This window comes from Magnolia sinica, chromosome 14 (assembly GCF_029962835.1).
Source record: "Magnolia sinica isolate HGM2019 chromosome 14, MsV1, whole genome shotgun sequence".
NCBI lineage: Eukaryota > Viridiplantae > Streptophyta > Magnoliopsida > Magnoliales > Magnoliaceae > Magnolia > Magnolia sinica.
In genome coordinates, this window is record NC_080586.1 from 74,462,265 (window position 1) to 74,534,353 (window position 72,089).

The following is a 72,089-nucleotide window of genomic DNA, read 5'->3' on the forward strand; positions in this document are numbered from 1 at the left end:
GCTAGAATAGATGGTATAGATTATATGGATGGATAGATGAGTCTCATTCCCTCTCTCTCTCGCTCACACTCTCACACACACTCTCTCAATCCTACCCTTTTGTAGAGAAATTGCTGAGTGATGTGATGGAGAATGTGTCTTATATGAAAAAGGAGTAACGGGTATTTATAGATGCAGTGTTGGCACTTTGGAAATAAGTAAGAATTTTATGGGTAAAAGTGTTGCGTGGCAGGTTGATATTAGTTGAGGGACACATAGCTTCTCATGGTTAATTTAAAAATTGATAAAACTTGTAATATCATCACATTCCAGGAGAAATTGACCCTTTTGTCGTTCCCATGTTAATCCATTTGCTGCCATGTGGCTGAATCTCTCCCAACAAACCTAGAGATCTTAAATATTTGAGTGCAGTCTTTAAAGCGATATTGACAAGGAATAACAATCGGATTGCCGCTGAACTTACATTTGCATTTCTTTCACTGGGTGGCCTCTGGTGTTCATTAATGGGCCTTAATTTGCCTAATGATGCCAACAACAATTGGATTGCCGCTCTCTCTCTCTCTCTCTCTCTCTCTCTCTCTTTATATACACACACACACACACTGGGTTTAAGTGGCTCACTGGGGTCCCTGTGTTATTTTGGATTAAGTTACAAGGTGGTTTGATGGGTTTGCAGTGAGTGGGTTCCTAATTGCGTTTTTCAAGTTTCTTAGGGTGTGGTTTTCAAGTTGGCTACTAGTTTTCAATATGAAGTGCACGGTGTATCATGGCTAGTTGTCTACAATTTCATACAGGCCATTATATAAAATTTGCATTGAACAAATAATTTTTATTATCACCATTTAAACAAGAGTTAAGAACAATGAAAATAAAACTTTCACCTTTTCACATTCATCTCCAAAATCAGATATGAGGATCATCATTGAAGTGAGAGTATGGATCGATAGCTTATATACAGTAGCAAAAGCATATGGTTCAAATCATTAGATTATCTAAAAAAGCAAGTCCCATTTGGTGGCAAAACACAGATAAATTTAGTCATGACAAAAGAAAAATTCAACTCTCACCCTCATTTTTCTCTTTATACACTTACAAAAATAAACTGCCTATATTTTAACTCATTGGTTGAACGTTTTGTTTTAAACCCATTTGTTGTGTTACTAAGGGACCGCGTGGATACCACCAAATAAGTAACTTTTTAAACTTATGTAAGTCAATAAGCTACTTTTCTTAATTAAGTTAGCTTAGTTAATCAACTTAAATAAGTAACTTATTACAAAAAGTAACTTAGTTTGGTAAATTTTGTTTATTTTCTTTTCAACTTATCAAAATTAAATTATATCGGGTTATTGCGAGCAGCACGAATGCATGGAGCTTGGTGAATTGATGTGCCATGTTGGAAAATATTTTCCATGATATTTTTGCGAAATCCACTCCGCCGACTATTTTATTAATATATTTTTAGGGAGTGGGCCTAAATATGAGGTAGATCCAACACTCAATTGAGCTGCACAACTTGCAACAATGGTATTGAACATTCATTCTTGAAACCACACCCATTGTCATGTGGCCCACCATGATGTTTCTGAAAAATCCACTATGTCTATCAATTTTTCCAGCTCATTTTAATTTGTGTATCCAAATATAATGAAGATCTAAAACTCGAGTGAGTCACACAACTTGAAAAAGTATTATTAAACCCCAAATTATAACGGAGGATTCCAAAAATTTGAAGTGTCCCACCATAATGTTTTTGAGAAATCCACCTTATCCATCATTTTCATTGGTTCATTTTATGTTGTGGGCCCAAATATGAAGCAGATCCAATACTCAAATGGCCCACACTACTTAATAGTGGTGTTGAACCTCCACAGTTCAAATAGTCATGTGTATATATATATATATATATATATTAAAAACTTCCACCTGTCTTCCTATTTTTCCATATGATCTTATGAGGTAGAAATGACCTTATGACGGGTTTGGGTGGCATATAATCATCACAATGGGCCCCAGAAAGATTTCAATGGTGGTCATTCAATCTCCATTGTTTCCTTCAATATGGCCCACTTAAGATTTAGATCTCTCTCATTTTAAGGCCCACCTCCTAACATAATCTTCTAAAATGGATGGGTCGGGTGGATTTCTAAGGAACATCACGGTGGGCCTATGCACGCAGAGTTGGGTTCATCTAGCAACCACATCCAGCAAGTCAGGTAACAACTATTTCAGTCAATCAGTGATGGTGGACCTACTTTGATGTATTTGTTGTATATCCATGCCATCCATCCATTTTACCAGTTCATTTTGGTTTATGGTTCCAAAATGAAGCAGATCCAAATCTCAGTTGGACCACACCATAGGATGCATGATGATTGAACGCTTGCCACTAAAACACAAAAGTTTTGGTTCAAGCTGATATTTGTGCTTTCCCTTCATCCCGGTCTATGTGACCTTAACAACAGGTTGGATGGCAAATAAACATTACGGTGGCCATAGGAAATTTTCAATCATGGGCATTCAATGACCACTGTTTCCTATGGTGTGGTCCTCTTGAGATTTGGATCTCGCCCATTTTTGGGACAGTGCCTTAAAATGATCTGGAAAAATGGATAGATGGAGTAGATATCTAACACATACATTGAGGTGGCCCCATTGTCATGACATTGCTGGATTGAGTGTTTCCTAACCAAGCGTGCCTTTTGGACAAGATGTTTTAAAAAACATATTTACTAAACATTCTTATCTACTGATTAAGTAGAAACTAAAAGAAGTTACTTGAGACATTAGTAAATTATTCAAAGTAACTTATTATCCAAACCCACCCTAAATTAGAGATGTGTAGCAATTGACGGCTCTTCCTCTCTATAAATAGTTTGAAATGTTACCAAGGTTTGAAATTCCATTGTAATGTCTTGTACGGTCACATAAACTTTTAGCATTATTAAAAACCCAAAAACTTGACTTGATTTTTAGTCAGGTTGGATCAAGTTAAAGACTCAATACAACTCGACCCAATATTTAATTATTAACTATATAATAAGAATATATATTTAAGTAATAATTTCTATATAATATTTTATGATATAAACATGGTCACAAGTGAAGTTCACGTGCTGGGTGAAGCAATTGACTCTCTAAATAAGGTCGCTAATTTGAATCTCACCCTCGGCATTTACTTTTTATTTACATGCAATCACAGTGACTGTTTAAGTCACACCGATCGAGTCGACCAAGTCAGCTCTGACTTGAAGAATCTATCTGGGTCCTGATTGAGTCGATCTTGCCTGTGAGTTTCATGGTGATTAATTTAAAATATCATAGAGTCAAGTTGACTTGACTGAGATTGAAGTCCATTCACCATGTTTTTGAACTATGATTTATGGCAATATATTTGAAATAAGGATAGCAAATATCAAAATCTATTTATATATTGAATCCATTAAAACTATACTTTTTTGATACATAGCTGTTTAGTGATACAACTAATTTCTTACATTACCCAATGGATATTGATCATCTATAGATAGACCATAACTTGTCACGAAGGCATGTTTTCCTACCAACTTTGTACTTGAGTAGGACAATTATACCATGCTAACTTTAAGCCCCACTGTGAAGATCAGTGAGGACAAAAACAAGCCAGTCCCATCATCAGGTGGGCCACATCATTAGAAAAAAAATGTAAACTAGGGTCAGGATTCAAAATTTAGTTGTGGCCCATTTGATGTGCAGATTATAATTGATTTTTGGATATAAGAGATCTTTATAATGAGGCCCATTATTAGCATGACTCTGATGTCCAATGCAAGCAGCATGTCATTGGCAAAGACATGCCTGCATGACAAGCTATGGTGCCACTTGCTGTAGATGATCAATTATCATATAGATTTTGATAATTTTCCCTTGCAGTACGGCAATATTTAGACCTCCAGGGATGTCTTCAAGTTATCTCCTTCTCCACCTAAGTGAATGCTTTTATCATGGGTTCCTTCCTTTGGTTCTTCACAAGATAAGGAGGAGGGCTCTTGAGACTTCATCTGGTGCACATGATCTCCTTCTTTGCCCCACAATAGCAAGTAGAGTCCAATTATGATAATAACACCTCCCAATATGCTAAACAAATTCAATAAAATCTGTTAGGATAGGCCAAACAACAAGTAATGTGCTTTTTAGTCGCAGCAAAAGCTATGCCTCTAACTGTTTGGTAAAGGACAAGCTCTTATCGATGCTTTATCTACAACTAGGGTGGTGATAGGTCAATTGGCCTAACTCATTTTTAGGGTGCGTTTGGGGAAAGCTACATGGGGAGTAGATCAGGCCTAGGCTAGACTTTGACCCATTTTCAGTAAATGGTTTCAGCTTAGGTTGAGCCCTACACGACCCAACCCAACCCAACCCAGCCATATAGGTTATTATTGAATTAGATGAGTTGACCCAGCCCAATCCAAAACCTGATACAAAATAAGAAGAAATTTGTACATATACCTTTTTGCATGTACATATCCACTGTTTGAGCTAATTGTGTGTATAGCCATAGTGTCATATTCCATTCTTACATTTTAGCTAGGTCGTAGCGGATTGGATATGATTAGTTGACCAGACCCATTTACATCTAAATGGGTTGGGCTCAATGAATTTTTAATTGGATCGGGTTTGGTAAGAGGGCAATGGTTTGGGGCCGGGTTTGGGCAAGAATTATTGGCCTATTGAGTAAATTGTTGAGCTTGGGCTGATTTTGACTGGGTCCTAACTTGATCCATTGCATGGAACCACATAAAAGCATGGACATGTTCTCTATGTTTTGTGATCTTTCCTTGTTCCTAAAAAAATAAAAGTAGAGACGAGCTAATCCATGTTATAGTACATGGTGGAGCCTTGCTCTTGTAGGTGCTAATGTGCCACAAGCATCACTGTCCATCTTCAAGTAATGCAAATATGTTACATTCAACCTTTTACACTTCTATTGTTTTTTAGAGCCTGACACATGCTGAGTACCATTGTATATATTTAAACACTCTGCATGCATTACACTCTGCACATTTTCAAGCACCAATATATGATTATATGTCTTGAATCGAAACGGTTTTTTGTTAAAAAAAATAAAATAAAAATGATTATATGTCTAGTATTTAATTGTACATGATCATATGTACCAAATAATTTATTCTTACCCTATGCGGTTGATAAACAGAATAAGATATTAACAACTCTGAAAGAGCATCACTATATATATATATATAGGGGCAATGCAGGTCAATAATATATTTGTACTATTATATCACAAAATGTAGAGAAGACAGTAAATTTATTAAAAATAAAAAGCAGGTGTAGGTAGTGTATCCAGATGATAATAAAGGTGTATTCACCAGAATTGTAAAAAAGGAGGGGGTCCATCTCTGTTATCCACACCTCTCATCTGTTGGGCATCATCATGAATGGGTGTTGTAAAAACACACTTCTTTGAACAATCTTATCCATCCAATAAATGGCCTAGAAATTAATGGGTTAAAAATAGAATATAGCCAAGGGCCCATATTCAAAGAGAAATGGTCGGCCAATTTGGGATGTCCAATGGAGGAGATTTTTTGTTTAATAAGCATCCATGGTGGGCACCCTGAATAGGAATATAATCTAGATCATTGAAAGGTGGGCCTGATAGAACCCCCAGAAGAGCTTACCTTCCTGTGCTAAGTTTCTCACCAAGAACAAAGTATGCTATTATTGCGACGAATATGGTAGAAAGAGGGTAGAACATGGGTATAAAAACGGGTCCTTTTTCTTCATTGCACCATAGTTGTATGTAGTATATTAAACCCGATACTACTATTCCCTGCAAACAAATTAACGTTGAAATTTAAAATTCAATTTGAAATAATCATTGTAAAGACCGTCGCTTTGGTGGGCCACCACATGGACGGGACCCATGTATGCGGTGGCTCACAGAATCAATGGTCTTGATCATGGTAAACAAGCACCTCATGCATGTACAATACAGATGTTCTTATGCGGGCCTCATGATACATTCATGACAAGCATCATTCTCGGAGTCCTCTAGAAACTTAACGAATTGGCCCAGATCAATGCAGCTGTGGTCCACAGGTTAATGTGTGAGGGGACTGTATTTTTGGTGCATGACATCTACTCTGCAGGTCCACAATATGAACGGCTTGGATTTCACAGCTGCAAGGAGTCCCTTGTAAAGTGGACTAGTCACGTGTACCCATGTTGGTGCACTTCTCTCTCTCTCTCTCTCTCTCTCTCTCTCTCTCTCTCTCTCTCTCTCTCTCTATATATATATATATATATAGTTCATAAAATTTACTTACACAATATAGGATATTCAAGAGGTCGATGTTGAATCCAACGGCCCACGCCTTGGGTTCGTGTACTATGCATGCTGTGAAAACAGCTGATTGGGCCCCACCAACGAAGCTCATCCACGTTGTTAGTGAAATATGGGCCGGATATTTCTTCAATGTGATTGCCTGCACTACCCATGGACCACGTACATCACATTTTCTACCTCTGTTAATGCTGGTTAAAGTTCAGAAATCTCTTAATTAGGGGATATAAAATGCACCCAATAATCATACATCTGGACAGTCCAAATGGTGGGAACATTGTTGATTAAGGTTAGAAACAGGACAGGTTGGCCCTGTACCAAAATATATCAGGCCCAGCACTGTTGGATTGATCCCATTATGTCAAGCCCAGGCCTGAATTGGTTAACCCAATTGACGACTGGGCTGGTTTGGGTCTGCATTCCTAGCCCGTTAATATGAGAGAGAGAGAGAGTCCACCTGCATGATGTACGATAAAGCCCATGTGATGCAGCTTGAGACTGTAAGAATGGATCCCTTTATCCAATTTTCGTGGATGGTAGTACTTCCTTGGATGTGAATAAGAGCATCTCCTAAATTCTTAAAAACATGTCCTCGATATAGTGTCATGACCATCACACCTGCCAATGAAATCAGGGTCCCAACAACCTTTGCCATCCCACGTGTGTTCCAATCCAGGCTCTCCAATCTAAATCAATTTGCATAATGAAATTCATCAAAACTAATTTGACCTTGTTGGCAACAATGTATAAAAATAAATTCAGGATGGGCCATTCCTTTGGATTATTGGGCCGGAGAGCCCGTAGGGACAGGCCACCATGTAAGGAAAATATTTAAATGATATATATATATATATATATATATATATATATATATATATATATATATATATATATATATATATATATATATATATAGTAGTAGTAGTAGTAGTAGTAGTCTAAATCTAGCATTTCTTTCTTTTGGTATCCTCCAACTGCCGTGAGCTCCAATGAATGAACAGTTCAGATCATTGAAGACATGACCTAGATCCAACTAGTGTCCTTAAATTACAATGTGCCCACTTGATAGTTAGACCAGGCCAATATTCATCATCAGCCCAAGCCTGGCTTACAGGGGAGCTAGGACTGGGCCATTGCCATATGAAATCGTATACACATGAAGGTTGCACCGAAGGTGGGGCCTACCATGCATCCAACTCATCTAACATGATGGGCCATGATGAAAAAGGGAGGCCATGATGCAACCACCAAGTGAGCCATTGTGCAAATTCCAAGGTTCTTGCAGGGTGGTTGTCCATTGCTTCTGTCTGTGGCCTCACGTGGCTGGATTGATGTGAGTTCTAGCCATTCAAATTTCGTGAGGGCAACCATGTTGAATGATGGATTGGATGTCATACAGCATTGTATATGGTGGGCTCCACATGCAACTAGTTGCACTTTTTTATTTTTAAATATTAGTTGCGTGTGAGAACTTATTATTATTATTATTATTATTATTATTATTATTATTATTGATAAAGGTGGGATTCACCAACTATATATTGATAAAGGAAAATATACATCAGGGAGATTTGGGCCGGTCCCACAGGGAGACAGGCCACACCTATCATATGGAAAAAAAAAAAAAAAAAAAAAAAAAAAAAAAAAAACTGTGGTAGGAAAGAAGCAGAAGTTGGAATCAGCTACTGGTTTGGCGCTAACAGACAATAGCCTCCAACCAAACTTGAAGATAGCCACCCAGAAGTTTTTTGCATTGCGCATGGGGTAGGAAACGGGTAGAGGTCGTCCCCAGCGCGAGGCGTAGGGAGGCTTATGTGTAAAAACAGAGTCAACTGACCCCTGTTTTAGGTCTGGAATGCCTGATCTGGCCAAGGCTAGATCTGTCAAGAAGTATGGAACCTCTTATGGGCCTTCGAAGGTCACTCGACACAAGGAAAAGCGTGTTTGGGGTGCTCATGCTTGCCAATTTTGCTAGGCCGTCGGCTATAAAGTTACCTTCCCTAAGCGTGAAAGAGAAACGGATGTTGAGGGCCTGGGTGAGCTGTTGAATTATTCCCAAATAGTATCATATGTTCCAACTATAGAATTTGTTGGGATTGACCACCGCATCGAAAATCACTCGAGAATCCATTTCTACCATGATCTGAGACAGGCTTTTATCTCTGCATAGGGTCAAGCCATCAACCAGTGCATGGGCCTCTACAACTGTGTTAGACACTTAACCATATCTATTATATGAAATTGCCATGGTGATCTCTACAAATTCCGCCTTCACCCCCCTCGCCCGGGTTACCCCTAGTTGAACCATCCACATTCAGCTTGACCCATCCAAAAGGGGGTTTGCGCCAAGTGATAATTTGGGTCCTATCTATGATAGAAGGGGAATACATATCCATTTCCATTGATCACCCGAGGGGCATCCCTTGAGCGAAAGAGATGTCCAAGTGAGGTAGTTGAGAGAGTAAATCGCTGATCCAATTTGTGATTTTGGCGATAGTTGAGCCTACTGAAATAGGGCGATTGTCGAATCTGGCAACATTTCTGCCAAGCCATAGCTCCCATATAATATGAGGGTGAATGAGGCCGCGAATAAGCTTCCAAGAGGAGGATTTTCTGGCAACCATCATCCACTGATGGATCCGAAGTGAAGTAGGTTTCCCCTAAATGAAATTGACCTTGAATAGTTGGGCGAAGAAGCTCCAAACTTGGGACTTGGGATGTTACCAGACCATTGCAAAGAAGGTGGTCGAGGTTCTCCGCACTGAGGGGGTGTGAGGGTAATTGGGGTGCAGTTGATGAAGTTAGGAGGGGGAGTATCGCTTAGAGGGGCCAGCCCGTTCTACTAGAAATGGGCCATAGGGAAAGTTGCCATGAAGGTTAGATGTGGATGGGTTGAAAGAGAGGGAAGTGAAGATGGAGTTGCTGTGATGGCTGGGATGATAAGAGGGGGCTAGGAGGACTGAGAGGAGGTGTTGGGGTTTAGGAGATGTGCCTTAGGTGGGAGAGGAAATAGGGTAAATTTGATGGCATTGGCCTGGATGCTAGAGGTTGGGAAAGGGGCTGACTGGGTTTGTTGGCTGCCAGTGGCCATCGCTTCATGATTTGGGCGGGGGTTCACACAACATTCGCATATAGACACCAAGCTGATGCCAATATTTTGGACTGCAACGTCTACCGAAATCGCTCTATGCATCACTTTCTAAAGAAATCCCGAGCTTTGGAGGGAGGTACTTGTTTTAGGCCTAATGGGTCCAGGGTTGAATGGGACAGGAGGCTTGGATGGCGTTCCAAGTAGATTTTGAAGTGAACTTCCTTGAAGGCGAGAGGTTCCAAATTAGTTTGTCTTGTCTGTTGGAGAGAAAGATGCCGTTAACTTTAATTTCCTTCGCCAATCAACCATCTCGAGTTGAGAATGCAGAAAAGGAGTGTGCCTCTAACTTGTATCCATATGCTCAAACCTCCAATGTTGGCCTGGCTTCTACCATTAATGAATCTAGAGAAGTACTTAGCATTGAATAGCTTGGCCCACAGATTTTCCTTTAAGAAGCCTCCATCCATCATACAGTGGAAGGCTTACATAACATCCACTAGTCTTCTGATGCCTAGCCCACCATCGCTGATTGGATAACCACTCCATCTAACCCAGTCTCATCGGTTGTCAGCTTCCGAGTTTCCCTAAAAGAAAGAGGCTAGCATCTTTTCAATCTGATGGCAGGCTCTTTTCGGGATGTAGAGGGTTGATAGAATGTGCATTGGGATGCTACTTAGGACATGTTTGATAAGCACCAGTTTAGCAGCTAGGTTGAGAAGCTTGGCCCTCCATCCCACTATTCGTTGCTCAATCTTGTGGATGAGAGGCAGAAGATGCTGGTATCGGACTTTTCCTTTGACTAGTGGAGCTCCGAGGTAAGTGAGGGGAAAATTGGATTGTTGGAAGCCAGCGAGATGAGACATCTGCCTTGTTGCGCAGCATGCCAACAACGCAGTGAAAGGAGATCCAATCTCCGGTCTCACCCACAAATGATAAACAAGAAGAAATAGAAATTAGAAACAGATCAAAGCAATCCAAACAAACCACAAGACAAGATATACGTGGAAAAACTCCAAACTAGGGTAAAAAAACCACAGATGCAAACTTCCATTATGATGAAAAATGAAGATTACAAGGCAATATACTAACCTCTTCCTTGCAAATATAGAGAAAATTCTTTGCCAACACCTTAGAATTATTTCTCATCATACCTAGAAAAGCCCTAGGGACCCCTATTTATAGTTTAGGCAAGTCCTTTTCTCACCTCTGTGAAAATCGACTTCAAAATCCGCAGTTCGCATCAAATCCGGAAACGAATTTGTGTAACCTCAACTAGTCGAGCAGCCTGCACGACCGGTCGAGCGGACCCCTCGAATGGTCATGCATGGGCCACGACCGGTTGAGCACCTCGAAATCCAAAATTGATGCTCGCTGGACTTTGAGTTGAGCCACTCCACGACTAGTCGTGTAGGCTGCACTACCGGTCAAGCAAGGGCCACGACCGATCGTGCGGCCCCCAGATATGGCTCCACATATCAATAATCTCTCACTTGAAAACACATCACCATAAACCTTCGTCTTTTCATCTGGAGTGCACCACCTCCCTGTCTTCAAGCCTGAAGACCAATCAAAGCTGAACAGAGCTTCAGCTTCTCCCGTGTGACCACCTTGGTCAGCATATCCGCAGGATTCTCACTTGTATGAATCTTCTCCAGAACAATCGATCCATCTTCCAGTAACGAGCGTATGAAGTGATATTTGATGGCAATATGCTTGGTCCTTGAATAAAAGACTGAATTTTTAGCTAAGTGTATTACACTCTGACTGTCACTATACAGCTTGCAATCTGCTTGCTGCTTACCCAACTTTTTCATGAAACCTTACATCCACACCATCTCCTTGTACACTTTTGTAGCTACAATATATTCTACTTTTGTCGTACTGATAGATACTATCTTCTGTAACTGAGAGACCCAACTGACTGCAACACTACCCAAAGTAAAGACATAACTTGTAGTGTTTCTTCTGCTGTCGATATCTCTTGCAAAATCTGAATCCGCGTAGCCTTGTAGCTTGATTTTCGATCCACCATAGCACAACCCTACGTCCTTAGTACCTACTAGGTATTTAAGGATCTACTTCATAGCTTCCCAATGTTCCTTCCTGGGGTTCTTCATGAACTTGCTAACAACTCCCACTACTTGAGCAATATCTAGCCTCGTGCTTACCATAACATACATGAGACTCCCAATAGCTGACGTGTATAGGGCTTTAGCCATGTAGTCCCATTCCTCCTATGTCTTTGCACCTCGCTCCTTAGATAGCTTGAAGTGGTTGGCTAATAGAGTGCTAACCGGCTTAGCACCTCCCATATTGAATCGATCAAGTACCTTGGCTATATACTCTGCCTGTGACAAAACTAATTTCTTGTTTTCCCTATCACACTTTATTCTCATGCCTAGGATTTGTTTTGCAGCTGCTAAATCTTTCATGGCAAATTCTCTAGACAGTTGTCTTTTGAGATCTGAGATGTTCTTCATGCTTGAACCGGCCACAAGCATATCATCAACGTACAGAAGAAGGATGATGTATGATGTATCAAACTTTTTCAAATAACAACAGTGGTCTGCATGACATCTCCTAAAACCGTTTCCCGACTTAAAACTGTCGAACTTCTTATACCATTGCCTCGAGGCCTGTTTCAGTTCATATAGACTCTTTTTCAGTCTACACACATTGTTTTCTTTTCCTGATGCTACGTATCCTGTCGGCTGATGCATATATATCTCTTCTTCAAGGTCCCCATGAAGAAAGACTGTCTTAACATGTAGCTGCTCTAGATGCTGTAGCCACCATATTTAAGACCATATGAATCGTAGACATTTTTACCACAAGTCAAAATATTTCAGTGAAATCGATACCTGCCTTTTATTGAAACCCTTTCACAACCAATCTCCCCTTGTACTGTTTTGAACCATTGTGCTCCTCTTTTAGTCTGTAAACCCACTTGTTATGAAGAGCATTCTTACCCTTGGGTAGAGTGATTAACTCCCATGTAAGATTAGAATCAAGAGAGTCCATCTCATCATCCATGGTTTGCTCCCACTTAACTCGTGTATTCGATTGTAATGCCTCTTCAAAATACTCTGGTTCACCATTATCTGTTAGCAGTAGATAATGTTAGAAGGGTAAGTATTGACCGTGGGTCTCCTATCCCGAGTAGATCTCCTCACAACTGGTGTATGCGGCTCTGCCTCATAATGCTCCTATGCATGATTATCCTGTGGCGCTGTAACACCGGTGTTCGGTAACTCTTCCATCTCTATGAATTCCTTTTTTTGGCCTTATTTTTCTTTACACTATCATTATGCATCACTTTTTCATTGAAGACTATGTCCTCGCTTCTGATGATTTTATTGTTTTCCGCATCCCAAAACCTATAACTGAATTCATGCTGCCCATAACCTATCAACCTGCACCTCCTGGACTTTGCATCCAGCTTGTTTCTGTGCTCTGCATCAATGTGAACATATGAAGTGCAATCGAATACTCTGAGATGTGCAAGGTTCACTTCTTTCCCGGTCCACGTTTCTTCTGTAGCCCATCATCCAATGGTGCTGAGGGACTTCTATTGATGAGATATATGACAGTATTTACAGCATCTGTCCAAAAGGTCTTGGGCAACCCTGCATGTAACCTCATGCTCCTGGCGCGCTTAAGGATGGTCTTGTTAATGCGCTTAGCCACACCATTCTGATGTGGTGTCTCTGGAATCATTTTCTGATGTTTGATTCCATTTACTACACAATACTCCTCAAATCTATTATCACAGTACTCTCCCCCATTATCAGATCTGAGACATTTTACTGTTTTACCTGTCTCGTTTTCTATTATAACTTTCTACTTCTTAAATACATCAAATACATCAGATTTATATTTTAAGAAATAAACCCACAGTTTTCTACTAACATCATCAATAAAGGAAACAAAATAACGTGAGCCACCAAGAGATAATACCTATGCCGGTCCCCACACATTAGTGTGTACAAGCTCCAATAGATGCATCTTGGGAGCGCGTCCCATCTTCTTGAAGTTTACCCTCTTCTGCTTGCCATACATGCAGTTCTCGCAGAATTTCAAGTCAATAGACTTTAGCCCTGGTAGCTTCCCTTTTGACAATAACACTTTCATCCTTTTCTCACTCATATGTCCCAACCTCTGATACCATAACTGCCCATTCACTCCAGTTGATGCGACTGTGAGTGAACTATATGATCATGAAGTCACATACAAAGTTCCTTCTTTCTTGCCTCGAGATATCACTAAGGCACCTTTTGTGATCTTCCAGGAATCACTGGTGAATGTCGTCACGTAACCGGTATTGGCCAACTACCCCGCTGAGATCAAGTTACGTTTCAAACTCGGTACATGTCTAACATCCTTCAATTTCAAAATCGTTCCGTCTTTTTGATTTACATGAACGTCCTCCTTTCCAACAATACTACATGGCTCATCATCACCCAAGTAGAATCTCTCGAAGTGGCATGAAACGAAGCACTCGAGTCTATAACTTAAGACTCATTCCTCACATCAAGAGACAAGATCAACACCTCTGTGTCACTCTCCTTAAATAGATTCACTGAATCCTTCCCGCCTTGAGAGCTTCCTTCCTGTTTCTTGAGTGCCCTGTAATCACGTTTCATGTGCCCTTTTTTGCTGCAACGCCAACACCAGTTTTTGTCTTTGGGTCCCTTAAAGTTCTTCCTCGACTTAGAATGCCCGTGTTTTTTCCCTCATTTGTTCAACGATCTTCCTCTTCCTTCAACTGCTAGAGCTTTCCCTAAATCCCTTAAAACTCCTGATGCCTTTCTTCTAGGTTCTTTGCTGAGAATTAAACCGACCACATCATCAAATTTCAGCTTTGTCGACCTTGAAGAATTGCTCACAACAATTACCAAACCATCCCAACTGTTTGGCAAACTAGACAAGATCAATAACGCCTTGACCTCATCCTCAAAAATAATGCCAACGGATTCCAACTGGCTTGTGACTGTATTGAACTTGTTTAGATGTTCGACCACGCTCCCACCATTTGACATCTTCATGTTGAATAGATGTTTTATAATATGAACCTTGTTGGACACTGATGGTTTTTCATACATGGTGGCTAGAGCTTCCATTAATTCTTTTGTTATTTTCACCTTGGATATGTTAAAGGCGACGCTCTTAGTCAAAGAGAGTCAGATCGTTCCTAAAGCCTTCCTATCCAGGTAAAACCATTCATCATCTGTCATTTTTTCTGGTTTCTTCTCTTTTCTTCCTAGAGGAATATAGAGATCCTTCTGATATAGATAATCCTCCATCTGCATCTTCCAGAAGGCAAAGTTTGAACCATCAAACTTCTCAATTCTAATTTTTCCTTCTTCCGTCATCGCTCCCAATAGAACTAAACCAATAGCTTTGATACCAATTGTTGCGCAGCACGTCAACAACACAGTGAACCGAGATCTAATCTCTGGTCTCACCCACAAACGATAAATAAGAAGAAATATAAACTAGAAACAGATCAAAGCAATCTAAACGAACTAGAAGACAAGATATACGTGGAAAAACCCCAAACTAGGGTAAAAAACTATGGATGCAAACTTTCACTATAAAGAAAAATGAAGATTACAAGGCAATATACTAACTTCTCCCTTGAAAATACAGAGAAAACCCTTTGCCAACACCTTAGAATTATTTCCCATCATACCTAGAAAATTCCTAGGGACCCCTATTTATAATTAAGGCAAGTCCCTTTTGCACATCTGTGAAAACTGACTCCAAAATCTGCAGTCCACATCAAATCTGGAAACGAATTGCGTAACCTCGACTGGTCGAGCAGCCTGCACAACTGGTCGAGAGGACCCCTCGACCGGTCGTGCATGGGCCACAACCAGTTAAGCACCTCAAAACCCAAAATTGATGCTCACTGGATTTTGAGTCAAGCCAGTCCACGACTGGTCGTGTGGGCTGCAGGACCGGTCGAGCAGGGGCCACGACCGGTCGTACGGCCCCCAGATGTGGCTCCACATCTCAACATGCCTCGCCCGCCTAATTGGAGCCTTTTTGGGGAGGAGGTAGCAGCTCTTTGACCCGTTGACTCTCTGGCCCGACCGATCCTCTCTCGTAGGATTGAATGAAGGAGAGAATGGAGCGAATCCAAGAGATCCTGCCATTAAGAAAGATAATCGTATCATTAGCGAATAATAGGTGGGTTATAATAGTGTTATCCCTGAGGAGTTTGTAAGGAAGGCGGGTCTCGAATAGGAAAAGACGATTAAATCCTCTACTTAAGACCTCCACCGCGATAATAAATATACCCGGGGAGAGGGGATCTCCTTGGCGAAGGACCCTAATGATTGGAAGAAGCCAAAAGGTCTTCCATTAATGATTATAGAGAACCAGCAGTCCTCCCAACATTGTTGGGCTAAACGAATCTACTTTGGGCTACAATTGAATGATAGAAGAACCTCCCTAATGAAGCTCCATTACATCCTATCGTAAGCCTTCTCCATGTCCAGCTTGAAGATGATGTTGCCCCCAATAGTTTTCCTGTTTACGAAGGCCATCTTTGAGGCTATTGATATGCTTTGCGCAATGGATCTGTCCTTGGTGAGGGCAATCTACTCTCTGAAAATGATTATTGGAAGGAGGTTGGACAACCCAAAAGCAATGAACTTAGAGAAAATCTTTTGGATACAGTTGCAGAGGCTAATGGGCCTGCATTGTACAAAGCTGGCTGCATTTAGCTTCTTTGGGATGAGGAAGATCGAACTACGGCGAAAAGATCTTGGGATTTGGTCTCGTTGGAAAAGTCGATAGCTTCTAGAAGGATGTCGTTCTTAATAATGTCCCAACATGATGTGAAGAAGTGTAACGCCTAAAAATCAGGGGTCAAGCAGGAGCTCAACTCCCGAGTTCCAACGCATCACTTATGCAATATAGATAATGATGGTTAAATGTTGTCTGTATTAGCACATTAAACATGAATGAGATTAAGCCAAAACAACATATCATACTCCAGAGACGATTAATTTAGGCAAGCGGAAGACTGTAATAGGTATATAAAATGTATAAGTAATCGTAGGTCTCCAGAGTATGATCATTTTATCAGGTCAATAATTACATGTAAATTCTCAAAATATACAAGATGGTAATGTGTAATGTCATCTAGTCCAATACTCCATAGCCCCGACAGCGCAACTCCAGGTCTACAGAGACCTACCAGAGAGTTGTATATAGGAGAACTCCTGCTCATCATCGAAATAGTTCAGCTCTGCTTCATAAGCATCGCCAATACCTGCAGCTAAGATAGAGTCTGGTTGGTGTGTACAACACCGTCCCAAAACGTGGGAGTGAGTGATAAACTCAGTGGAGCTATAGAGCAAAGGTTAACATGTTATCAATTCAATCAAATAGTAATGATAAAGCAATACAACCAAACATCCTTAAGTACTTTGGTTAATGCAAATATGATATGTATTAATGATGCATGCCTTCACCTGCACTTCCTCTGCGATCTTCCTCTTACAGTCGTGACATCCACCCCTTCCTCTGTGCTTAACATCAATGCCAAAGGTGCATGCAGTGCGATGTTATGAGTGTGATTACCGAGTTCTTATTAGTCCTTTTCATATATTAGGATTGGAAAACTAAGACACCTCCCTTTATATCATAACCCAAACATTGATCCATCTAGGGTCGTCAATCTTAGTAGCCACATACGATAGATGGTTTTCAAGTCACTACGGAGAGGCTCGTCATCGTCAGCATAGGCCTGGTTTATACTCTAATTTACTATGGAAAGGCTCGTCACCTTAACGTAGTTTTTAGTGTATGCTCGAGGTCACTACAGGCTCGTCACCTGATCGTAGGCCGACAGCTCGAATACAGTGTCCCATACCACCGTATTCAGCTCACGAGTTTGGGTTGCTCACTGGTCACTACAGGGAGGCTCGTTACCCTAGCGTAGGCTGACAGCACGACCACGGTATCCCATACCACTATACCCGGCTCATGAGTCTTAGCGGATCGATGTACCAAGGTTAAATGGGTTTTGATACTGGTAAGTTGATACCTTATATTCAAACAGTGGCGTCCATACATGGTGAACATATATCGGGCCAACCGGGTTGCTTGACAAGCTCGACTGGTACGAGCATATGTCGAGCCGATTGACATGGAGCGCGCAAGCATTCCGCGTGGCTTAACCACTGTCGACTAGAAGCGTACGACTCAGATTTATCGGGCGTGTCTATCGTGGCTAAGTAGTACAACCACCTATCGTAAACCATTACCGATTGCTTGGACTACGTTGTAGCCCCAATCACATTCCAAAGATAGCATTCACGTATGGTAATCTAAAACAGCATGTGACAATAGAAATCAGGTATAACTCGTACTTGAGTAATTTAATAAACACATACTACACATAGTATCATACATAGACATTTCATCCATAACGCACATAGTAGTAAGATATGTTTATATAAAGGATATTATAACCATAGTTAAAGGGATTAAGAATCCTATCCCAATACCCTTATTATATGCATTTAAACAAGTATTTTCACATTCAGGCATTTTATCAAACACTTAGACTACACATATAACATACATGTAATAACTTAGTTAAAACACATATTATAGCAAATCCTCTCACAAAGGAGATGCCACGTATACAACGATCATGCATTTACAATCAATAATCATGGCAAGCACGAATCATAATTCCATATTCATTCCAGCATATCAACAAACACATGGATTTCACTATATTTAACATAGTTCATATATATGTGTAAAGTACGGGAAACATCGTTTCTAAGCATGTGATAGCAATCAAGTCAGTCATAAATCATTAACTGACATTGAAAGCCTTAAAAATCATAACCTAAACACTTATAGTCCGCACCTTTCGCCGGTAAACTCGTAACGAATTCAGTTCGTTCTTTAATTTGGCGTCTACGGCACAACGACAACCTAACATATGAAATAGGTTAGCTAATTCATCCTTCACTCTATTTGAAACCCTAAAACAGATTAGGGTTAGATTTTCTTACCTAAAAACGGGATCAGAATTGCCCCAGGGTCATGGTATACTTAGGTTATAGCCAAAACCCATCTGTTTCGGCTTAACGGAGCACTTCTGGAGGTCCATTTTTTACGTGCGGTCAGACTTAAGCTCTCTGACATTGGATCTAGGTCAAGTTGAGTTTTTGGTCTGATCAGGTTTACAGATCGACCGTGTCGGACTACTTTTCAGTTCAACGGTCACCGATACTCGATCAAGGCCACAAGTACACTGACATGTGTTGAAAATTTTTCCTGATCCGAGGGTGTAATTAGGTAAGATTTTGACGGTCTGAATCCTTAGATTTAGCCTGCAAGCGAAACGACTCAATTCACTTAAGTCCTAGTTCATTTTCTAAAGATATTCACGTTTCTCACACACTTCGCTCCGTGCTCAAGTTGTGTGTTTTTGGATACTATTAGGACTTGATTTTCGAGATGGTTGTCAAGTCCAGGAATGCGGTCCTAATAGTATGGTTTAGCAGTAATTAGGCTGTCGACACGCGGTCCAGGTCCGATATGGAGTTTCAAGGTGCTTCCAAGAGCAAACGGGTTTAGAGATGATTCTAGATTTCAGGGTAAAGTAGAGTTCATGATTCTATAAGTTTTAGGTCTTACCGATCGTATTTAACACGATTAGTGCTAATTTCATAAGAAATCTGGTTTAACACTTAGCTATTTCTCGTCTAATTTCTAAAGGATTTGGTCCTTAGTGATTTCTACTTGAGGTGGCACTCGGGTCTTTGTACGGATTTTTTGAGATGTTACAAGAAGCCTCTTAAGAAGCCGTCTGGGCTAGGCATGCTATCGACAGGGATGAAAATTGCTGCGGCTTTGACCTCCTCTAAGGTTGGAGGTCGCATTAGCATGGAATTCATATGGTTTGATATTAGATCAAGGATACAAAGGAGCAGATCTAGAGGGGCATGTGGTTCTCAGATGAGAAGAGTTTAGAAAAATACCTGACGACTTCTACTCTAATATCTAAATCTGAGTGAAGAGTGGAACCTGAGGCAAGGTGGATGGAAGTGATGGATGCTTTTCTTCTTCCGTATATCACAGATGCATGAAAAAATCTAATATTCCTATCTCCAGCTTTCAGCCACGTAACTTTGGACTTATGTTTCTAATATGTCTCTTCTTGGAGAAGGGCCATCTTAAGACGAGATTGAGCTAGGTTCAGCTTAGCCCTGTCCTCATAAGATCTAGACTGGATGACATTGAATTCTAACTTGTTCACCTCATCTTCAACACATTTGACAAATTGAAAAATCTTCCCAAATACAGAGCTGTTCCAGGTTTTGAGAGTGGTCTTGAGCCTCTTCATCTTTAGGAATAGTCGAAGCATGGGGGTAGCCTGCTCCACATGTGCCCATGATTCTTTACCTAGATTGTAGAAATCCTCATGAAGTGTCCACATATTTTGGTATCTGAATGGAATAGGCCCTGAGGCTACTGGTTGTTCTAACGTGAGGAGAAGAGAGGAATGATCAGAGAAGAGTCGAGGCAAGTGTTCAACTTTGCTGCTTGGAAATGATTGCAGCTAAGCTGTGTTGAATAACATCATGTCTAGCCTAGCCCAACACCTGCTAAGCCTGGATCTATTTTTGCATCAGGTGAATTTCGATCCCATGTAACCTACGTCTAATAGGCCAGCATTGCTAATGGCTGTCCCGAAGTCTTCCATGCTCCTGGTGTTGGGATAGTTGCCCCCAATTCTTTCTTCAGAGCTGACGGTTGTGTTAAAATCACCACATAGAAGCCATGGGCTAGTCATTGACCTAGATATTAGAAGGATTTCTTCCCAAAGAGATTCTCTTTCGCGCCTCTTGCACGCTGCATAGATAGTTGTGATAAGAATTGATATGTTGCTTTCCTCGGTTGTAACTTGAATGGTGATACTTTGCTTGGATGTTGCCACTGTGTACAAATAAAGAATGGTTAGAAAGAATCTAAATCTTACCTACAACTAACTCGTCTTCAATAGTCTGCTGAAAACCCAGGGTGGTAGCGACTGCTCTCCTCCTAGAGGGATGAATCATTGGCTCTTGTAGCAAGAGGAGATCGATTCTTCTAGATTGGATAAGCCGTTTCAGAAACCTAAGAGTTGGCTTATTTCCAACTCCACACACATTCTAAGATAGGATACTAGGCATTTGAAACACATCCTTCTATCATGACCCTTCTCCTTAGCCAAGCAAGACGAAGCTTCCTCCTACATGGTGCTTTCTTGCTGTTGCGTACGTGTTTAGAATAGTGGTGGTTTGCTAACATGGATGATAGAGATAGCGGTTGGATGATGGATGGAACAAGGCCATGCTGAGCCCTAATATCGACCCAAAGATGGAGATCTGCTAATGGAGAGATTGGAGGATCTGAGGGCCATGGTGGATCGGATTGGGAGTCTTAACCATAGAGAGATGAGATTTCATCGTCATCAATAAGGCAAATCCTACCCGTGGCTATCGGGTCCTCTTCTGGCCAATTCCATCTCTCGAAACTAGCAAAATGATTGTCTCTGGTTTGGATAATTTGGGCTGAGACTTCATTTGTGTGGTGAGCGAGAGTGGCTGAATTGTCAGGGATTAGGCTAGGATAGTCAGGACACTGGGTTATTGGGGATGGTGTGGATATGGGGTTTTGCTGTAGTGGTTGCTGCGAGGAGGGATGGAGGTTGTATGGGTCAGAGGGAGTCTTGAGTTGGATCTAGTTGAGGAAGTTAGATTAATGGTAAGCAGGGGTAGAGGTTTGACACTGATGGATGATGCCAGAACTAGAGGGATTGTAAGGGCTTATGGATTGGTGGTTGATTGATGGCCTATGATTGGGAATGATTAGGTTAGTATGCTGTGATGTAGATGGAGAATTGGGTATTGAACAATGATGTGGGTTCTGTTCTGGCATATAGGAGTGAAGTTAGGGTTGGGATGGGAAGGTGGAGTGGTTGTGAGTGGGATTGACAATGGTATTATGTCCTAGATGGGATGGGTTGGGGCTAGATGGATGGGCATTGGTAGGAGGGTCTAAGATGTTGGGTTGAGGCTCGGCCTCAGTTAGGGTGCTGGGAAGGGTGCTCTAGCTGTGGTAACTGATAGAGGCATATTGTCGAGTACCTGTAGGTTGCCGATTAGGACTCGAGGTCTCCTTGCAACTAGGTTGGTTTGTTAGGGGTTCTGTGCTTGGCTGACAAGGCTGGATGGCTGGTCCTCGAAGGGTGGGGTCAGAAGGAAGCTCTCTATTCTCTGAGTGTGCCTGTTGATGATCAGAAGCGACTTGCTGAAGGGTGTGGCATGCCATTGTTTGATGTAGGATGTTGTTTCTACTGTCGTGATTATCAAGAAGGATAAACGTTCTACCTCCAGATCTGGGGATGATGATAGTACCGCTCCAGGAAAGGGGAGGATCTTTACCCTAGCAAACATGAGGAAGGAGGCTGAGAGGGTAATTGGGTCAATGTCCATGACTATTCCAAAGTTGCTTGCTATCTATTCGATGGTAGGTTTGCTCCAAGCATGAAGAGGAATCCCTTGGATTCAGATCCATATACCTCTGTTTGTGGAAACTGTCGAGGGTACCCATGGAGAGATGGAGCAGAGACCCACAACCTGATGAAAGAGATTCATCCACTCAAAAGTAACCACTTCTGCCCTGGTATGGAAGGAGATGAGAAAGGATTGGTCCGATGCTACTTCCACCCCAGATGCACTAAATGGAGAGGATCTTAAAGAGTTTGGCAGGGTAGGAACTGAGAGGGTAGGATTAGCTACCGCACCTATCAAGGCATGAGCTAGTTCTTTCCTCCTGGAGTTAGGGATCCAGGGAGGCACATGGATAGGGAGGGTCCCTTGTATAGATGGTTGTTGAGGTGGGTTGGGATCAATGTAGGTGGATTGATGGTGTGTAGGCCTGAGATGGTTGGACAAGGGATCGGAGCTAGGGGCGACGTTGGTATTGGGGGTTTGGGGACTGAGCTATGTTGCTGATGATATCTCCTGTTTGGATGAGCGTGTTGAATGAGGATGGTTTGGCCCATCAGGTTGAAACCTTAAAGCTTGGCCATGGCTGCAGACACGTCTTCTTTGTGCTTGAATCTGACGAAGCCGAAACCCTTATTTCTCTTTAAGTTTTGGAGTCTTGCAGTGAAGATGTCTGATATGACTCCAAGCTTTGCCAACAAGGGCCTGATGTCCACTTTCGAGCAGTCGAACAGTATGTTGGCTACGAAGAGAGAATGGGGAGAGATGAAGTTGCTCCGTTGACGATGATGCTGAACTTCCGTCCAGCTTCCCTCCGCTTCATTCATCTTGTGTGGTGTAGTTGCGTGTGAGAACTTCTCTTACACATATTTATGTATAAATATGTATGTAAACTAACACGTGTGCGCTAGAGTGGTACTACTACCACAGTAAACGGTGGTGCAAGGTAGATGTGGGGCCATGTGATGCATTAAGGTCATCTTACCTGCTCATTAGATACCTCACATCATATCATATTACTTGCATGTAGTAGATTAGGCCTAATATAACAATCAAGTGAGCCACAACACATGACAAAATGTAAGAGGAGACACCACCCCTAATTTACACAAGAGTTTGAAATAGCCTAGTTCTTGTTATGACCCTTCATCCAACCAGATAAAGGTTTTGAATGACTTAAAATTTCACATAGATGACACGGGCAACTCCTACACACAAATCAAGGGTGGACTTGTTGCAGGGAAGGGCATGATGAGGACGATTATCGTCTTCCTTGAATAATAAGCACTTGAATTTATTAAAAACTATCTAAAACAAACAACTTTCCATGCTTAAATAACCTCAATTAAATACTAGCTAAGATATAATTAGAGAAGACCTAAATAAATAAGGAAATAAAACTGAAAAAACATGTAAATTTTCGCATTCCGTTGATCAATTGGTCGATTGATCCGAAGGGCACAAAAACGTCCAGAGACTAAAACCCAAAAATTGAATTTTTTTTGATCAATTGAATCGTCGATCGATCAAACTAAGCAAAATAATATCCAGCAAGCTTTTCATCTAAATTTAAATTTCCATCGATTGACTTGATTGGCCTGCTCGATCGACTTCGATCAATCTAACTATGCTGAAATTTGTTGATTTCTTTCTTGAACTTCTTTTGGTCCATTTGTGATAGGTACATGCTTGCTCCATGTACTAATAAGATCCCTTCCATTGGAAAAAAAACTTATCCTTGAGTTATCCTTTGATTTTGGTTCATAATACTTGTACATGTCTAACACATTGAATATGCATGAGATTGACATATGCATTGTCCATGATATAGGTACAGGTCTGATCTTCTTATTCTTCAACTTGTTGTAAGTTCCAGTTGGAAATCTCTCCTTGCATAGGTGAACCATAATGTTGACACACACATTGAATACCTTTAAGTGCTGATGTGTGTCAGCCCTTCCCTTGTACTTATGGTTGGATTATTTCAACTAGGCTTGAACATTAGTGTGTACACTTATGATTCAGTCTATGATATGTTCTGCGGTGCTCATACCTAGTAGCTTGGGCAATGAAACTGAATCAAGAGTATGCTCAGGCACTCGTCCATACACAACTTTAAATGACGACTTGCTAGTGCAACGATTTTGTATATTGTTAAACGCAAATTTCACTTGAGCGAAGGTAAAGATGCATCATATAAGGTTCTTGAGTGTATGATTTACCACATCGGTTTACCCATTTGTTTGTAGATGATATGCATTGTTGAACTGTAGCTTATTGTCAAATCACCTCTACAAAGTCATGAAAAAGTGACTGAGGAACTTAGTGTCTAGATTTGAGGTGATGGATTTTGGAACTCCGTGTAGTTGAATAACCTCTCAGAAGAACAAATTCGTGACATGTGTAGTGTCGAGGGTCTTCTTACACGGTATGAAATGAGTCATCTTAGAGAATTTATCAATCACCACAAACACCGAATCCATTCCACGCTTGGTCCACAGGAGACCTAACACAAATTCCATAAACAAATCCTCCCAAGGACTGTTAGGAATAGACAATTTAGTATATAGTCCCATCTTTTATGACCGCTCTTGGATAGCTGACACGTATGGTATCGCTGCACCGCTTTTCCCATATCATGTTTCAACTATAGTCAATAGTAGCACTCATCTAAGAAAACTATGATCTTGTCTCGCCCTAGGTGACCACTAAGGCCACCAGCATGTAGCTCTTGGATAATATGCTCTCGCAACGAACTTTGTAGAATGCATAATTGATTTCCTTTGAAAATGAAACCATCCTGAATACAGATGTCACTGGACTGACCCTTTTGGCATCTAATACACGCATCCTTGAAATCGTTGTCTTTTGCATATAGGTCCTCGAGGTACTCAAACCCGATAACCTCATTGCTCATTGTGACCAACACGATTGAACGTCGACTAAGTCTATCAGCCACCTTTTTGTCACTACTCAATCTTATGCTTCAGTACGAATGTGAATTTCTGTAAGATAGAAATCCACCTAGCATGCACAATGTTAATGTTTGCCTAACTGTTAATAAACTTGAGGACTTGATGGTCTGTATAGAGTATAAACTCCCGCTGAATCAAGTAATGCTTCTAATGGCACAAGGTTTGAACCACTACGTACAATTCTATCTCATTCGTCGACCATTTCTTATGAGCATCACTAGGTTTCTCGCTGTAGAAGGCCATCGGTCTATCCTCTTGAGACAACACACCCCCAATGCCAACATATGAAGCATCACACTTAACTTCAAATAATTTATCAAAGTTGGAGACTATGAGGATCACAGTGGTGGACTTCCTTTTAATTATAGCAAAGCTTCTATCAGCCTCATCAGTCCACTAAAAATGTCCTTTCTTCATGCAATCAGTGATCGATGCCATGATGGTACTGAAGTTCCTCACAAACTGACGATACAACGTCACCGACTTGTAAAAATTTTGCACTTCATGAATGTCGTCAGAACCTGCCATTTTCTAATGGCTTTCACCTTCTCATCATTCACATGGATGCCTGTGGATGTCATGACAAATCTAAAAAAAATTAGGCTTTCTATTATAAAACTGCACTTATTTAGATTGAGGTACAACTTGTTCTCTATGAGCACTCGAAGCACCTGTTTGAGATGTTCCACATGATTGGCTTCGTCCTAATTATATATCAATATGTTATCAAAATAAACTACCATAAATCGACTAATGAATGGTTTCAGAACCTAGGTCATCACCCTTATAAACATATTAGATGCATTTGAGAGCCCAAAGGGCATGACCAACCATTTGTATAGACCTTCCTTGATCTTAAATGATGTCTTCCACTCATCGCTTAGCCGAATACGGATATGATGGTATCTACTCCTCAAATCTAGTTTAGAAAACATTTTTGCCCCCTTTATAACATGTCGAACATATCGTCCAGTCGTCGTATAGAAAATATGTGCTTTATGGTTATTTTGTTTATTGTACGACTATAGATACATATGCACTAACTCACATCCTTTTTAAGAGTCGATAGAGTTGGTACAACACATGAACTCATACTTTTTCGCACTAGACCCTTATGAATCAATTCCTCTACATATTATTGCAAAATATCGCACTCTTTCGAATTCATCCGATAATGAGGGTTGTTGGGTAAGTTAGCCCATGGGACAAGGTTAATATGGTGCTATATATCTCGCATGTGAGGCAATCCATCAAGAAGGGTTAGATTGCCTTTGATTCTTAGAACAATGGTTTCAGTTTCTCAGGAATAATCATGAACTTTACATATTTGCCATTTACAATTAATACATAGACTTGTCTTATCTCTTTAAATTCCTCCATAAAGTCTCATATAGCTAGGAGAGAATGTCATCTACTTTGGAAGTTTTGGGTTACTCATTTGGGTCTATAGGAGTGAGTATTTTTTTTAGCCGTTCTTAATGAAAATATATGCATTATCCCCTCTTCTATAAGTGGTATCATGATCTGATTGTCACGGCTAACCAAGTAGTATGTGACAGGCCTCTAGGTCAAATATATCGCATACTACTTTGTTCTTATAATGTTTACCAATTAAAAGAGAGATAGTGCATTATTCAGTTACCTTTGTCTCCCTGACCTTCTTAATATAGCCGGTCGTGTATGGGGGAGGGATGTCTTTCTATTTTCAACTGCAACTTATCTCCATAACCTTGGAGACGATATTCTCCCTGCTTCCACTATATATAACACATCACATATTTTTTGATTCATTGTAAACCTAGTTCGAAAGATGTTATGTTTCTATGGGTGTACCGCATTCTTCGGCGCATACAATAACGATCTTACTATTAGGGACTTACCGTGATTTTGCGAAACCCAATATGCTTCATCCACTTCATCATCCACGATGTGTTTTGCTTCATCAACATCCGGGTCTTCCTCTACATTTTCAACGCTTCCATCATTAATAGAAAAATTAGTCACCTGTCGCTGAGGACAAATGTTTAATAAGTGACTCGGTTGGCCACATCGATAATAATGGTCTGGCCTTGGTCGATCGAAGGGGTTCAGAATCCTACTCGGACTGACAGCAATGGTTCCGGCCCTTTGGGGTCTCGTTTGCCTGCTCCCTAACTCTTGGTTCATGGGTGTAGGAGATTGAGGACGCCCCCTACAGGTTCTTTTCCCTTGGCATGTGTGGCTTCCTATGAAGGACCCATAATAGCTACCCTATTAGTAGGATAGGCTCATGTGTTGGATTGCTCAATCTGTGCTTTCACTCAGGTATCCAGCTAGATCAATTTATTCATCATTCAGACGGGTCTCATCTGAACCCAAACCTGGATGGCAACATGCAAACCACCTTTGAATCAAGCTAGTTATTGTGACTCAATCTCAACTAGTAAATCGTTTAGCACTACCAAATGGTAGAACACATATGTGTAATCTCTCATTGTTCAACTACCATGTCGCAAATTTTGGTATTGTAGGAACAATACCTGATCATAATCATTGGGGAGGAATCGCATGCGTATTAGTTATTTTATTCAATAGCACATGCAGATTGGTGCCCTTATCTGTCTCGTCCGCGTGAGCTGAAGTTGTTCCCACCAGGCCGAAGCTCAATCTTTTAACTTGTAAGTCATAAGTTTATTCTTATTCTCTTAGGGATGTCCATGTAGTGGAAAAAGCGCTCGACTTCAAGCAGCTAATTGAGAAAGTCCTTAATGTGGAGTTGGCTGTTGAAACTAGGAAGATCGACTTTCATCTTAAATTCTTGATCCATTCGATATACCCAATTACCACTTTGGCTGGGGTGTTGGAAAATCATGTCATCGATCTCCTTGTCGCTAGATCCCACATCTCAAGCATAATCATATGATTCTCCATTGGCATCGCCCCTCGATTAGCATGATTGCGACTTCCAATGCCTATGGAATGCGGATTATCGCCATGAACATAGAGCCTCCCTAAGGCCTCCATCATGCGGTCAAGAGCAGTTTACAGTCCTTGTATGACTTGTTGATTTTCCCATTGTGCCACCTTAAAAGTTGTCACTATTAAAGGAGAGTTCCATGGAGCATCGTCCATGGAATTGTTGCCCAATCCATTATTAGAGGTCATCGATTCGAGGAAAAATTTCGCTATGATACCAAATTGACATAGAGAAAGGCGTGATAAGGATGATCACCGTCTTCCACAAATGATAAACACATTAAATCCACAAGTGTCTCTTGAATCTACAAAAGAAGTTTCTTGAATCCACGAGAGAAAATTAACCAATTTTTTTTTTTTTTTTTGAGAAATTTATTAAAAGCTATCTAAAACAAATGAGTTTGCATGCTTAAATAACTTTAAATAAAGCCTAACATGTAATTAAAGAAGACTTAAAAAATAAGGAAATAAAATTAAAAAAATGCACAATTTTTTGTATTCTATCAATCTATCGATTGGAAGGGCACAAAAACGTCCAGGACTAAAACTCCAAAAATCGAATTGTTCTGGTTGCGATCAAATTGAGCAAAATAATGTCAGCAAGCTCTTCGTCTAAATTTGAATCTCCATCCATCGGACCATTTATATTGAAATTTGTCGATTTCCTCAAACTTTTTGTGATAGGCATGTGGTTGCTCCACGTCCTGATGTATTACGTTTAGTCAACTTGGTCCTTGCGGTAAGATACACCTGATTGGTGGATCAACCTATAATGTTAGGACCCTTCGGGTAACATCTGTTGATGCGTGTGACCAAGTACTTCGATTTTATGCATGGATCATGTGGGCCACGCATCTACCAAGTATCCCTGTAGTTCCTGTACTACGGGAGTGCACTTCACATATTTACACATAAAAAACTTGTGACTGTTGAAAATAAAATTATTGGAAAGAAAGTAAAGGATGAAAGAATACTGGTTGATTATAATCAACCTATACATAGATTAAAGTGAAATAGAATTCATGTAGTGGACCTCAATTAATTGAAATAAAGCTTAGTTGATGATGACGAAGAAAGTAAAAATGAAGGGAGAGGCTCAGATGAAGGTGATGCCCACCTGAGAAGGACTGCCATTAAAAATGTCAGTGAAGCGATGGTGTTGACTATGGTTGCCACGAACGTCGGAGATGTGTATCTTAAGCTCGTAAAGTACATGTTTAGTGTTAAGCTGACCCTGTAATCAAAATTTTCCATTTAATCTGTTATTCCTCTTTCAACCCAAAGCAAATCATATGGTGCAATCGCTTGTTTGTTTCCAATGTCATTTATGGGCCTGCCATAGATGTACTGTGGTCCAAAAATAGCTTTGATAGGTATTGAAAATATGGACCAGATTCGGTGAGGCAGGGTTAACAGCTTAATTAGTGGGTGAGGTCCTAATCATGGGGCTCACTTAGATATATGTGTTGTATATCCATGCCGATCATCTATTTTGTCAGCTTATTTTAAGCATTTTCGAAAAAAATGAGGCAGATCTAAATCTCAGGTGGACCACATAATATGGATTGAATTCCCACCATTCAAAAAGTGGGGGCCACAAAAGTTTCTAATCAAGCTGTTATTTGTATTTTCCCTTCATTCAGGTCTATGTGACCTTACCAACAGGTTGGATAGTAAATAAACATTACAGTGGGCCCTAAGAAGGTTTTAATGTTGGGCGTTCAAGCACGACCACTTTGGTGCGGTGTGGTCCACTTGAGATTGGATCTGTATCATTTTTAAGACCATGCTCTTTAAAAACAGATGGATGGCATGGATATACAACACATACATCAAGGTGGGCCCCACGGTCAGGGCCTCACCTGTAAGCTGTTACCCTTCCTCACCTAATCAGCGCTCTGAAAATATACATGTTAAAATCGATAGGCCAATGGCCCACATTTTCTGTCCACGTACGACGTATGTATGACACCAATCCGATTTTTGAGCCGTTATGCATCATATGTTCGGCTTGGATTTTTCACACATGTTTATTTTGGATATTAATGATGACCGTCCGATCAGTATCTGACCCTATTATAGTCGTCAATTAAGCATAGTATTCATGTAAATTGGAATGTGGATACTCACATAAAAAGTGAGAGTACAGATATCTCCAAAAACAATGCGAGTGTGAGCTTTGGCCTTGTTTTTCTGCAACGAAAACATGTAAAACCAGTAGTTAACATGTTGTAGCTGGACATAACTTCTCCTCCCTCATTGGACAGGTATACTTTATTATCAACCGTTCATTTTGAATCCAACCATTGGATGCCTATGATTGTTTAGTAAGGGTGATTTTCACAGCATTGGCCATTAGATGAACGCTTTTCCAAGGGTTAGCATTGATTTTCTGGGGATCCTCCATCGAAGATGAGACCCCTCAGATTGAGGGTCTGATCCCCGAAATATGGTCCTCACACGTAACCAGAGCTTCCCAGCATCCAATACTTATCCGCACATGTGCATTATCTGGGCCATTCATCAGATATGGGCCACTGAAGATGGCAAGCTCAATCATCGGTGATATGGGTGCGAAAAGGATGGATGGTGGGAAAAAAGATGACCAATGATCCATATTCGCTGTACCCATGTGACCCCCTTGATGAGTGGATCTTGTTGACTTTTGGGCGAATATGGTGGACATCCATCTGATGAGTGGCTCGGATTGCACACACGTACTATGTTGGCACTGTGCTGCAGATTACCTCTGTGAGAGAGAGAGAGAGAGAGAGAGAGAGAGAGAGAGAGAGAGAGAGAGAGTTGCACTCACTTCTCAAGGAAATAGGCAAAAGGAAACATGACAACACCAGCTACAAGGTGTCTGTAGGTGACATAAACGTGAGGATTCATTCCATGTTTAAAAGAAGCTTCTGAGAGGAAGTAAAGGAATGTGTAGCCAAATTGAGCGAAAACCATGAGAAGGTGTGGCTTGAATCTCTTGAAAATGGCTCCTATTCCACCCCTACAACCCATTGTATGTGTTGTATGGCCTCAGCATGCATGAATACAACGCAAGCAGCATGCCAACTGCTTATATAACGTTGAAATGATTTGGGTCTTACTCCTCCGCCCTCCCTCCATGCTGTGAGTTATCCTTTCTCCTGACCGACTTCCAAAAAAGAAAAAACACTGATATAGAGACCCAACAATCTATATTTTAACAAATAATGCCCCCACGACTAGAAATTACGTGGAGATGCTTTTTGAGGGGAGCGAATTAGGTGTTACCCTTACCGTGTGGGGCCCACCTTGATGAATTCGTTGTAAATCCATACCGTCCATCTGTTTTATCATTTCCTTTTAGAACATAATCCCAAAACTTAATCAGACCCAAATCCAATAACCATCAAAAACTTTCAAACTTTTCGTAAGCCATGAAAGTTTTGGATCAATCTGATCTTTGCATTTTATCTTCATCCACGTCGTTTCGACCTCATCAACGGTTGGATGGAAAATAAACTTTAGGGATCCCCTTATAGTAGCCACTGGAAAGTCTTTTAATGGTGTGTTCTTTTTTAGGAGACTCTTGTACATGGGCTCATATGATAGGTAGGATCCTAGGCCTTTTAGGGGTCATTCCCGAATGTTGTCTTGTTAGCTGATTGTTAAAATCCCTCAAAAACAAAAGTTTGTATGGTGTGCATTCATTCACCACACTTATCTCTGGTGTGGTCCACCAGAGGATTTAATCTCCTTAATTTTTTCGATCAGGTCCTAAAATGGGCTGGAAAAATGAATGGACGGTATGAATATATAACACATCATCAAGGTGAGCTCCACTGTAAGGTTTTTACCCACTAAGGTGTTAGTTCCTACCCGGATAACATATTAATCCGCTCCATTTTAGGATATTACAAAAATACCATCATTTATTTATTTTTTCTTTCTTATTATAAAAACATGAAACTCAAGATTTGTGGGGCTCACGTGTATGCGTGTAACATCCAAACCGTTAAACATTTACACCACACCATAGTGATAACAAGAAAAAAAACCATGCAGAGCTACACTTATAATTGAAATTTTTGAATGACCCATACTAGTCTTATGAATTAGCCCACTGTCACATTTTTCATTCCTCTAATAATAATATTAGTGGGTATTTGTTGAACTAATTAGATGCCAGACACATACAATGTGGACCCACAACTTTTGATTTTGACCGTTTATTGAAAAGAATCAAAGTACAGTAGAAATGTAATTTCTCATTTTAAAAAGTACTGAGTGGGGCATTATTTTGGGTAGCGGATTGGCTGGTGTACCACACAGCAGCTATATAGCTGCTGTACGTACGTGTCATGTGAGGACGAGCACTGATGCTTCACAAGCTCCAAGTTGTACGAACGGCTCAAAGGAGATCAAAGTTACGTGCCCCTACAGTGGTGTATTTATTATATTTACACACTTCATCTATTTTTAGAGATCTTTTTAGAATATTATCCAAAAAAATGAATAATATTCAAAGATCATCTGGACCACACTGCAAATAGCAGCGGGATAGTGATTTTCAACATTGTTTAATCCCCGCTGCTTTTTGCCGTGTGATTCACTTGATAATTAGATTTGTATTATTTTTCGGCTCAAGTGGATAGATGGTTTGGATATAACACCTCATGATCAAACTGATAGAAATTACTAATGTCAATACAACAGCTAGCTATATATATATATATATATATATATATATATATATATATAGCTAGTGTGAGATACACCAGCCAATCAGCTTCCATTATTTTGGTGGGCCATACAGGTGGGACATTTGAATGGTCAATGAACAAGACAAAAGAAGGACAAAATTATGTTCTTTTGAAAAGTCATTAACAATAAATGATACTCCTTTCCTTGTAGAGTTGGGATCCTCTGTTATCTGGTAAACAGGGATTTGTATGCGTTGGAAAGATTCCGCAGGAGAAGGGCGAAAAGCTTGAAACTTTCCCGGTAAAGGCCACAAAAAGTAAGGAGTTGAATAATACTCTGGTAGAGCATGGAGGATTATGAGCGCGACTACCTCTTACGTGCCACGTGGAGCACATGAATCTTAATCCATACCGTGAGAAGTTGTGGAGCCACTGTAAATGGACCACAACATAGAAATCTTGCTGGTTAGACGGTCGTTGCCGTCCGATCTAGGCCCATTGTTTGATCATTCATTGGGTGGTTAGGATTGGTCCATTCGTCCACACGGGGTTTTGTGCAAGTATGCTGGAGCATCATAAAGTTCTCGAGTGGCACGTGTAAAACATGTCACATGTTAACAAGATTCGGACCGTTCATCAGGTGTGGCATCCCGTGTCCACGGCATGATATCGAAAAGTCGGGCTGATTCACTCATCACATAGGGCACAAGTGTCGGTTGAATATGGACCGTAGGTTCATCACTTTTTTTTTTTTTTTTTTTCTTCTTCTTCTTCTTCTTCTTTTGCAAGGTGTATGGGATGCCCGAGGATTATTTGCTATTTGCCTGCCAGATGAAGGAAATAGGATTGCGTACTGAGTTAGTCAGTACGATATTATGAATGTATGTGGGTTATCCACGCCGTCCATCAGTTTTTACAGATCATTTTAGCGGTTGAGTCTAAAATACAAGCATGTCCAAAGGTCAAATGGACCACACCAAAGGAAATAGTGGGAATAATGACTTCCACCGTTGAAACCTTGCTAGGGCCGACAGTGATGTTTATTTGTCATCCAACCTATTCATGAGATCACACAGACATGGATGAAGGGAAAACACAAATATCAGCTTGATCCAAAAATTCTGTGGGCCTAAGAAATTTTCAACGGTAGAATTTCAATTCACACTTTTCCCGTGGTGAGATCCACTTGAGACTTGGATATATTTCATTTTTGGGCTCAAGCACTAAAATTATCTTTTAAAATGGATAGATAGAGTAGATAAAATATGTAAATCACAGTGGACCCCATGGAGTTTTGTCAATACGCTTATCGTATTGACTCAGTAGGCAATCCGCTTCCCAGATGAAGGATCCACGTGTTACACAGATCCGGAAGCGGATTGCGTACTGTACTGAGTAACTCAGTACGCTATGCATACTGAGAACTCAGTATGCAGTAAACTCTGTGGGTTCACCGTGATTTATGTATTTTATCCACTCCATCCATCTATTTTAACAGATAATTTTAGCACTTAAGTCTAAAAATTAAGTATATCCAAACCTCAAGTGGACCACACCATAGGAAACAGTGTGAATTGAACATCTACTGTTGAAAAATTCTTGGGGGCCACAGAAGTTTTGGTTCAAGATCGTATTTGTTTTTTCCTTTCATCCATGTCTGCGTGATCTTATGAACAGGTTGGATGATAAATAAACATCACTGTATGCCCTAGAAAGGTTTCAGCAGTGGAAGTCATTATTCCAACTATTTCCAATGGAATGGTACACTTGATCTTTGGGTATGCTTAAATTTTGGTCCCAGCCCTTAAATTAAGATGGAAAAACGGATGGACGGTGTGGATAGACAAGATACATTCACGGTGGCCCAACATAGTTTACTCAGTACGATACTTGTGTACTGAGTAACTCAGTACACAATCCGATTTCCATAGATCCATGATTTTGCCACGTGTCCCGCGAGTCTTGTTCATCTCTCCCTAGCTAACTGCATGCAGCATTCCTCAAAGTAGAAAAATGGTGTCAGGCAGGAAAAACAAAAGAAGCATAACTAAGGAGTGGATTCGGCCAGTTCCTGACCGTGGGGCCCACCTTGATGTATGATTTGTATATCCACGCTGTCCATCTGTTTTTTCAGTTAATTTTAATTTTAGGGATGTATAAAAAAAATAAAATAAAACAGATCCAAATCTCAGGTGGACCACATAACAGGAATCAGTGGTGACTGAATGCCCATCATTAAAAACGACCTAAGGCCCAATGTTTATTTTCCATGCCATCCAACTTATTAATAAGGTCACACATGACTGGATGAAGGGAAAATAGACTAATCCAAAACTTTTTTAGCCCACAAGAAGTCTTCGTAAGAGTTTTTAATAGCGTCAGTTTTTGGGTCTATGCCCTCGTATGAGCAGGTGAAACAGATGGACAGCATGGATTTTGAACTCATACATCAAGGTGTAGCGCAGGGTGGACCTGACCAACTTGGTGTTAGCCGGACTTGAACGAATGGGCTCCCAAACCAATCCGGGTGTAGTAATACAAACGGATATTAAAGTAGTCCTATTCATCAATTTTCTACAGCAATTCTCGGAAGGTTCTTCTCATGTGTTTGTTAACATCAGATCCTTATGTTATTTTAAAATTGTAGAGCTATTTCTTAAAATACGAACAATTGTTCAGAAATTTTTTCGTATATCATATATTTGTTGATATTAAGTCCCTATATCATATTAAGATTGTAAAACTGTTTTTTAATATACAATTGACTGTTTAGGAATTTCTTCATGTACATATTATTAAGTTTTGTCCATACACCATTTTTTTTTTGTTAGCTTGTCAGTACACCTACCGGCAGTTCACAGTTAACTGTTAGTCACCCCCACTAGGGAATTGATGCTAAGACCTCAATGTTGAAACGAGGTATCTTTCACTCAGTCTACCACTTGATCTATGGATCAGGTGTTTCGTCCATAAACCTATGGTGGTTGTTTGATCCATGACATTATAAAGAACATAGTTAACTAGACATAATTGGATCGAGGTTGTAGCCCTCTCATCAAGTTCGTCCTACTCTTCGTCACCCACATACACGCAGGGCATTTTACCTTAACAAGGAGAGCATTTTGCAATTATTCTTGAACTAGAAGGGTTATTATCTTCACATTTCATAGTTCAAAATTGTTTCTACCAATGAATTTTTCTATTTCATACTTTACGTTAGACCCTTTCGTCGACATGTCTTATATTAGAACTCGACATCCAACATTAGATCTGATACCACTTATTTAGAATATTGCAAAAACAAAGCCAGAGTCAATGAAATAAAATGAAATCAAACGCAAACAAACACGCAGAGAACATAGATTTTACATGAAGAAAATCATGTCAGGAGAAAACTACGACACAAAGCTACAAGCAGTCCACTATGAAACAATATTACGAGATATAGAAAACTTACAATAATGAGAACCCTTTCGAATCTCCCAAAACCCTTTCTTTTTTCCTTAAGAACTTTTAGGAACATCTTAACATTCACTTAAAATCTCCTAATCCTGATGATACTAAATATTTATATTATCGAAACTGGAATTAGAAACAAATCATGCACTTATGTAGTTTTGCGTGTGCAGTCAATGGATCAACATTGATCAAGCAATCCTCGATTGATTGATGATGCAAGTTCGATCAATCGAACATGTCAAAAACAATTTAGAAAGTTTGGGGTATTTTTCAAATTATTGTCAATCGATTGACCTGATGGTTCGATCGATCAATTATGGTTCAAAATGTCCAAGGAGTAATCTGTCCAATCACGGGGAGGTTCGATCGATCGATTGGTGGTCGATAGACCGTTGTCTCCTGTTTCTGCATAGATATTAAAGACATCCATTCAACATTTATCAATATTAGATGTGCATGAGGTCTGAATGAATTTCCATTTTGAGTGTTAATTGGGAATTCAGTAAATAGTTCCGTAGACTGAGTGAAAGGTATTTATGTAGACTGAGTGATAGGCATTTAGGTCTGAATGAATTTCCATTTTGAGTGTTAATTGGGAATTCAGTGAATAGTACCGTAGACTGAGTGGTAGGCATTTTGAAGACAAATCCTTCATATTCCATGTATAAACTTATGAAAGATGCCTCAGGTGATGTACAGTATTTTGCAACGTAGACATTGATCGAGAATGTAGCAGCAAAAGGAAAGAAATGAACACGGAAGCAAAAACAAGGAAGAAAAGCTTTGGAAGAGTGTGATGGTTGGCACGTCGGCACTGAGATATTGCACATTTGCCGTACATGCAACTCAAATAAAGTAGTCCAAATGATGCTCACCATGTTGCATCATGACCTCAGAATTATACTAATACCCATATTTGGAGCTTTCCTACACCCACACGCGTGTACAAGTCAGTACACGGACTGGTACAATGTCCAAGCAATCCATCAGAAGGTTACCACTGTGTAGATTCCCTATAAATCCATCAGGCGAAGTTTCATGGGGTCCACCTCATGGATTGTTTGGATATTTCACCTGTCTGCAGCCATGATGGCATCTGTGGTGGTGTGTGCATTAGCTAACTCTTAGTGGGCTGGATTTGTGGATTTTTAATGGATGGTGGAGGAGAAAAGTCGCAAACTTTCGAATTCAGATAGCTAGTGTATGTGAATTGAAGGTTAAGATTGTTAAGAAAATTTGACTTTCGTCAATTACCTATCTGCAGTGGGTCTGAAAATGTGAACATGTATATTAATTTCTGATTCTTTGGGTGAAACTTTATTTGATCCATTCGATAACATAATAATTAATTAATTAATTAATTAAAAATTCATCCAGTCAACATAATAATCATATTATATTTGTGGAAATCACAAAACGGATCCTTTCCCCCTATCTTTCAAACCACTCCATTCCTTTATTTCTCATGATGTTTTGAAGAATTGAATCCATTAACTGATTCATGGTATCCGTTCATCCATAGTATGAAAGGACTCCTCTTGAATTAAGAAGGATTGAATTGTTTTTTTTTTCTTTCTAAATGTCTCTGATAAGAATTTTTATAGATGAGGCATCTTACAAATCATTTCTATACTGCTCTTACTTATAAAGCCTCTCTCCTTTTTTTTCTTTTTTTTTAAGCTTTTTTTTTTTTAAAAAAAAAAAAGAAAACAAAAAAAGAAAAAGGAAAATCTATATTTCATTTGGAAGAGAGCACAAAGGTCATACAACACAACACTAAATTCGGTAGGGTCAACAACAAAAGGGAATTAGCCCACCTATCATGTACATCAAACGAAAAGGAAATATGAGATTGGATTAGGCTTCATGCAGGTAGCCTAATCCTACTCTATCTAGGAACAAATGGTCCTGATGGTGGATGGGTGGGACTCCAGAGGTTGAAAGGTTAAGCCCGCTTGGCCTACGCTACCCAGGTGTGCCAGTCCATCAGTAATAGCATTGGCTTCCTTTGGTGTATGGGTGATTCGAACTTCCATATAGCACCTAAGGGATTCAATCTTCTTCCTCCAATACCACAATGACCAAGAATCGGGGGTTTCTCTGGATAGGGCCGCCACAACCGAGCTAGAGTCACTGGTTACCTCCACTCTAGAGTATTCAAAATGTGTGCACTGAGTTAGGGCATCAAGATTCGCCTTCATTTCTACCCTAGTGTTAGAACCGAAGCCACAGCAAATGGCGAAAGCAAACAGAAAATCCCCCTTGCAGTTTCTTCCAACACATCCCCCTCCTAAAGGGCTCGGGTTCTCTCTCACAGATCCATCGACGTTGAATTTGATCTAGCCCTGCTGGGGTCTAAACCACTTCACAACAGTTGTTTTGGGCACCTTAGGCGGAGGCACTTGGATCCCTAAGATGTTGAGAGTGAGGAGCATAGGTATCTTTAGGGACTTAGGCCTCATCAAGATGGAGCTAATTAGGTTCATCTAGAGGAGGATGTTCGAGTTAACCCTGGAAGCGCGCATCTCATAGTTCTCGAATCATGCATTTTTCCTCTCCATCCAAAACAAGTCTTTCATATATCGTGTAACTCACAAAAAAAGTTTCCGGATATGCGTTCCTTCTAATGGCCCCTGATTTCCTAGCTTTCATAGAGCATCTCCTTCTATACATTGAGTGTTGAGTGTGTACAGTTTTCTTATAGTTGGAAAACATAAAACTTAGCTGTGCATAATTCCTCTGTTGCGGTCTCTACCATGGCCACCAGGAGCCATGTTTGCATTTGATGAGCCTGACCAATAGCAGCAACCGGGTCGACTTGTTGTCCATTTGGGTTGGCTAGCCTCGACCCAACTCAACTCAGTATAAATCTAAAATAATTATAAATAGATATTTAACATTGTTAAATAACTTGATAATCAAATGTTTTTACTAGACCAGTGTGCTGGTTAAGTTGATCTTTCCTTCTCTCAAAGGTGGTGGGTTTGATTCATCCCTTCATAATTTAACTTTATTAATTTTCACACTCTAGTACTGGTTGACTTGGTTCGAGTGGTTGAGTCGAATTTAGATGTGTTCTTGAATTGGGGTTGAGCAAATGTAGGACATGGCACAAATACATTTCTAGCATAGCTGGACCAAAAGAAGGTTAAACGTAAATAAAAATAAGGCATCATATCTAGGCTTAGTCCTAATGTAACTAGGCCCTAGTTGTGTCCAGTTCGAAAAAATCCAGTTCGGATAGGGAGAAATTGTCACTTGAAATGTGAACCATAAATTGGTCATAACTTTTGATCTAGGTATTGTTATTTGATGCACATCTTATCAATATTACTATAATGGGCCATTTGGGATTAACCAACCTACATAGTGGGCTACGCCCATCCTTTTCTTGAGAAAAGCACGCTTCCAGTTCAAAAACAAAATTTTAGCAAAAATTTACTATTTTTAGTAATTCCAATTTTTATCATATTTTCTTAGTTTTAAAGTTTTATATTTCCATCTTTTTTAGAGTCCTCCATTAAGATATATCTAGACTTTTTATTTTTGAAAAATTAGGCTTTAGATAAGTTTTACTATTTTGGTTAACTTTTAGTTAGGGTTAGAATTTTGCTATTTTGGGTAATTTTGAATTAAAGGTTTTTTTTTTCCTAATATTAATAGTGTAATAGAGAAATCATACACATTAGATATTATTCAATAAAAATATTCGATTTAAGGTTTTACTTAAGGAAGACGATGATCTTCATCTTTAGTTTTTCACGCTCTTCCTTGCGTAGTTGGTATCAAGTAACTTGGCATGAAATATCACTAAGTTAACTCAACTGAGTTTCAAGTTGACCCAACAAGATTTAAACCTATGATTGTTCTTAAACTGTACATTCGTTTTGAAAGTACGGCCCACCCGAATTTAGGACAGGTCATTAACACAATTGGGCTTTCCTGATAAATGGGTTCAAGAGTCCAAAATAGCACATGTTTGACAAGCATGCAGTTATAAACACTCATGTACAATAGGATTGAAGTCCATGCCATATGATTGGTGGGACTTGCACTTAGAAACAATGCAATCCCTTTCTTAATGCTTTTCATCAACAAGAGTTATTTTGATACTTTAGCTTTGTATTATTGGGCATTAATGCCCCTTAATGGATGCGTAATCAAATTAGATAGAATCAAACACGCAATAAAGAAAGAAAAAGAATAAGCAAACACAAAGAATGTAAAAATTTTCATGAAAAAACTCTTGTGGAAAAAAAAAACCCACAGCACAAACCGACAATCAACTCATTATAATCAGAAGAATACAAGAGATGGAACAACTTATAGATAGAAACTATAGTTTTTTCCTTCAAACTCTAGAAAATTCGTGCTAGCATATAAAATGTATTTTGCATTACCCTAATCACATCTAACGTTGACATACTTATATACTACTACATATAATTAGGAAACAAAACCCACACCTACGTAGAAACTTACACGCCCGTTCGGTTAACGAAAAACTTCATAGTGTGTTTTGGTCAACTCGACTTAACCTTTGGTTGACCAAATACATCACAACGTGCACCGGTCGACAGAAACATACCTCAGTTGAATCGAGAAAGAGAGAAGCACCAGATTAAAGGCACTCAATCAACAATCTCCGTCGTGGCTTTAATCCTCCATCTCCACTGCTCTAATTTGTTATCGCCACCTCTAATCATATTTATAATAACACTATCATCATTGCTTCTCATGCACACTCCATCTTCATTTCTTCTCTGCCACACTCAGAGAAGTCGAGCAAAACTTGAACTTCTCTTTAAGAACAACCTTCATAAGCATATTCGTTAGATTCTTACTACTGTGAATCTTTTCAAGAGCATCACCCCATTCCTATAACATCTGTCAAATAAAGTGATGACGTATATCGATGTGTTTAGTCTGGGAGCGATACACCAAGTTCTTTGTCAAATTGATAGACTCTCATTGTCACAATGCACAATGCACAAGTATGACTTCCTTGCATAACCGCATCCACATAACATATAAGTTTCTCATTAGAATTTTCAAAAGCCAAGATCTAGTCTGTTGTACCGCATATCTGACAAAGTAGCTATTTCATTACTTCATAATATTACATGCAGGGTTTTACATGTTTCTTCTCACAACACCCACCGCATGTGAAATATCCAGTATATTATAAACTATGACTTATATAAGATTGCCAACTGCACACAAGTAGGGCACAACATATATACCTTCTTTTTTTTCATTTGACGTAAAACATTGTTATAAAGAAAACTGAAAGTGAGCAACGTGGAGTGTGCTAATCAGTTTAACTTTTTTCAGTTCAAAATTGACCAAAACCTTCTCAAGATACTCTGGGCTATTTAGACAATCATACCTTACTCCTTCAACATAAAGAAAAAATGACAAATGACATTTTTTTTCTTTTCTTTTTTTTTTTTTTTTTCAAAATTTGAGACTTCATATTTAAAGGATGTAAAGCACATCAGAGCTATACAGGAGAGGAATCCGGCAGGGCCAACAGAAAACTGTGAGCCCACCTATATTGTATAGATAGGAATCGGGACACTTTAAGACATCCCAAGCCTACCTTATTTCATAACAAGGAGCCGTGGATGATTGGGGGGAGAACTCCTGGATGATTGTAGATGTGGTGTCGTGCACAAAAGACAAATGACGTATATATGTGCATGTGTCGTGCACAAGGATCCTAGCATCGTCATACATCTGTGCATGCCCTTTCGTAAAACTCAGGTCAATCAAATCATCAGGTTGGTGATACGTGCCTTGAATGAAAGCTGTTTATTATCATCTGCCGTCCATTTCACATTGCACAGGTGGCCAACTTGATAAATGAACTGCGAGAATTATATGTTGGATACGGTGGAGGATTTTTTGCAAATCCAAAACCGTATACGTATCTTTTGAGCTAGCTGTGCATGCTAGCTGTGAGATTTCTTCTAAGTTTAGTTTGCTAGCTGGTGAAGATATTCAGTAGATATTTTCTGAATTTTTTTCTTTCTTTAGCTACCCTTAGGATGTATCTAGACAGGGATATATTAGTCATTTTACATAATAAGAAAGCCTATAAAAGGCAGTAGTGTAATACGATTTTATTCAATAAAAAATACAATAGCAGTTCTCTCTTCGAAGTTCTCTTCTTCTTTAAGTTTCAGTTTTCTCTACAGTGGCTGCAGCCACACATCAGGAAGAAGTTGGGTTATAAACCCAACAAAATGGTATCAGAGCTACTGATCCTTGGGCCTCATCAGCCGTGAGAAGGAGGTCCTGCACCACCTGTTTTGGGTCTGCAATACCCAAGACAAATCAGCCGTAAGGAGGTTTTACACTACCTGTTTTGGGTCTGCAATACCCTAGACAAATCTGCCATGAGAAGGAGGTCCTGTACCACCTGTTTTGGGTCTGCAATACCCAAGATAAATCAACCGTAAGAAGGAGGTTCTACACTACCTATTTTGGGTCTGTAATACCCAAGATAAATTTGTCGTGAGAAGGAGGTCCTGCACTCCCTGTTTCTTCAAAAAAATCTGTTTTCAAAAATCAAATTGCAGCAAAAAAAATGCTGTTTCAAAAAAATCAGATTGCAAAAAAAATATAATCTGTTTTCAAAAATCAGATTGCAAAAAAAATCTGTTTTGAAAAAAATCCGATTGCAGCAAACAAAAAAATCTGTTTTCAAAAAAATCCGATTGTAGCAAACACATATCTGTTTAAAAAATTCAGATTGCAGCAAAAAAAATCTGGTTTCAAAAAAATCAGATTTCAGTCAAAAAAAAAAATCTGTTTTAAAAAATATTCAGATTTTTTTATTTCATCCATCTCCCTTCACTTAAAAAAAAATAAAATCAGCCATTCCTTTAAAAAATAGAAAAGATGGCTAGCACCATCCAACCGTAGGTTCCTAACTTGTCAAAGGACAACTATGAAAAATGGTGCTTCCAAATGAAGGCATTATCTGGGTCACAAGAACTATGGGAGATCGTCATTGATGGGTATGAAGAACCCACTATGGAAGAAGAAGCTGCCTTCACTAATGAAAAGAAGATTGCTCTAAAAAATCAAAGGAAGAGAGATAATAAGGCTTTGTTTCTCCTCTATCAAGGGTTGGATGAATCCACCTTCAAAAAGATTGCCGAAGCAATATCAAGCAAGCAAGCATGGGATACCCTTGGCACCATCTTTAAGGGTGTAGATCGAGTGAAGCGGGCTCGCCTTTAAACATTAAAAGCCGAGTTTGAAGTGACTCACATGAAGGAAGGTGAAAATATTACTGATTATTTTTCATATTTGCTTGTAATTGTCAATAATTTGAAAAGAAATGTTGAAAAGATTGAAGATGTCCGAGTTATTGAAAAGATACTTCGATCCCTCACAATCAAGTTTGAGCATGTGGTTGTGGCGATTGAAGAATCAAAAGATATTGAGAAACTCTCCATTGAGGAGTTGATGGGATCGTTGCAAGTTTATGAGCAATGAATGCAGAAGAATGTCAGTTCCATGCCGATGGGAACAAGCTTTGGAGTCAAGATTGACTCTGAATAATAATAATGGTGGACGTGGAAGTTCACAACGTGGTGGACGTTTTGCTAACAATCACGCAAGAGGCAGAGGGCGCGGATACCAACAAAGCCATGGCCAAAACCAGCAGAAAAATACCAATTTCCGTGGAAGAGGAAATGGTAGAGGTAGACTATGCATGGACTCGGAAGTACAAAGAACATCCAATGCTATAACTGCAAGAAGCTTGACTACTATGCATCTGATTGCTGGAGCAAGCCGGTGACTCAAGACGAGCTATCCAACTATGTTGAAGCATCAGGCCATGAACAAGAAAGCTCCACACTTCTCCTTGCACAAGAGAAAGGTAGTGATCAGCAGGATGTATGGTATCTCGACACGGGTGCAAGTAATCACATGTGCGGCGACAAGAAACTCTTTGTGGAACTCACAAAAGGAGTTCATGGCGATGTGACGTTTGGAGACTCATCAAAAACGCCTGTGAAAGGTAAAGGTAAAACCCAAATCTTTCAGAAGAATGATGTTCCAAACTATATCTCCAATGTGTACTACATGCCTAACATGAAAAGTAATATACTGAGTCTCGGACAACTCCTTGAAAAAGGGTATGTCATACACATGGAGAACTCTTCTCTTTCCATTAGAGATATGCATGGGCGTTTGATTATAAAAGTCCAGATGGCGAAGAATTGTATGTTTCCTCTCCATATAAACACAATGCTTGAGAAGTGTTTTTATGGAAAAGCAAAGAATGATTCCTGGATGTGGCATCTTCGCTTTGGCCATCTAAATTTCAGTGGCCTGAAACTTCTGTCCTCATTAAGCATGGTGCATGACTTGCCTACTATTAAAGCTCCAGAACATGTGTGTGAGGCGTGCACACTTGGGAAACAACAAAGGAACTCTTTTCCGAGTGGAGTATCCCGAAGAACAAGAGAACCGTTGCAGTTGGTTCACACTGATATCTGTGGACCATTAGATCTAATCTCTCTTGGAGGTAATAAATACTTTATTACCTTCATTGACGATTTAGGTAGAAAATTATGGGTGTATGTAATCAAAGAGAAGTTTGCTACTTTTACTATTTTTAAAAATTTTAAGGTCCTTGTAGAAAAAGAAAGTGGTCTTAAAATCAAAACCCTTCGATCTGACAAAGGTGGGGAGTACACCTCAAATATTTTTAGAGAATATTGCAGGGAACATCGCATTAAGCAACAACATACTGCAGCGTACACGCCACAACAAAATGAAATTGTGGAACGGAAGAACTGCACCATCCTCAATATGATGAGGACCATGCTGAAGGATAAAAGTCTGCCAAAGAATTTCTGGGCAGAGGCAGTTGCATGTACTGCCTATCTGCTCAATAGGTGTCCAACTAAGAGTGTCAGATTCCAGACACCGCAAGAAGCATGGAGTGGATATAAGCCGAGCGTGGCACACCTTAAGATCTATGGGTGTGTCGCCTACACTCAAGTTCCAGAAGCAAGAAGAAAAAAGCTTGATGATCGCGGCGAGAAGTGCATCTTCATCGGCTACAGCGAAGAGTCAAAGGCATACAAGCTCTACAACCCACTAACCAATAAGCTAGTGGTGAGTAGAGATGTGGTATTTTGTGAGGAAGAAGCATGAAAATGGAACGAGGAAAACTTGACCAAAGAAAAGCAGGTCGAGGTCGAAGAATACGAAGAAGAGAGACATGAGAAGCAAGAGCAGACACCCACATCACCTCCTTCAGATCACAGAAGTCTAGGAGTACGCTCCATCTCTCCTGAAAGTACTTCATCAAATCAGAATTCATCCAGCATATCTTTATTCGATTCTCCTTCACCCTTGGCTCCTATTAAAATGAAAAGCCTTAACAACATCTATGCAGAAACTGAGGAAGTGAATTTACTCTGCCTGTTTATGGACCACGAGCCTCTCACATTCGAGGAGGCTGTGAATGAAGAATGTTGGAGAAACACTATGGAAGAAGAGATTCATGCCATCGAGAAGAATCGAACATGGGAGTTGACCTCACTCCCCAAAAGTCAGAAGACCATTGGTCTCAAATGGGTGTACAAAATCAAGCGGAATGCCGATGGTAAGATCGAACGATATAAAGCAAGGCTCGTAGCTAAAGGTTATAAACAGAAATATGGGGTAGACTATGAAGAAGTTTTCGTCCCAGTTGCTCGCTTTGACACTGTAAGAATGATTATCTCCCTTGCAGCTCATCACAGTTGGATGATTTACCAACTGGATGTGAAATGTGCATTCCTAAATGGGGTACTTAAAGAAGAAGTATACATTGACCAGCCCGAAGGCTTTATCATGCAAGGGGAGGAACATAAGGTGTATCGACTGAAGAAAGCCCTGTATGGGTTGAAGCAAGCTCCCCGTGCTTGGAATGCATGGATCGACGGTTATCTTCAAGACAATGGTTTTGTCAAATGTCCGTATGAGCATGCCATCTACACAAAGAAGAATGCCCATGGTGATATGCTTATCGCTTGTTTATATATTGATGATCTGCTGTTCACTAGGAACAACCAGGCGATGTTTGAAGAATTCAAGCAGGCTATGTTTAAAGAGTTCGAAATGACTAATGGTGAATTGATGTCTTTCTTCTTGGGCATTGAGGTGAAGCAACAAGTCGGTGGCATTTACGTATCTTAGAAGAAGTACACAAAGGAACTTCTTGAGAAGTTTCAGAAGGTCGACTGTAAAGCCGTAAATACACCTGTAACAACAGGCCTGAAGTTCACAAGAGATGGAGAAGGAAGAAACGTCGACTCAACCCTATTTAAGAGCCCAATCGGAAGCTTAAGGTACCTCATAATCACTAGGCCAGATATAGTCTACAGTGTTGGGCTTCTAAGCCGGTATATGGAAGCCCCAAAAGAGTCACACTAGCTAGCTACAAAACGAGTACTGAGGTATATCAAAGGGACTATTGAATTCGATCTCTTTTATCCATACGATGATGAAGCACTGCTGTATGGATATTCAGACAGTGATTGGGAAGGTGACTAAGATGAGAGAAAGAGCACCACTGGCTATGTATTCTAGCTCGGAATGACAACATTCACACGAAATTCAAAGAAGCAGAGTGTGGTCGCCCTGTCCACATGTGAAGCTGAGTACGTAGCAGCTTCATCCACTGTATGTGAGGCGATCTGGCTAAGGAATCTACTAAAGGAGCTGAAGCATCTACAGGAGGAATCCACTGTTATATATGTGAACAACAAGTTGGCAATCGAACTTGCCAAAAATTCAGTTCAGCATGGAAGGAGCAAGCACATCGACACATGATATCACTTTCTTAGAGATCAAGTAAAGTAGAAATTGGTAAAGCTGGAATACTGTCACACCACTGAGCAAGTGGCAGATATCTTCACCAAAGCATTGCCAACTGACACATTCAGGAGACTTAGATCAATGCTTGGAATGAAGCCGATTTTGGTTTGAAGGGGAGTGTTGGATACGGTAGAGGATTTTTTGCAAATCCAAAACCGTATACGTATCTTTTGAGTTAGCTGTGCATGTTAGCTGTGAGATTTCTTCTAAGTTTAGTTTGCTAGCTGGTGAAGATATACGGTAGATATTTTTTGGATTTTTTTTTTCTTTAGCTACCCCTAGGATGTATCTAGACAGGGATAGATTAGTCATTTTACATAATAAGAAAACCTATAAAAGGCAGCAGTGTAATACGATTTTATTCAATAAGAAATACAGCACCAGTTCTCTCTTCGAAGTTCTCTTCTTCTTCAAGTTTCAGTTTTCTCTACAGTGGTTGCAGCCACACATCAGGAAGAAGTTGGGTTATAAACCCAACATTATAGGCATAGGAACATTCTCTATTAGTTGCCCACTTTATGAATGGCCTTGATCTTGCCCACTAAAGATTGGGGGGTCTTATCCAACATTCACTTCGGAGACTGCACGGCCAGCAAGCTCGTCTATTCAATCATGACATTTCTGTGCTGGACATCTTTATAATCCAAATAGTATTCCGCACCTTGAAGACCACCTGGCACGAAAATCATGCCGTCCAGCTCATGATCAGGTTAGCCAATCTGATTCATTAGATATTCTCATAGATATTCTTCTGTTGTCCATGAACTGATTTTCGACATGAGTAATCTTGGCAGGGGCCTAACATTTGCATGGTTAGTCAACATTTTAATAATTAAAATAAGCTGCATACATAGTGATAATGCCTTCACTTCTCATCATCATTTCCTGTTTTGGATTTTCATGAAACCAGCTCCCATCTGATTGCCACTTTCATGATTTTAGGGTGATAGCACATCGAGTAAACTCTGTGGGGGCTAACCATGATGTATGTGTCTTATCCACACTGTCCATCTATTTTAGAACATGAGCTCAAAATTAAAACATATCCAAAGCTCAAGTGGGCCACACCATAGAAAATAGTGTGAATTGAATGAACACTGTTGAAAACTTCTTGGGAGCTATAGAAGTTTTCGTTCAAGCTGATATTCGTGTTTTCCCTTCATTCACGTCTGCGTTACCTGATGAACAGGTCGGATGAAAAATAAATATCATTGTGGACCTTAAGAAAGTTTCAATAGTGAACGTCATTATCCCCATGGTTCCCCGTGGTGTGGTCCACTTGAGCTTTGGATATGCTTCAATTTTGGACAGTATAGATAAGACATACATCACAGTGGGCCCAAGAGAATTTACTCTATTGTATAGCATATTGAGTTACCCACTACGCAATCCACTTTCCGTTTTAGGTCTATAGCCAAAATTAGCTTTTAGATAAGTAGAACAACAGCCCAACACAAACTATCTTTGAAATATGCACCAATGGCTTAGATAACCTCCTCTGTCATGATAGAAAGGACCCTGCTACTAGTATCAATGATCGTGGCCTTGTGCCATGTGCTTAGTACTGTCGGAAAATCAGGCAAATCCAGTCAACATGCCACTGTTTACAGTGCGAGTGGACATTTTGACAGGAGCTTTAAACATGCATAAACATGTGGCCTGCTTGATAGAGTGTGTGTGTGTGTGTCTATATATATATATATATATATATATATATATATATATATACCTGCCTGAATTACATAGTGGGTGACCCAAATTTCACGCACTAACCTTATTGTGACTGTGTTAGGGCTAGGCCAGGATTGGCCCCAACCATAAGGCTCAAGACCATAGCCCAACATGAGCCGAGCACAAAAGGCCTAAGCAAACTCAGCTGCAAATGGGCTAGCTAGATTGGGGAGTGATGGTCAAACGGACTGCACCTACAGTTACCTGGGAGATCTACCCCCATCATTCAGGGTTCATTGTTCTTAGACAAGATAGGTTTGGGATGTCTTAGAGTGTCCTGATTCCTATCTATATGATAGGTGAGATAGGTGGGCCCACAGCTCTTTTCACTGGCCTTGCTCGAAATCCTCGCCTGTACAGATGTGATGTGCATCACATCCTTTGAATATAAAGACTTTTGAAAAAAAACAAAAAACAAAAAAACAAAAAAACAAAACAAGCCCGAAGAGAATAGATTCTTACATGGATGTCTTTCATCCATCAATTCATCAAGTTGGCTATACATGCTCAAAGACAAAGACAGAGAGAGAGAGAGAGAGAGAGAGAGAGAGAGAGAGAGAGAGAGAGAGAGAGAGAGAGAGAGAGAGATGAAAAATAGAATTGCAAAAATGCTTGTATTGACTCATTTTTCACATGAGTCACAATATGAAAATTAATAAGATGTAAATGGGAAGGAAAGGAAGCAAATTCACGATCTTTGCTAGAAGAAAATATGAACTTAATTGGCACACAATTAAGTGTTTTAGTGATAATGATTGCATTTTATATTACTTAGCTTAATTTTGTTATCTTTTGTTCCTATGGTTAATTTTTTACATCTATACTTATTAAATATCAAGTTGAGTCTTCAAGCCAACCTGATTGATGTAGAGCTAGCTGTAGACAGTTTCGTGGCCAAGATAGATCAGAAAAGGCCCGGTCGATCGATGACAGAAGTGATCCGGACTGTCGGACCTTAAATCGGGTGTATCTCGCAATTCGGAATGAGTTATCGAACATAAAATTTATGATTTTGGGTAGAATGAGCTACTAGCAAGGTTGCGCAAGCCGGATTTGCGAAATACCATCAGATCGGTAGTCATTTCCCTATTTTAATTCCGTTTTTATTATAAATAGTAAGTTTTAGTTTGATTATAATTCTTCATTCGTTGGGCTTTAAGAGTTGCACCCAACGTGAAAGGTGTTTAGAATAATTAGGAGAACAGCTTAGTGAAGCCAAATAAGACACTTACTATTTTTGGCCGAAAACCTTGTGCAATACTAGTAGACATTATGACCGACTATAAATAGTAAGTTTACTATTTACAGTAAGTTGTGAATTCTATGAGTTTTAGTTGTAGTATGATTTAATTTTGAAATTTCTCTCATTGCTTGGTATCTCTGTTTAAAGGATTGTGAACTCGTTTATTTCAGTAATCAATCAAATTATGAATTTTATAGAATTTATTTTCTATTTTCCTTGCTTTTTTCGTGGATTCAAAAAGCCTTTGTGAGAAGTCCAGAGAAGTTCAATGGATTCAAAGTAGTTATGCTTTAGGAAGATGGTGATTGACCTCATCACGTTCATCCCTATGTCACTGACCTGGCTAAACATCCGGTGTACGAGTTTTCCAATTTTCCAACTATGATATAAAATCGGTCAGTTGGGCCAACCTGAGCCTGGTTGTGCCAAAACGACTTAAACCAAGCTCCACCAAAAAATCGAGCAAGCCAAAAGACAGGCCACCAAGAGCCGGCCCTAGGTAGCTACATGGGTTATGTTTGTAAATGGAGAGCCACATGGGTGGAACTTTCATAAGATCCACCCTATCTATCAGGTACGAGTTGTCTCATTTCTAACATTAATCCCAAAAAATATGATCAACCAAAATTTATGTAGCCCACACCACATAAAACAATTTAGATGAAATGCTCACCATTAGTTCTAATTAGGCCCCACTGTGGTGTCTATAGACCGTCCAATCCATTCATACAATTTATGTCAACCAGATGAAAAAAATACCAAAAATAAATAAAAATTCACAGTAGTTTATTGCATCATGTGAATTTTAGAGGTTTTAGATATATTTGTTGTTCGATTCTTTTTTTGGGTGGCCGACATGAGTGCTTATATATCCTGAAATTTAGACTAAAGCCAAAAAAAATAGAAAAAGCATTATATTTTATGAAAAGTATGGATTTCATGCATATTAAGTTATTTCTTCCACGTCATTAAAAGTAACATAGCCCAAGGTATTAAAATTTTCCTCGCCCACTAGTCAGATTGCCACTCACATGGTCAGAAAGGAAATAGACGATTCTCCTAAATCTAGCCTACCTACAACCACTATCCAAGCACTGTAGGTTGCACTTTAGGTCGATACATAGCACATGTTTCGTAAAAGCCTTCTGAGTTTACGAATCTAAATCGAGCATAGGTGCATGCAAGAACGTGATGTGGGCGGATCCCTAACTTTGGGGCTCACTGTGATGTATGTGACTTACATCCATGCCGTCCATCACTTTTGACAGATCATTTTAAAGTATGATCCCAAAAATGAAGAAGATATAAATAATACGTGTACCACATCACAGGAAATAGTAGTGATTGAATACCCATCATTAAAAATTTATTTGGGCCAGAGAATGTTTAGTTGCCATCCAACCCGTTGATAAGGTCATATAGATCTGGATGAAGGGATAATACAAATATCAGCGTGATCGAAAGCTTTTGTGGCCCATGAGAAGTTTTTAATGGTCAATCACTACTGTTTCTTGTGGTGTGGTCCACTCGAGATTTAGATCTGCTTAATTTTTTGCATCATGCAATAAAATGAGCTCCCAAGATGGATAGACTGCGTCGATGTAAGGAACATATATCACAGTGGGACCCAGAGTCATGGATCCACCGACACCACACCCAGTGGGAACTGATGCCCTCCGAATGCGTGAGACAGAAGCACGCCACGTGTCCAAACCATCTCATGTTTTTCTTGCGTGGGCCTCAGATGCACGCCATGTGTCAAAACCTTCCTTATGGGGTCTCATGTGAGTGGAGCACTCCTTTTGTAGTAAGTGGCTACAGCACTTGCCATTATGGGTTCCTCATCATCTGCGCCAACAGGACCGGAATCCTCTACAGCACTTCATTTACTCACTGCCTAAAACAATCAGTCCCATGGGGCTCATAATGTTGAATATGTAACATCACCTCCGTCCATCTGGTTCTATCCTCGATTCTAGCCTTGGGAGAAAAAAATCACACATATCTACAGCTGATGTGGGCCACACCACATGAAACCATAGAATGGAATACCAACCATAGGTTTGTGTCGGTGGTCAGCATTGTGTGTATTTTTCATCAAAGCCATTAATCGAGTGTAGAAGATACAAAATTCATTTTAATCCCAAAATCAGGCGGGACACACTGCATTAAATTAGTGGCTTTAATAGCAATTTTACATTTTTTTTCCCATCGGTGCGGCCCATCTTAGTATCCTGCAGGCTGATATTTAATATTTTCAGATAAAATAAGGTTTCTCACTTTATGGATGGAGTTACTATATATACAACATGGTGGGACTCACAGAGCTTTGAGCGTTTTAGTGTTGTAGACAATTCCTATCCCAAAAGACATGAGATAACCACAACTGATAATTTGGCCCACCAAAAAACCAGTAATGGGTGATTACAATGGGTGCATTTGGCTCCATTGTATACAACGCCAGTTTTATGCAATGAAGACAAATAAAAAGAGAAGAGGAAAAAAGGTTTTATGCAATGCATGAAACATCCAAGTTCCATGGGATCCACCTGGTTGTATATATGAATCCGTTCCAGCCATCAGGTGAGAAACCTTATTTTATCCTTATATTCAAAATTTCAGCCTGACTGAGAGCATATATGGGCCACACCAATCAGAACAATATAAACATTTCTACTGAAACTTCTAAGCACTTCACGTGGCACGGCCAGCATGAGTTCTTCATCGGGCTGCTTTTTCTATCTTCATTCCATCTTGATGAAATACACTTGATTGGAGGTTTTGATGAAAGTACGCACCATGGTGGCCCCACATACAAACATATGATTAGCATTACATCCTCATTATTCCCTTTGTTGTGGCCCACCTAAGTTGTATTTCTGGTTGTCTTTTGAATCTACAACATACACTTGAAGATAAAACCTTATGGACCGAGTGGATTTAACGTATACAACATGGTAAGATTCACAGAGTTTTCCTGTTCTATTCCAGAGGATTTTGGTCCCCATCATAGGCATTTGTGCTGGAGGTCTTTTTTATTATTATTTTTTTTATTTTTTACACACGCACTCACACCCCACGCACACCATAGTGGCTTTGTGTTGGAGGTCTCTGAGCATGGTTATTGGTTAATTGACTCAATAGCTTGAACTCCTTCAAGTCTTAAAACCATGGCTCTGAAAGTACTCCAGGTTACAATGCTTTAGGTTGCATTGGGTCAATCAATGAATCCGGAGTCTCGACTCTTCATTAGCTTTAGCCCAAAATTTCATTAGTTATCAAGAGAAAATCATAATTAAGGATCAGCTAATGTTATTTGGAAAGTTAGCCTTTCAAATATAGTCATCTGTTTTCTTAACCCATCGACTGGATGGTTGGCTCATAGGATTTAAATGTATCTACATAATGTTTAATTAGGGACCTTAATTTACAAAGTTGAAGATGAATATATGGCACTCATCTGACTATCCATCTAACTATTATGGGAGCAGAAAGGAATTAATCACCCATGCGATACACAGTTTAGGGTTTAGATCACAGAGAGGACCCCAATGGATGATTATGTACTCTCTTGTATTCCTCTGGATTTTATTTTTCCCTGAAATGTTTCTTGAATGCCAATGCATTACGTCTTTTCTTTATAAAGAGAGGAACCGAAGAAGCTCAGGGAAAGTTGATTATAACAGGAACAAGGTTCATCCATTTCCTCTTAGTCATTTGAACTTGAGAGGATATGCACCTGGACAAAGAGGGATATCAACTTGGATGTTTATTTGAAGGAAAACTGTGTAGGACCCAATCACTGGTGATTGCTTACAAATAGGTCCCATAAGCCTATATCTAACATCTCTCATTTAAACACATGGTGAAAGGGGCCTAATGTGTGTGTGTGTGTGTGTGTGTGTGTATATATATATATATATAGCCGGTCTCCTACGAACCGTACCACATGGAATTTTAATTTTTGTGCGAGCCTTCATCATGTACACCGTATGATGAGGAGAGCTGCTAAGATTCCACTTCGTTGGGAGAGAGAGAGTCTTCAAAGAAAAGACTCTCTCCTACACTCACGGAGAGAAATTTGGAATTGCAAGAGAATTTTCGGGAAAGCCTTTTGCATGAAGATCATGCGAAAGGATTTTGTGTGGGGTTTATTATGATGTTTGTGATAAATCCAATTTTTCCATCCGTTTTTTGAAATCATTTTAGGTTATGCGACCAAGAATGAGGAGGTTCCAAAAATTAAATGGGCCACATGAGAGGAAACAGTGGGAATTTTGTGACCACTGTTGAAATTTACAGTGTTGAGCCCATAATTGAAGCATATACACGGATCAATTGGATCATACCCTTTATATGCTCCATAGTGATGTTTATTTGTCATCCAACATAATCATAAGATTATACAACATGGATGAAGGTAAAACACAAATATAAATTCAAAACTTATGTTACTCTCAAGAATTTTTCGAAAGGTGGATGTTCAATTCAATTGTTTCCAGTGGTGTGGTCATTTGAACATTTAGTATGCCTGATTTTTTGTGTCAATCCCTAAAATTATCTTGTAAAATGAATGGACGGAGAGGATAAAATACATAAATCATGGTGGACCCACTGAGTTTACTCAGTACACTAACTGCAGGAGTTTGGATCCTCTGCGAAAGCACGACTCTTCGTGTAGATTACATATTAGATACTGAAAGGTTGAGAAGCGAGACTTGCTACTAAGTGACGTCACCAATTTCCGTAGGCCCACCATGATGTATGTTTTGTATCCACACTTTTCATCCATTTAGAGAGATCATTTTAAGGTAATTTCCAAAGAATAAGTTAAATCCAAATCTCCAGTGGACCCCAGCACAGAAAAGAGTGGGGACAGTGACGTCAACCGTTAAAAACTTCTAAAGGCCACGGAAGTTTTAGATCAAGCTGATATTTGTGTTTTCCCTTCTTTCATGTATTTTTTTTAACTTTTGAACGGGTTAGATTTCAAATAAACATTATGGTGGGCATTAGGATAGTTTCAACCATGGGAATCACTTCCCCACTGTTTTTTGTGGTGGGTCCACTACATTGTCCCGACTTTCATGTTTTTTTCCTGGTTTGTTAAATAGTGATTGGTCCATCTCAATCACAGATGCAATTACACAATCATACGGTCCAATTAAATTACAACAATATGCAAACAGAGCATCCATATTCCACGTGTAATCTGTATTCTGTGATGGGCCCACTATTATTTTTATTTTCCATCTAATCTATTAATAAGATCACAAATACATAGATCTAGAGGAAAAACAAATTTCATATTGATCAGAAACTTCTTTGACCCCCAAAAGGGTTTCAATGGTAGACGTTCAATACCCAACTGCTTTTTGCAGTGTGGTCCACTTGATCTTTATATCTGTCTTATCTTTCGACTAAAGCATTAAGACAAGCTTGCCAAATGGATGGACGTTTTGGATATAACACACACCTCATGATGGGACCCACAGCTATATAGCTGATGTATGCTACACCAACTAATCCGCTTTCGTTCCGTTTCAGAGAGGGAGGCGGATGGACGCGGATTTCCTGCTAAAGCCTTTAGAGGATGTTCCAGCGCTGGGATGCTAGGTGGGTTCCACCGTGATGTTTTTGATAAATCCATCCCGTCCATCCATTTTCCAAGCTCATTTTATGACATGCTACCGAAAATTATATGGATTCAAAAGTCCAGCGGGCTGTATAAGAGGGAAAACTGGAGAAAGAGTTTCCCACTGTTGAAACTTTCCTAAGCTCCACCTTGATTTTTATATGCCATCCAAATGGTTTACGTCATCCAAATGGTTTACAAGATCATTCCCACTGGGATGAAGTGAAAACAAAAAAAAAAAAAAATTAGCACGATAAGAAACTTTCATGGCCTTAAAAATATTTCAAAATGGTGGTGACTGAATAAAAAATGTTTCCTCTAGTGCGGCACAGTTATCCATTTGATTTTCTGTAACATGTCTTAAAATGATCTCAGAAAATGGATGAATGGGTTGGATTTATCAAAAAACATCATATTAAGCTCCACAAAGAATATTTGCACAGGATCTTCATGTGAAAGACTTTAACGTCCCGTGAGTGGAGGAGAGAGTCTTTTTTTTGAAGACTCTCTCTATCAACGAAGTGGAATCCTAGCTGCTCTCCTCATCCTACGGCATACATGAAGGCTCGCACATAAATTCCATGCGGTACGGTTCGTAGGAGACCGGCTCCTATATGTGTGTGTGTGTGTGGGGGGGGGGGGGGGGTTAATGTTTATAACCATTTACTTGATGTAATTTTTAATCTGTAGCAAAAGAAGAGTGTATTGACTTAATGGGTGGTACATATACATATACATGTGATGTAAATGCAAAGAGCTTTGGGCATTATATATATATATATATTGTCTTTCCTTATTTATTTATTTAACACAACAAAAAATAAAAAGACTGTGATAAAAACAGTTAAAGATGGAGGACTAGTTGGAACACTAGCATCTTTTACATATGTTTGAGTACTAAGTGACCATTTACTTGCATTTTATGCCTATTTTAGGTTGTACAACCACATCAAATGGAGGTGATTTTTGATCTAATCTCCTTTAATGTACACACTAATCCAACTTTTTAATTTATTTAAAAAACTTAGTTTTTACAAACATCAATTTATAATTTCTTTTGAAAGTAATATATATATATATATATATATATATATATATATATATATATATATATATATATATATATATATATATATATATATATATGGGAAAAGGTACTATGCGCTCGACCTCACGAGTCTGTCCCATGAGGTTGAGCTGTGTGGGCCCCACCGTGATGCGTTTTGAACATCTACCCCATCAGTCAGATGCACCATTCCATCGTGGGCCTAGGTCTCAAAAATCAAGTCAATCCCATGACTTGTGTGGGCCACACCACATACAGAAGTGGAGAGGGGCCGTGCACTGTTAAAACATTCATAACCATTTTTTGGGCCCACCGAGATGTGGTTTGCAAATCCAGCCCATCTATTATGTGTGTCCCACTTGGATGAGGGTTCAGACCAAGTTTCAGACGCATGCAAATTTCAGGTGGGCCCCAACAAGTGCTTTTATATGTTTTAACGGTGTCTTCATAGGATTTTAGATGGTATGGCCTACTTGAGTTCCGTATATGCCTGATTTTTGGGATATCCCATAATTTAAAGGGGACCCATCAAATGCACGGTGTTGATGGTCGACATGCATCACAGTGGGGCCCACACAGATCGACCTCATCGGAGCTTATCGTGAGGTCGAGCGCATAGTACCTTTTCCCTATATATATATATATATATATATATATATATATATATATAATAATGTTTGTATAAGTAATTATAAAATCAGAAACTACCTTCAAATAAGTGTTCAAATGCATATTAATAATTGTAGAAACTTGGAATAGTTGTTATGGGACCTTCTCGATGCAAATGTGTAAATTAGAATTAATTAAGTTGCGCTTTCAAGTGTAACCAAGTTAGCACAATCAATTGAAACCTTTGTCATTATGCACTAAAGTAACAACACTCAATTTCATCCTTTTATACACAAAAAGAGAAGAGTCAAGGATATAAAGAGTCACATATTGAATTGACTACACATGATGTAGTGGATAGGTCAAATCAAATCATTTTATAAGTAAAAAAAAATCTATGCATGTCATCACAATCCACATTGTGAAATAGATAATACTAAGTGTATGTTGGGTCTATTATATCATTAAATGTGATGTACGACTCATCAAATGTGATGTATGACTCATCTCATTTTCTCATGATCTGTCTTTTTAGGCATGCCATAATGTTAATTGCATAGAAGAGCAATAAATCCATTATATTATTTTGAATTTAATTAGTCACATTTTCATTTTTAGGATAAAATTTGAGTAAAACATCTCATTACTCTATCCCTATCTTCCATTCTTTGTAATAAAGGGAATTTTATACCTCGTCATGTAAAAATCACCCCAATAAATAAGGATAAAATCACTACCAAAAAAAGGGGCAAAGGCTACGGATAAAATCTGTAGCCATAGACCTATGGGTACAGACTAAAACCGTAGCTAGTCCGTAACACGACCGTCGTCGTAGGTGCCACAACAATAGGTCCGGAACCTATGGCTACGGATTTAATCCGTAGCCATAGGTTAAATAGCTACAGATATAATCCGTAGCAATTATATCTATAGCAAAAACTTCAAACAGCTACGGATATTATTTGTAGCTGAAAGTCTGTAGCAATAGGCCAAAATTGAAAAGGCTACACCTGTCTGATTAGTGGCTACGGATTTAATCCGTAGCTATAGGTTAAATAGCTACAGATATAATCCATAGCAAGTATATCTGTAGCAAAAACTTCAAACAGTTACGGATCTTATTTGTAGATGAAGGTCCGTAGTAATATGCCAAAATTGAAAAGGCAACACCTGTCTGATTAGTGGCTACGGTCAATATCCGTAGCTATTTTGTACATAGAAAAATTAAATCATTTGTTCATTCAATTACCACCTGTACAATCATTCATTCATTCAATTACAATCATTCATTCATTCAATTACAATCCTTCATTTAATCAATTACATCATTCATTCATTCAATTACAATTCTTCATTCAATCAATTACAATTACAATCAATTACAGTTACAATTACAATAATGCTGAAAATACAAATTTTTGGCTTCATTAGAGAAATGTGCTCGACTTCACCCTGAAATTTCAACAGCTACTAAAATTACATCATCCTACAAACAGTCATGTCATTCATAAATTAGAATGCCCATTGGAGAAAAGAAAGACAGTGAAAGAAGTGCATCACGTATAACCACTTTTTTTCTTCTTAATGAATTAAAAAAAAACTCAAAGAGGAATGAAATTGACACAAAAGAAATGGTCTCACCATATGATTATAAGTTTTGGTTTTCGTTTAGGTTATAGGTTTAGGTTAAGGTTATGCTATAGGTTATAATTAAGTTTAGGTTATAGGTTAAGGTTTAGGTTATACGTTTTGGTTTAGGTTTAGGTTAAGGTTTAGGTTTAGGTTATAGGTTTAGGTTTAGGTTATAGGTTATAGCTTTTGGGAACTTGATTATAGGTTAAGGTTTAGGTTTAGGAAATCGAGTTCGGGTTCGGGATCGGGTTTAGGTTTGAGTTTTCAAGTTTAGGTTTAGGTTAAGAAGTTGAGATTAGGATTAGGTGTAGGTTTGGGTTTAAGGATTTGAGAATACATTTAGGTTTTAAGTTTAGGTTTAAGTTAAAGGTTTAGCGAAACGTTATAAGTTTAGGTTAGGTTTAGGTTTAGGTTATAGGTTATAGCTTTAGGGAATTGAGAATGGGTTATGGTTTAGGTTTAGGAAATCGGGTTCAGGTTCGGGATTGGGTTTAAGTTTAGGTTTTCAAGTTTAGGTTTAGGTTTAGGTTAGAGAGTTGAGATTATGATTAGGTGTAGGTTTAGGTTTAGGGAATTGAGTTTAGGTTATAGGTTTAGGGAGAGGTTAGGTTTAGGTTATAGGTTTTAGGATTTGAGAATAGTTTTAGGTTATAAGTATAGGTTTAGGTTAGGTTATAGATTAAGGTTTAGAGATTTGAGTTTAGGTTATAGGATTAGGTTACGGTTATAGGTTTTCGGATTTGAGAATGGGTTCGGGTTTAGATTATAGGTTTTGGTTTTGGTTTAGGTTATAGGTTTTGGTTTAGGTTATAGGTTTTTGAATTTGAGAATGGGTTCAGGTTTAGGTTATAGGTTTTGGTTTTGGTTTAGGTTTGGGTTTAGGGAATTGAGTTTAGGTTATAGGTTTAGGTTTAGGTTTTAGGTTTAGGTTTTAGGTTTATGTTTAGGTTCAGGTTTGGGTTTTGAGATTTGAGAATGGGTTCGGGTTTAGGTTATAGGTTTTGGTTTTGGTTTAGGTTATAGGTTTTGGGATTTGATAATGGGTTCGGGTTTAGGTTATAGGTTTTGGTTTTGGTTTATGTTATAGGTTTTGATTTAGGTTATAAGTTAACGGTTAGGTTTAGGTTATAGGTTTTTAGATTTGAGAATGGGTTCGGGTTTAGGTTATAAGTTTTGGTTTTAGTTTAGGTTTAGGTTTAGGTTATAGATTTTTGGATTTGAGAATGGATTATGGTTTAGGTTTAGGAAATCGGGTTCAAGTTCGGAATTGGGTTTAAGTTTGGGTTTTCAAGTTTAGGTTTAGGTTTAGGTTAGGGAGTTGAGATTAGGATTAGGTGTAGGTTTAGCTTTAGGGAATTGAGTTTAGGTTATAGGTTTAGGAAAAGGTTAGGTATAGGTTATAGGTTTTGGGATTTGGGAATAATTTTAGGTTATAAGTATAGGTTTATGTTAGGTTATAGGTTAAGGTTTAGGGATTTGAGTTTAGGTTATAGGATTAGGTTTAGGTTTAGGTTTAGGGAATTGGGTTTAGGTTATTGGTTTAGGTTTAGGTTTAGGTTTAGGTTTGGTTTAGGTTATAGGTTTTGATTTAGGTTATAGGTTAATGGTTTAGGTTATAGGTTTTTGGATTTGAGAATGGGTTCGGATTTAGGCTATAGGTTTTGGCTTTGGTTTAGGTTATTGGTTTTGGTTTAGGTTATAGGTTTTAGGTATAAGTTAACGGTTTAGGTTTAGATTATAGGTTATAAGATTTGAGAATGCGTTTGGGTTTAGGATATAGGTTTAGGGAATTGAGAATAAGTTAAGGTTTACGTTTAGGAAATTGGGTTCGGGTTTATGTTTAGGTTTTCAAGTTTAGGTATAGGTTTACGTTAGGGAGTTAAGATTAAGATTAGGTGTAGGTTCAGGTTTAGGGATTTGAGAATACATTTAGGTTCTAGGTTTAGGTTTAGGTTTTAGGTTTTAGGTTAATGTTATATGTTTAGGTTAAGGTTTAGGTTTAAGTTAAGGTTGAGGTTTAGGTTATAGGTTAAGGTTTTAGGTCATAGGTTTTCGTTTAGGTTAAGGTTATAGGTATAGGTTAAGGTTTTGGTTTAGGTTTAGGTTTAGGTTTAGGTTATAGGTTTAGGGAATTGAGAATAGGTTAAGGTTTAGGTTTAGGAAATCGGGTTCGGGTTCGGGATCGGGTTTATGTTTGGGTTTTCAAGTTTAGGTATAGGTTTAGGTTAGGGAGTTAAGATTAGGATTAGGTGTAGGTTTAGGTTTAGGGATTTGAGAATACATTTAGGTTCTAGGTTTAGGTTTAGGTTTTAGGTTTTAGGTTAAGGTTATATATTTAGGTTAAGGTTTAGGTTTAAGTTAAGGTTGAGGTTTAGGTTATAGGTTAAGGTTTTAGGTCATAGGTTTTGGTTTAGGTTAAGGTTATAGGTATAGGTTAAGGTTTAGGTTTAGGTTTAGGTTTAGGAAATTAGGTTCGGGTTCGGGATCGGGTTTATGTTTGGGTTTTCAAGTTTAGGTATAGGTTTAGGTTGGGGAGTTAAGATTAGGATTAGGTGTAGGTTTAGGTTTAGGGATTTGAAAATACATTTAGGTTTAGGTTTTAGGTTTTAGGTTAAGGTTATATGTTTAGGTTAAGGTTTAGGTTTAAGTTAAGGTTGAGGTTTAGGTTATAGGTTAAGGTTTTAGGTCATAGGTTTTGGTTTAGGTTAAGGTTATAGGTATAGGTTAAGGTTTAGGTTTAGGTTTAGGTTATAAGATATAGGTTTAGGAAATTGAGAATAGGTTAAGGGTTAGGTTTAGGAAATCGGGTTCGGGTACAGGATCAGGTTTATGTTTGGGTTTTCAAGTTTAGGTATAGGTTTAGGTTAGGGAGTTAAGATTTGAATTAGGTGTAGGTTTAGGTTTAAGGATTTGAGAATACATTTAGGTTTTAGGTTTAGGTTTAGGTTTTAAGTTTTAGGTTAAGGTTTAGGTTTAGGTTAAGGTTGATGTTTAGGTTATAGGTTAAGGTTTTAGGTTATAGGTTTTGGTTTAGGTTAAGGTTATAGGTATAGGTTAAGGTTTAGGTTTAGGTTATAAGATATAGGTTTAGGGAATTGAGAATAGGTTAAGGTTTAGGTTTAGGAAATCGAGTTCGGGTTCGGGATCGGGTTTATGTTTGGGTTTTTAAGTTTAGGTATAGGTTTAGGTTAGAGAGTTAAGATTAGGATTATGTGTAGGTTTAGGTTTAGGGATTTGAGAATACATTTAGGTTTTAGGTTTAGGTTTAGGTTTTAGGTTTTAGGTTAAGGTTTAGGTTTAGGTTAAGGTTGAGGTTAAGGTTATAGGTTAAGGTTTTAGGTCATAGGTTTTGGTTTAGGTTAAAGGTATGGTCCCTACAAATACAGATATAAACACAGCCATCCGGCGTAAATGGCCTGGCCCTTCCAATGTTGTCCATAAAAAATGGACAGCTTCATCATGGTTATAATAGTGGTTCCCTCTTTCCAGAGAACCCCGCTCTTTCGAATAGCTCCGACACATATCCGGGTCTGCTCCATTAATTTCGATCAAATATATAAATACGGCCTGTCCAAATGTTCAGGCCCCTCCAATGCTATCTATAAAAAATGGACAGCTTCATCATGGTCATAACAGCGGTTCCCACCTTCCGGGGACCCCCACTCATCCTGATAGCTCCGACGCACATCCGGGTCTGCTCCATTAATTTCGAGCAAATTTAATGGAGCAAATACATAACCACTTGGTCCAAATACTTACTTTATAAAAGAAAATCTCCCATGTTTTCTCAAATTTTCCATTTCGATCTTTTTTGGCCCAAATCCATGTCAATGCATGAGAATCATGCATAAACATGGATTTTAAGCAAAATGCATGAGGGAAATTACAACATAGATATCATGCATACGATATCACATAATGTATTGTTTAATGAACTACACATGTGCATTCTTGACAAGAGATGTACCAGATGCTTGAGTCTGAAATATGCAGCTCCAACACTCCCACATGCAACATTCATCTGAAAGAATGCGCATAACCGTCATGCTTGAGTAATCAATATAAGAATGTACAAGTAAAACCATAAAACCAGAGATACTCACTGCATTTTCAGGATCTCTTCCATAGTTGACGATTCATTCTAAAGCCCTTCTCCCTCCTCCTTTACCCCGGGCTTGGGACCGGCAATGTAAGTTGTTGCATTGGCGGAGTTAAAAAAGGGCTTAGGCTCCATTTGATTTTCAAAAAAAAAATAATGTTTTCATAAATACTAATGTGATGACCAAATGGAGCCTAAGACTATAAATACGTTCAAATATAGAGTACAAAATTCATTCAATATTAAAAAAATAAAAAATAAGTGCCAAATTAGTTCAAAATTAGTTCAAAATGCACACAAGTTCAAAATTTGTTCAAAATGCACACAACACATGTTCAATTATACAGTACCAAATTTGTTCAAATTATTAAATTCTCAAAGCCTCTTTCCCCCATTGCACAAATGATCCTGGATCGGCCTCTCCAAGTATAGATGCGAACCCATCTTCTTTCCACGAAGGAGCGTGAGGTTGTATAACCTCAGTCAGGACAACAACAAAAGCTCCACCCTCCAACGGCTCGCAATGGACAGTTGCATTTGGATTAACTTCGTGTACTTCACCACGAGCAACTGCACCACGTTTTTCAAAACCAAGCAAGTCGCATCTTTTACCGATATATATAATATCCGGCTACATTTACACATAAAATGGCATTAGTATTGTTAGCGTTTATAATATAATTGTAAGCTCATTATAGTAAAAAATTTATACTTGTATACCGACGATGCCTGCGTAGATTTAGCGACTGTTGGTGATGAGAGATTTTAAGTATACTGTATATCTTTCTGCATATCGACCAATGTTTTCTTCATCTCAACTAAATCTTGAGTCATACCATCCAATTTTTTCTTCACCTGAGATAACTCTTGAGTTACGCTCTCTTTTTCTTTTATCACATTCTCTACCTTTGAATGAGCAGGGGCTGACTTCTTCAGTCCTACCTTGCTCATTGAGCAACCTAGACCCCGCATTCGCCCTTTATTGTCAGAACCAACCAACTGTAAAATATTGTAAATCAAGTTACTAGGATATTCATAATTACCATAAAACTTAAGTAATTTTTAAATTTTATTAGTACCTCTGTAAGCGCATCATCCATGCCGGTCATCCTAGAAACAGGATTGCTACTATAGAGCTCATCTAGTTTTTTCTGTGAAAAAGTACAAATGAATGCAATATAATTCAAAGTTATACATAGGCTTTTCATAAGGGTACTAGTTAGTGGTACGAGGGATGCACTTACAGCAAGGTCAGGATATCGGACAACTTTGTCCTTTCTTGTATGGGCTCTTAAGAAGACTTCACATCTACCTATCTCGACATCAGAGGTAAGATTCTTCTCCATCGCCTTTGGCACATTATATATCATTCAAATACACATCATTAATAGATTTAGATGAATGATAATTCAATTTTAAATTCAATTTTAAACTATAATATCTATTTTTAAATACATACCATCTTATGGCGAGTAACAGCCATACTGTGCCTCCCAAGACACGCAGGTCCTTTTAGCTTGGCCTGATTGACTTTATTTCCTTGTACTTACCCTCTTGAATTTCTCGGTGGTACGTTGATCCATGAAGGCCCTCCAATCCTCCATAGGGATACCTGGGGGGGCAGGACCATCTCTTACAGCAATAGGATCCTTGTTTGTAATATATTTTGCAGTCAATCTTCTCTTGTAATTCCTCCACGCTTCATTGATGCGTCTTGTAACGTAATCAAGACTTGCAGCCCAACTTTGACCCTCAAACTCATAAAACTGTGACAATCTTTCTGTGACCATATGAATTTGTTCATGAGGCACTTGGCGAAAGTCCAGGTATATGATCAGGATATGAGAACGGGTGAGGACACCGACATGCGATGCAAAGTCTCTGTGATCGGAACAGTCCTTATTTGGTTGCCCGAATTCATTAGTCTTTAGGACCTTTTTCCTATCAAGTGGCACAAGTAAAGAGACCCTCCCTAGTAATGCCTCTTTTTTTAGATGAAGAAGAAGCTAACACAATTACATAAAAAGAATAACAGTTATATATACACATCATTGATTACTGCCAATATATAAGGAAAAGAAAATTTACATATATAATTAAGGAGAAGTATCTTATTACCTTTGGTGTTGCTTGAATTTGTACTCTCAAGCACCTGTGCACCCAATACCTCTGGTTGTGAATCCATGTGCCGATTTCTTCCCTAATATGAACATATAAGAAAAGAAAAAAAAAAGCTAATGGTTAAGAAATAATTTAGATCATAGATAAAGTACAAAAAATTCACTATATTATCCAAACCTTGTTTAAATTTCCTCCAATAAATATCATTCTGTTACATGCTTAGAAAATACAAACAAATCAATAGATTCTCTTCGATCGTTTTCTTTTCTTTGTTTTCTCGACTACAACACTGACATCTTCAGATTCATTGAATATCAACTCATCAACCATTACTAATGAGGTGAGATCAGGTCCTGCATCGGCATTACTTACAGCCTTTAATCGTTCCGATAGAACGCACGTCTCTTCTTCGACAAAATTTTTTTTGGGAACCTCCAAGACCACATGCCAGTCAGGATTTTTTGGATCTCTGGAGTAGCAAACTTGCGTGGCATGTTCTGCAAGAATGAAGGGCTCGTCACCGACTTTGTCTGAACTGTAAAGACTAGACAAATTTACTAATATTAAATTCGCTTATGCATCAAAAGAAACACCATGATGTGTCACTTTCACCCAATCACACTTAAATAGGACGGGCTTGTACCCTGTTCGGTACTCCAATTGGATAATTCTACGAAGGACTCCATAGTAAGGTTGATTTTCATCCACTGTATTGATATCCTTAGCACTTGATCGAAAGGTTGTCATACCCTCTGTCCTAACCCCACTGTTTTGGTTCGTTTTATTCTCCTCATAGTCCTCAGTGACAAAGAGGAAACCATTAATACGATATTTATTGTATTGTATAGAAAAAGCCAGAAGTCCTCTCACAACATCTTTAAATTCATTATTGTCAAATTCAATGAACTCTGGTTGCCTCTTCAACCAAGATATGAATTTGTCCTCGCTAGGCACCCTATTGATCCTCTTATAGCATCGTTGCAAGAAATCTTTGTGCTTCCTACGTGATATTCGATAACATTGTTATATTGAAATCGCATAAAGTAAGGAATATATATATATACACATATATATATGAGCTTATTATACATACCATTCCCACTCGTCGTAGCTGGGATGACTCTTCAGTACTTATCTACGAGCTTGTTCGTATTCGATACCCGCTAGGATAACACTTTGACCCGAACCTACTGGACCAACATCGTCATCATTAGGGTCATCATCAACGATATCTTCTAACTTACGTAGTCCTGGAATGACTCTGTTAAACCGTTTTTCCAGCTTTTCCAGTAGGCTTGTTTTCTGTTTTCCTTTATATTAGTTGCAGAATATAATTGTCTCCTCTTGGATGTACTGCTCTGCAATACAACCCTCAGGTCGTGTCTTGTTACGGACATAGGCCTTGAATGTCTTCATGAACCTAAAAAAGTTAATGATACATTATATATACATTCAAATGTAGATGTTAAGCCAATTTATTCTTTTTAAGCTCACAATGTACCTTTCGAATCGATACATCCATCGATAGAATACAGGACCACATATGCGAGCCTTGTAAGCCAAATAGATCGACAAATGCATCATAATGACAAATATCGATGGCGGGCATATAGTCTCAAGCTGACATAACGTCTTAGCCATGCCCCTTTCGAGAGTAAGGAGTGTTTGAAGGTCTACGGTTGTCGAGCACAAGGCATTAAAGAAGGTGCAAAAGCTTGTAATTATAGGAAGAATGACCTTTCTATCCCTGAATGCATGCTGGATGAGAACTGGGAGCAAATGTTGCATCAACAAATGGTAAGAATGAGATTTCATTCCTTTTAAATCCACGTAATCTTCTTTTACAATGGTCCTCCAATTCGCACTAAAACTGATCGGAACACGCAACTCATGCAAAGTCTGGATGAAAAGTTTTTTCTCTTCTTTTCTTAAACAGAAAGGACTTTGTTTCTGAATCACCTTGCCATTGTTCTTTTTTAGCCATAAACGCTTCTTAATTCTCAATTGTTTCAGGTCCTTGCGTGCATTAGCATCATCTTTGGTTTTGCCAGGCGTGTTCAACATCAAGGCAATAAGGATTTCACATATATTTTTCTCAATATGCATGACATCAAGGTTGTGACGCGCGGGAATATCTTTCCAATACTCCAGATTAAATAATATAGACCGTTTGAAGAACCACGGTGATTCAACATCATTCGCTAGCTCTTATCGGCCTCCATCGATACCCCTTATATTACTCTTCTCAGTATTCCCCCACTGCATATTCAAGTTCGCGGTTTGTCTTTTGATCTCAATCTCATCCAAACGGATCGGTTCACGTCGTATCTCCACCTTCTTGTTGAACGTGCCAGCACATGTGTCCTTCCTAGCCTGTTCTGACATTGGCAACCATCGTCTGTGGCCCATATAAACATGTTTCTTTCCATATTGGAGTCACAAAGAATCTGTGTTAGGACCACATACAGGACAACCATACTTACCCTTTGTCCTACAACCAGAAACATTACCATATGCTGGAAAGTCATGGATTGTCCAAAACAGAACAGCATGCATGTTGAATTTGTTTTCATGGTATGCATCGAACGTCGTGACCCCTTCTCGCCATAACTTTTGCAGTTCATCAATCAATGACTGTAAATAAACATCAATATCCTTTCCCGGTTGTCGCGGTCCCTCAATGAGCAAAGTCAATATAGTAAACTAAGGTTTCATGTAAAGCTTTGGTGGAAGGTTGTACGTCACACACATAACGGGCCATGAACTATGCGACATACTGAAAGTGCCGAATGGGTTAAACCCATCTGTAGCCAAACCCAATCGAACATTGCGAGGCTCAGCTGAAAAATCTGTATACTTGTCATCAAGATTCTTCCATGCAATAGAATCAGCCGGATGGTCCATCTTTTCATGTTGAAATTTTCTAGTTGAGTGCCAAGACATTTCTTTCGCCAACCATGGCACACTGAACATTCTTTGTAGCCTTGGTGTTAATGAAAAATACCTTAACACCTTCCTAGGTATTGTAGATTGTTTTTTCTCAGAATCCATTTCAGTCTTGTACCTAGAAGTTTTACAATTTAGACAAATGGTTTTCATTTCGTTCTCTCTCCAGTATAACATGCAGTCATTTGGACAAGCATGGATTTTCACATAATCAAGACCCAACTTTGTAATGATCTTCTTCACTTGGTAGGTATTAGTTAGGGCCTTGTTACCGGAAGGTAACACCTTCTTTAGTAGTTGAAGGAGCTCTGTAAAGCTTTTTTCACTCCATCCATGATTTACCTTTAATTTGAAAAGTCGTACAATGAAAGTCAGCACGGTGAAATCTTGGGCCCCAGGGTATAGCTCAGCCATTACGTCTCGTAGATTTGCTTCAAACTCATTAGTTTTATTTTCTCCAAAGACGCCTTCAACTATAAAGGTCACGTTGGGCTCATCCTGTACAACTTCATCTAGGTTATTACCACCAAGTTCTTGAACGATTGCGTTATGAACCTCATTTAAGTTCGAGACACTATGGTATTGTTGGGAACTTGATTCACGTACAATACACTTAGGTGATACATGCTCCCCATGCATGTTCCAAACCCTATAGCTTGGGTCGAATCCATTTTTCATTAGATGTATTTCCATATCATCATAAGAAACCAAAAAACGTGCACATCTACAAGTGGTGCATGGACAAGGAACGAATTCTCTACCAGGAAGTTTTCTTGTGCAAACTTTGAAAAACTTCTGATTCTAGAAAGAAAATGTGGGTCTGGGAAACTTAGTGTCATCCACTCCCTATTCATTACAGCCAAATCTCGATTAAGCAATGGGTCTATTTTCAACCTGCACCTTACCAAAAATTAAAGTTGGAAATTAACCTAATGCACCATCCTCCTCAAAAGTTGGAAATGAAGGAAGTGCTATCAGATGATTGGACCCATACAGATATTATCTACCAAATACAATGTATTAAGGAGTTTACAATCATTGTATTTTTACAATAAATTAATAATGTAATTTATAAGTAAAATCTTAAACCACTTGCATAGATGAAAAGTCTCGCATGCAATTCTAATATATCAAGCTAAATGATGGATCGTACCAGTTAAAGACTTCACCACACAAGGGCAATGGAATGCTTACAAAGACCTAGGATGAAGAAACCACACAAATATCAGCTCTATCCAAAATTTCTTCAACCCACATTAAGTTTTAATGGTGAATTACCACTGTTTCCTGTGCATCCAATCCATTCATATAGTATTGGCTCATCATGATGAAAAAAACTACCCAAAAATTGTATTATTCCGAGACTGAAGTGGACCATACGATGTATATTTAGAATTTTTAGGTATAATTTTATAAGTGGCCAGACTAGGAGTTGAAACAGCCTGATTTTTGAATAAAAGCCAAAAATGTTTACCCCCAAGCTTGATTCCTGATGAATGCAATGCAGTGGATTAACATGTTTTATGACACGTGTGGTGGATGAGTCACCAACATTTTAAAAAATGGTGTAAATGCACATGCCAGTCTAGCACTTCAATCATATTTCTCAATATATATATATATATATGAATGCCTGTGCCAGTAACATAAAAGACATTGTAAATAAAAAAAATAAAAAATAAATAAAAAAATAAATAAAAAACATAGAAATTCAAATTGATGTCACAATCTAACAAACCCAAAAAATAAATAAAAAAATCTGGAATTCCTTTCAGGATCTTAAGACAATCCACTGACATCACCATCATTACCTTTAAATCCCATCCGATCCACCCTAATCCCTTTAAAATTGCTTGGGACGTGTTTAGTTCAAGGGATTAAAAGGGATTGGAAGGTTTAATCCCGGGATTGGCCAGGCGTCCCAAACAGACCAGAAATAGCAATCCCGGGATATAGCAATCCCATAGATCTTGCACCAATCCATTGACGCAACTATCATTACCTTGAAATCTGTACAATCTACTCTAATACCATCCAAATCCATCCAATCTGCCCGGCCAAACAGGCCCTAATGGTGGGTGTCACGCCTCGAACTCGGAAACCGGGCTCATAAAATTCCCGATCGCCGAATCCAGCGCCGATAGCCTCCGTAGAACCCCATTCTCGGTCCCCGGCACCCATTCACCAGGTTCCGATCCTGGGAGACTACGAGGAGGGTTTCAAATCATCAATCTGAATCATAATGAGCATAACAAAAAGCATAACCCACAAACAATAACCATAAGAACACCACCACAAAATCCACTATGATCAAAAGCTTTTTAGTACAATGCGACAGGAAGGAAAAATACAATGCAACGAAAGAAATAAGACTCTAGAAGCTCGGCTGCACGCTCCAATACGGCGAGACTAAGGCTGCGACTGCGTCCTGGTGTCACCTGCACGCATCAATCGTGCATAAGCTTATAGAAAGCTTAGAGGGTGGTGTAAGTGTGTGCGCAATGTAAGCGTGCTCAAAATGCAAGGTCAGAGTAATGCGGAATCATGGTGATGAGCACATGAATGCAATCAGCCATACCAAGGCTATGCGGTGCAGGATATGAATGCTATCAGCCATAACACAGCCATGCGATGCGAGATGCAACTCAAGCATGCCAATCCTCATCATGCATCAGTACAGTTCTCATTCTGAATAATCACCGGGGTTCAATACACTCCAAATGGCACTGTCGCTCTCCTAGCCGCACAGTCCAAGTAAGCATAAGAAACCTCACTATCCGCCTGGCTAATAGTCTGCCAATACCTATCCGGCACGTCGATAGCGGACCCATTCGTGAGCTGGTCAAATTCAGCCTAGTATTGCCCCCTACCCTCGGGCGAGTAAGGCCACACTCCTTTCCAACCGACCACGACACAGTGGGAGACGCGGCCTCCTGGTATTCAGCCCTCATGTGCTCATATATCCACTCGGTCTCGACATTGGAGTCATCCTCTGGTACCATCGGGTTTAGGGATTTTCACCCAGGGACGTTTATGGCGCCCGTATGCTAGAACCAAATATTTTCGGTTTCCAATCCTACCATCCACGATGTGTCTGTAGAGGCCATGGCCCTGATGTGGCTAGGGCATACAGTAACTACAATCACACAAATGCAAGTGCATGAATCACACTATCAGTCATACAACAGCCCTGTATATACCATGCACTTATATGAGGCGACTCCGCCTATCAGGGAGCCCATAAACAGTCTATCCAAAGGTATATGTTATGATCGGTCACTCCTCACATCAGGCATACATATGGTGCGAATGATCATGAATCATGGATCTATACTAAACATGTATAAAGAGATGGGCTCTAGGTATAATGGAGATGGCCCTAGATGGCCTACTTACCATAATTATGGGCCTATCAGTGGGCCTTAGGGAGAGTTATAATGCGGACATTTAACCAACATTATCCATTCAATGTGGACATCAAACCAACATCACTCCCAAGGAATGGCCTTCCATGAATCTCATATTGTAATGGGCCTTTTGTACATCTAATTGGGCCTTGACCCAAGGACCCAAATACATCAAATGGGCTACATAACATGAGCCCCATATCTATATCAAGGTGGGCCTCAATGGGCCTCATAATATGGGCCTAATACAAATCAAGGTGGGCCTCAACAAGGACCACTAATGCATGAAGATGGGCCTCCATAATGGGCCTTAAATTATCTCCAAAACAGTTAGACAGTTGGATGAAACACATACATTATAATGGAGCCCACACTAATAGAGGGTGTGGTTTACAATACCTACATAAGTGGGGCCCACCAAAATGCTCATTTTCCACCCAGCTTAAGGCCTAATATAATGTTTATTTTCCACCCAACTTAAGGCCCAATATAATGTTTATTTTCTTCCTAACCTGGGCCCATTGTAATGTTTATTTGCCATCCAATTGCTCATAAGGTCACTTGGGCCAGGTAAGGCCCACTGTAATATTTATTTTCTACCCGACCTTTTGATAAGGTCACACGTGACCTTGGGTAGGGCCCACTGGAATGGGGCCGACTGAAATATTT

At 39.2% G+C, this 72,089-nt stretch overlaps 1 protein-coding gene across 1 annotated transcript; it reads right to left on the minus strand.

Annotated features, from left to right (window-relative positions):
* Positions 1 to 3,454: 3,454 nt before the first annotated feature.
* Positions 3,455 to 31,059, minus strand: LOC131226208 (WAT1-related protein At4g08300-like). The gene is made up of 7 exons (XM_058221974.1): positions 30,710 to 31,059; positions 30,028 to 30,090; positions 29,015 to 29,131; positions 6,804 to 7,032; positions 6,330 to 6,488; positions 5,682 to 5,833; positions 3,455 to 4,116 (listed from the first exon to the last, which is right to left on the minus strand). Exons 1-7 carry the CDS (start codon positions 30,910 to 30,912, stop codon positions 3,924 to 3,926), a joined length of 1,116 nt encoding a protein of 371 aa, XP_058077957.1. The 5' UTR covers positions 30,913 to 31,059; the 3' UTR covers positions 3,455 to 3,923.
* Positions 31,060 to 72,089: the final 41,030 nt, after the last annotated feature.

Excerpts from the sequence above, each read along its gene's own strand:
- LOC131226208 (XM_058221974.1), bottom strand. The coding sequence starts at position 30,912 with ATGGGTTGTAGGGGTGGAATAGGAGCCATTTTCAAGAGATTCAAGCCA. Across the intron at positions 30,091-30,709 it reads TTTGCCTATTTCCTTGAGAA|AAAAACAAGGCCAAAGCTCA; the intron begins GTGAGTGCAACT and ends TTTTCGTTGCAG. Across the intron at positions 4,117-5,681 it reads GAGAAACTTAGCACAGGAAG|CATATTGGGAGGTGTTATTA; the intron begins GTAAGCTCTTCT and ends GAATTTGTTTAG.